Source organism: Mus caroli, unplaced genomic scaffold (assembly GCF_978045245.1).
Source record: "Mus caroli unplaced genomic scaffold, Mus_caroli_1 scaffold_18, whole genome shotgun sequence".
In the NCBI taxonomy this organism is placed as follows: domain Eukaryota; kingdom Metazoa; phylum Chordata; class Mammalia; order Rodentia; family Muridae; genus Mus; species Mus caroli.
The window spans coordinates 5,932,871-6,004,959 of NW_028227273.1; the positions used below are offsets into that span (position 1 = coordinate 5,932,871).

A 72,089-nucleotide genomic window follows, 5' to 3' on the forward strand; every position below is an offset into this window, starting at 1 on the left:
TGTAACAAATTAATTTTAAATGTTTAAACACACATTCACACACGACTGTTGACTTGTTCATTACACACACTGGGTCTCTTTGACAGCATCTCAAAGACCTTAGGCTTCATTCAAAGTCCTTAGTAAAGACTATTTATTTAGTTGGTTTTGCTTTATTGTATTGTATGCCAGGCTGATCTGGAACTCTCAGAAATCCTACCTCAGGTTCTCAGGGACGGGGTTACAGACAGACATCAGGCATCCTAGCCAGCTGTAAACAAGCATTCTTGAGTTTCCCATGGCAAATTCAGTTCTAGATCTTTGTTTTCGTGTTTCTCAAATTGTGTTCTGGGAACTTCCAGTGTACGCATCAAGTTGTGTAAAGCTGCTTGTCAAAATGCAGATTCTGGACCTCATTTCATTTCTATTGAGTTGGGATCTTTTGGGGGAAGTCTTGGGAAATCTTTGGTTTTAAGCTTTGTAAATGACAGTTGTACAGCCTGAAATGTGAGAAGTTCTGTTCAGAAACTTTGGGGGGTTTTACTGAGATTTTTCTTTCTTCCACATTATTTTGTCAATAAAATATAACTAGCCATCCTATGGGTCATGCTGTTTCGAGGTTTTATGACAAATGTCAATATAGACAAATGTCAATATACCGAGCCACAGAGGCAAGAAGCCCCTCAGATCTAAAATTAGCCTCTCCAAGGAGGTCACACATTAATGAATAGGAAAGATAAGTTCCACTGTAGCAAATTTTTGTGACTGTAATAATCAATTCAATCAGTTGACTATCTTGGATACACAGCAAAAATTGACTGTAATAAAATCCAACTGAAATTAATCATAGACAGAAATTTTTTTCTGAAACTTTCTTCCACGTTAACAACCTTGCTTTTTGTAAACAGGATTTGATTCCCAAGACAAACTATCAGGTCCTATATACAGCAACACATTGTGTGTCCCTCACAAAGTTCATGCATTTTGGGGGAAAAAAGACTTTTATGGAATATGAATTCCAACCTTTCTCCTATAGAGGAAGAAACTAAAGGCCAAGCCACAATGCTGAACACAGATCAGAAGAACCTCCTGGTGTCTCCATTTCCCAGTGCTTCTGCTATTGGAGTGCACAGTGAGACAGCTCTTCCTAGAATAACCCACTGTTCTCAGAGGGTCAGTGGTGGCTGTAAATATACACGGGGTAGTGAGGAGTAGGTATATTCTCTAGGACACACACACACATAGATATATAGGAGATTGATATGATATAAAATATAAAATAAAGGCTACCCATAAAGCATGAGCCTTGAAATAAATACCATTCAGCCACTTTTATTCTCATTTATTCTCTCTGCCTTTACAGCTCCATGGTAGAGAAGTCAGGAAGCCTTCACCGGCACTACCAAAACCTGACAAAGCTAAATGAGGAGACACGGTGTAACCCCAGGATACGTTTGAGCCATCGCTCAGTTCCTATGGAGATACATCCAGGGTGGCTCGGGACAAACCAGATAAAGCTGAGACGCTCGTCTCTTGTGACTCGGAGTATCTGCTCTAGTCTCGAGCCCAGATTTCACTGTTCATTTTATCGTTCATCTGATATGTGCGGAGCGACACCTACGAACCAGAAACCGTGACGAGCCTCTCAGTACTAAGGTTAACTGAAAGGGGAAAGCAAAATCACGTCCTTCAGTGCTGTTTTAAGCTACAAGCTTTAGAACCAGGGCCTATTAAGCTATTCTGAGTTAGAGAAGGCTCCCATGGAAGGGGCCGCAGTCTGTCTTGAAATACAACCAGAAGCTTACCCAGTGGAATACCAGAAAAGGAAGATGGCATTGAGCAAGCTTTGGGAAGTGTGCACAAAGACATGAAAATGTAAATCAGCAAAGATCTAATCCCACACAATGTGAGCATAGCTGGGTGATTTCAAAATAAGAGCAATAGAATAATGATCATCTACCTTACATGTCTGGGCAAACGACTGCAAGCTGGTGAGTGAGGAAGCTGCCCTTCAGACCAAGAATTCTGCCCCGCTTTCTGTCTTGAAAGCTTTAGATGTCTTACAGGGCTCAACATCCACCTCTTCCAGAAAAAAAAATTGCTAATATTTCTAGAGTCCAAAATCAATCCTTGGAAGGAATGATGCCTAAGGAAGAACACCGTAGAGGGAAAATGACCCGTTCCTGGGATTGCTGTAAGATCAGGTGTTCTTTCCGCGGGGTTTAGAATCACAGACCCTATAGCAGAGGTTTTCCATTAGTAAGAGACAGGTGGATGACAGACAGGAGTCAAAAAGTACTCCTCCATCCACAAGTTGGGTTACCATAGAAACTGTATACCTTGTTGGGTATTACGTTCCTGCTACAAGTGCCCTAAGAGTCTGGTGTAACAGACATGATGTGCGGCAAGGCATCCATCACAGTCTTAAAGCACAGTGCACACCCGTTGAGGCCATTTTACCCACTCACATAGCAAGCCTTTGTTAACTAAAAAAAGAATACAAAGTGAGTCCAAACTGAATTTTGCCCTCAAGGGCTTCACAGTGCAGTGGGGATATATAGGACAGACCCAAATAGCTATGCTGAGGAGAACAGTTACAACCAAGAGAAGCAGAGAGATCAGTGAGGAAGCAGAGAATGGAGAGATTACTTGTCAAGTATGGAGGAGCAGAGCCTAGAGCTAAGATACAGCAGGCCTGGCACTTTGGCTCTTCTGATGTGGATACAGACAGAGACATCTCATAGAACCAAGACAAGTTTCATGGGGACCATGGCAGAGCAGAGTTCAAAGCCTCACTCTAAGCGCTTACCACACTATATTCTAACCTTCAGTTCATTTGCAAGCTTAGAGCAGAGGGCAAGTCTTAGGGAAACAGTAATGGGGTGGCTGGCCACAATCCCAGGTCAAGGAGAACAGGGACAGCCGGTGAGAGGGGAGGGCTGGAGCGGGCGGGGGCCGGCGGGTGGGAAGGCAGGCCGAGGGGCGGGCAGAGGGTACGGGCGGCCCCCCGGCGGTCCAGCATACTGGCCCAGCCACCAGAGCTCACACTCAGGCTGGCGGGCCATGGGGCGGCGGGTCCCGGCTCTAAGACAGCTGCTGGTGCTGGCAATGCTGGTGCTGAAGCAGTCACAGCTGCAGTCTCCAGAGTTGTCAGGGTCGCGCTGCCCTGAGCCCTGCGAATGCGCCCCGGATGGTGCTCTGCGCTGCCCTGGCCCTCGAGCTGGCCTCGCCCGACTGTGAGTACAGGGCGCCCCAGGTCCCTGCCTTTTGTTACTCGATGTTGGGCCCCATTGCTGAGAAGCAGGACGTAAGGCTGGACCCTGGTCAACTTCTCACTCCTTCCCAGTGATGAGGACCCAGATCTTCAGGCTGTCTTTGTTATTCCAGTACAGCCCAGACCTGCACTTCCCCCATAGGGGAGACTGAGGCAGGTGACTTTAAACTGCCCCCAAACCTGAGGAAGCTTCTTCTCTCTGCACCTTTGGTGAATTGGGTACCCCTCCTTCACTGAGTGATTCTGCGCTTTGGCCAGCCAGGTCTCTGAAGACTGCTGTGGGTTGTGCTGTGATGTCTAAGGGCAAAGTACTCAGGGCCTAATTTGTCAGCAGGAATAACCTGCAGCCACCGGATGAGCGATGTATTTGCCTCAGCCTGGCTAGCTAAGTAGTGGAAGAAATGCCTGTTATCTGGCTTCTGGTTACACTCACAGACGCGGTAAAGTCACTGCAAGCGTCTGCAAGCAGGGAAGGGCCACTGCTTCCTGAAGCCGTGGGATAAAGGCAGGAGAAAGCCTGTGCTAAGATACCAACTGCCCTTCCATGTTGAAAAGGGTTCCTCGGGTTGAGTGATCCTGATTTATGGAAATTGCCAGACGGCCAGAAGGATGAATGGCCGGTAGGTTAGTAGCTCCCTGGGCATGGGGATGGGTAGGCAGCAGTGGGTGTCTGCTAATAGTGGTAAGGTTAAGGGTGATGGGTTCTTCTAAAATTGGATTGAAGTAATGGTTTCACACAAGGAAACTAAAACCATGGCATTGTGTGTTTGAAACAATGACTTGCAAGTTACATGACTGAAATCTCAATAAAAACCAAAGGAAGTAGAAGGTACCACAAATGTCCCAGGCTGGTGGAGATCTGCCCTGTGTTTTATCTGATCTGGTAATATTTCCCCTTGGGAGGCCAGCAGCCTATCTGTGACAGCTTCTTGGAGGAATTTACCTTCCCTGAGTACTTGGTCTGTTCCCTATGGGCAAGTTAATGGCCTTCTAGGAATAGCTGTGGGTGAGAGAAACAGTTAAGGGTTGAGGGGTTTCTATTAATTAGCTTCCATTAATTATCTTGTCAGTTCTATTCCCTAAAGGCAATGACCATGCCAATAGAGTTTGTTTCAATCAATCAGCAAATCCGTGGAACCCGCCTCCCAAGTTCTGGCCTTGCCCTTGTGGGACAAAACCTTCTGCATTGCTCTTGTGTGTGATTGTGTTGCTAGCAGTCCTCCTTGCATGCCGGGAGCTTTAGTGGGACTCTGAGATCTAAGATCTAGTAGACTAAATGGAATCGCTTGCTCCAGGTCCCTCGCCTATTATGTTGCCAAGGGAGATGTTATTCACTACCTTGCTGCAGTTGCTTGTCTTTCTAAGAAAAATTACTTTTCCTTTAATTAAAATAACTGCTTCCAACATCTTCAACTTTGGTACTGGCTGGAAAGTGCCTATAGCCGAGGAAGAAGAGTTGGATGAGCTAAGTTCTAGCCCCTTGGATACCGAGCTGTCCACGTGTTGCCTCAGGAGGAGACCCCTGATAGGCCCCTTTCCTGAAGAAAGCTGAAGTGAAACTACAAGACTTCATTGCCCTAAGGCATGGTATAAACAAGGCTTCAAAATGGTTGTAGTGATCACTATGGCTAGGTGGGAAAAGGGAACAATAAAATTACAGCTAGCTATTCTGGTTCTTAGGAGTTGGTTCTGAAGGCTTGGGAGTCCTTCACTATCCACAAGAATCCCCAGCATCCTCTCCAGGGAGTTCCTTAGCATCCATCACCGAGTTCAACCTCTCCTAGACATTCAGAAAGTCCCACATCAAGCACAGCACTTCTTACAAGATCATGCTTCCTAATATCAGATGTCTGAAGTGTTGTGGTCTTGTCCTTCAGATCAGAGCTAGGTGATGGTAGAGCCATTGTAGGAACAACACTGAGAACTCAACATCCATGTAAAAACAGAGTTGCACATGAAAATATAGAAAGCTTGTCATATAGAAACAATGTTTCTCCAAGTAGGAATTTCTGCCAGCAACAGAAGCATCCAGGCTAGACTTGGAGCTCAGGCTCTGACCATCACACTGAATCAGAAATGCTGAGAAACCCTGGGGAACACTGAGGATGGGATCCACTGCATTGCTCTTTGTGGTGGCAAAAACTTCCTCCAGCTACATGTGCCCTTCTCCACCACCCTTTCGCACCTATGCCTACTTATTAGAAGAAGAAAGTATAAAATTTAAAAGCCCAAACGCAGAGACAGATGGGAACCAATCAGGATAATGGATGGTTTTGGTTTGTTGTTTTGTTTTTCTAAGAAAAGAAAAGAAAAGAAAAGAAAAGGAAAGAAAAGAAAAGAAAAGAAAAGAAAAGAAAAGAAAAGAAAAGAAAAGAAAAGAAAAGAATAGAGGAAGGAACTCATGGAGAATGACAGGCAGAGGACACCAGGGATGAGGGAGACATGATTGTTAGAGTGAGCTCTCAGCTGAGCAGAAGGCAAGCACTAGTCTAAGAACTCACAGGAAGAGTTAGTCTGAGGATCAGGGTGGTCTGTGTGTTGAAAACAGAGATGAGTAGGTCAGAGTGTAAGTCAATGTTGAAGCCAAGGACGGTCAAGTGGAAGGCCACAGACTGACATCCCTATCATAAACTTATCATCTGTGATGAGAAATGAATGAATGAATAAAGCAATGGAAAAAACTATCGCCAGGCAGCAAAATGGATAATGAATTATCAGAAGTCAATAAACAAAAGGGAGCTGTGGTCTAGCATGAATGTGTATGGCAGGGTTAGGCTTGGCAGAGGGAGGGGCAGAGCACCCCGGCTGTGGAGGTTAGAGGGAGGGAATACCTCTGAGCGCCTGAGAATTCGTCATCATCCCTCAGTAGATACAACCGAGCTTCAAACCTGTCAGATGCTGAAAACTGTGCCTTCTGAGACCTTTGTCTGATGTTCACTGTTTGGTTTACAAAGAACAAGAAGTGCATGAGTGATAATTGCTTATCACTGACAATGCGATGCTGGCAATTTTTCAAAGCGGAGTTGTTCAAATTGTTCGTATTTCTCCTCCCCTTCCATTTCTCATTAAAGATATAAGTGTTTAAAACCTAAACTGTGACACAAGGAACAGCCTCCCACACTTTCATTGGTTTTGGTGGGAGGGGGGAGGAAATAGAAAAGGGGATTTAAATTTCTCTTCTCCTTTCTTCTTATTAGCTCTAGGCAACTGGTAAGGGGTGAGGAGAGAAATCTCACCTTGCATGTAGTTATATTAAGATCTTTGTCTCTATGACAACAGAAAGGTTGATTTGCTTGATATGGAAACAGCTTCTGAAAACCTGCAAGTAAGAAAATGCTAATAATAATTGTAGCAATTTATTTTTTGCATGTTGTGCCTACTTAACAGAGATTAAGCTTCTAGATGTTCACTTATGGCACAATCTAGAGGCTCTGTAAGGAGAAAGCATGAGAACCCAGCAGTGCAGTATTCCCGAAACTGAGCCTTTGACACTGCTGAGAGCTTGTCACTGGTCTAGCACAGCATCAGTGCAGAGACCCCAGATACACCTGGTCTGGTCTGGTTGGTCTGAGGAACTCATCCCAGGAGACTCACCCAGTGTAAGAGGTGAGAGAGAGCAGAGGGCTCTAAGGAATTTAGAGATCCAGTGAATCACAGAGGCTGAGTTCTCCAGAGGAAAACTTTGTGGGCTAAGGGGGAGGAGGCTGAACCTTGAAAGAAGGAGCAAACCATGCGGGAAGTGCAGGTTCCACCAGAGGAGCCAGGCTGAGTGCAAAGAACAAAACCGAATGAGTTCTTCCCTCACTCAGACCCTGTGGAGAAAAAGAAAACTTAAGGGAAGATGGAAAGTCATTGGAAATCTTTGATTAATTACCCAGATAACAGTACAAAACGTTGAACGGTTGACTAATTCAAGTCGTTGTTTGGTACGTGCATGCAAAGAGATAAGTACAGACCGTGATTAGGAATCCCCTCTCCTTGAAGCACTTACCATGCTTCACACACACACACACACCACACACACACACACACACACACACACACACACACACACACATCCTGTCCCGGCCTCTCCTCATACTTGACTTGATAGCCTGTAACCACATCTTTCTTCCATAGTTTACCATTTGTTTAAGTGTGTCTTCTCTAGTACAGCAGATGTTTGAACCCCAATACCTTGACATCAGGGGAAAGCAGTCATTTGTTGTGGACTGTTGACCAGTATTCCTGACCACTGTGCTCTAGACTCCAGGAATACTGCTTTCCCAAAGTACGACAAGCCGAAGTAAAAATGCCTTCTGAGGCCAAATCTTCCATCTGCTTTTGATTCCCAATCAATGTGCTGAACTGAGAACCATTTGAGGAAGTCTGATTGAACTTAGGGTTCCCAGCATTTCATAGGCATTATGATAATCAATAACGAGCTAGAGATGATTGAATTGAGTAGACGGGCTGGGTGTGGCAGTGCATGTCTCTAATCCCAGAACTCAGAAAGCCTAAGGCAGGAGAATTGACCTATGTGCAGGAATTCAAAGTCTGCCTTGTTTACATAGTGAGTGCAAAACCAGCCTGAGAGCTGACTAGAACAGCAAACCAACACGAGAAGGGAGCACGTGTGGTAACTCGTTCCGCTGCTAGACATCGCTTTCTAAATCCCCATCGACTCAAGAACAGGGGCTGTAACGGTTCTGTGGGTAGTCAAGGGAGTTCTTTGTATCTTTGTGTTGTGTTAGCATCCAGATCCTGCCATCTGCTGGTCCTCAGTTTGTCCTTTGAATGGTAAATCACAGCTGTATCTCCAGAGAAGCAAGGCCAGGCTGGGAACTTAAGTCAGTGACAGCACTTGCCTGGCAGGAAGTGTGAGAACCTGAGAACCAGGGGCACACTCTGTCAATCAACAAGTCAATCAAACAAGGGGTGAGAGGGCTACAACTTATTTGTCTAACTATACCCATCTACATTGTTCTAGTCATTTATCCTTATCCCAGGAGCCTCTAAAAACAAAATTAGTAAAATCAGGCAAGTGAGTTGGGACATATAGATTCACAAATCAGGAAACACCAGCTACCACGTCACATGAAAGTGTTCACAGAACAGAAGAGAAAGCCTTCCAAGCTCTGGTAATAACGTGGGCTTCCTGCAGCAGTCTTCTTCTCTTCTGACAGCCTGTCGAGCCAGGCTTTGAAGGCAACTCTTACAATTGATTAGCTGAGAAATAGTGTCCCAGTCCCAAGCTATGTGAACATCATGCTTTGTTTTTTAAATTACCCCCAGCAGGACACTAGAATGCAAAAGGCTCCTAAAATCTCAATGAATACATGGAATCCAATGGGGATCTCTTCGGCTTTGGGAGTAGAGCCTCAGTAGAAAACAACAATTCCTTGGGCTGCCTGGGGTTTTCATCCTTTAACCCCCAAATCTGTGAGTTCAAGGCTCCTTTCTGCTCTGATCGTTCGCCTGCCCATCTCTGCTTCTCAAGCCCATTAGTCAGCTTTCACTTAGTTTTTATTTTTTTACATTATTCATTTTGGGGCTGAAGAGATGACCCACAGCTTACAGCACACACTGCTCTTGCAGACACTAAGTTTGCTTCCATAACAGGGAGCTTACAACTGTCTATAATTCCAGTTCCAGGAGTTCTGATACCTCTGGCCTCTGTGAGCACTTGCATGCACATAGTGCGTGCGCATAAACTCATACATGCATGTGTGCATGTGTGCACACACACACACACACAGAGGGGGGGATTAAGTAAATTTTTTTTTTAAAAAATAATTTTTGTTTTGTGTATATGAGTGTTTGTCTGCAGGTATGTATGTATGTCACAAGGGTGTCTGGAGCCCAATAAAGCCAGAAGAAAGTATCAGATTACTGGATTTGGGATTACAGATGGTTGTTTCGAGGATGCTGGGAATCACACCCAGGTCCTCTGCAAGAGCAGCACTTGGTCTTAAGTACCGATTCATCTCTCCAGCCCCAGCCTCTATTTCTTAAAGTAAGGTAACCAAACCCCTCTTTCCAAAATGCCATCTCCCAGAGTGGCAGCCAAGATGCCTTGACCGTGTGTAACTCTGGTTGTCCATGAGGTTTGACAGTTGAGTCAGGACCATGGAGAGAATCCTTGTTCACTTCAGACTAAAGGGTGATGGCTCCTTAGAACGAATGTTCTCTGTGCCAGTACTTTCTCTTGGTTGGAGAAAAATGCAGATTTTAATGAAGATTAGCAAATTTCCTCCCAAAATTTTTTTTTAGAAGAAAACTAAAGGAATACCATTCACTAAGCTCTGCTTCCACACTATTGGGAGATAAGACTCCTCCCAGGCAGCAAACTGCTCACTGCTGCTCTACATGGCCCTGAACCACAGCCATTTAATAACAACCTAGGCCAAATTCAAAAAGTCCAGTTCAGAAACAAAACAACTCGCACAAGGATGGCCTTACCCTTTGCTGCTGTTACAGCAGCCCTTGACTCTGATGTCTTGAGTTTATGCCTGGGTCCCCAGCTTCTCATGACTCTCAGCAGTGCATCTTTGTACTCTGGGACAGGGATGCTATGGTGTGATACAACAGAATCTGCCATAGCTCCTCTATGGTCTGAATCGATCAAGATGATAGTCCTGGGCAGTGTAAATTCTAAAAGAGGCCTCTTTCATTTTCACTGTGGTTTGGCCTAACAATAAAACCATGTGCCTTGTATGAAGGGAATGTGATGGTTCCTGCCTCTGTGTGGGGCTCTGGGCAAAAGGGGCTATCAAGGCAGCAGAGCCAAGAGGGCTGGAAAGTTAAGATTTCACATTATGACAAAATATTACCCTAACAAGCTGACTGTGTAGGAAGACTGAACAACCCACACCCCAGATACAAAGCTGCACAGCAAAGGTCTATCATCTAATGGCCACAGCTGCTGGAACAGCTGTGTGCTTAGGAGGCGTTCATGAAGGAAAATGAGCTACTGCTTCCACTCAACCTGGGAGATGAATGAGTGAAAACCTCAACAAACAGAGCTCAGCTGGGCAGTGGTGGCACACACCTTTAATCCCAGTACTTGGGAGGCAGAGGCAAGCAGATTTCTGAATTCAAGGCCAGCTTGGTCTACAGAGTAAGTTCCAGGACAACCAGGGCTACACAGGGAAACCCAATCTCAAACAAACAAACAACAATGACAAAGCTCATTATTGTCTGGAATCTAATATTCAAACAACCCAGCCTGAGCTGCCTCTGAAAGATTCCTCCCCAAGACTAAGCTGACTTCAAACTCGGCTGCCTCATAGGATAGCCAGGCCCCTTTGAGTACTTTTCTTTCCTCATTTCCCATCCCAAGGTTTTAGCTAGCCCCAGAAAACATTCAGGTCAAATGTGCTGACCACCCAGGATCTGTACAGGGAACTGTAGGAGCCACAGACCCGCATGCCCTGTCCTGCAGGAACCCTCAGTCTTCCAGTCAGGTGAGAAAAAGGGCCAGTGCTCAGATGACTAAAGGAAATGCAGGTGGTCACAAGCCACATGAAGATCATAAACATGGTGGAGTTCAGAAATAGGAACCATCTTTCTTAGCCAAAGAGACAAAGAAGCTTTGGCAAACAGCTAGTTTGCCCAGTTGAGTTTCATTACTTCAGGCACTTCATTTCCAGCCTCAGATTAATTAACAGTGTTCGGTATACCAGCTGCAGCCAGTATGTACATGTTCAGTTCCAAAGAAAATGAGGGGGAAAGATGTTTTGAAGTGTTAGGACCAAGAAGCTTGTAATAAATGATGGGGCCTCCTGAAGCATATCTACAGGGTCGCTGCCCTAACAACATAATATTCTCTACCTCTGAGAGATATTTTTTGGGAAACCATTACAGATGCCACAGACATTCCCTGGGGAGAATTCAACATGTTGTTTCATTTGCCAGAATTATTTTTGTCATGTTATGTTATTGCTGGAAGAATTCTAGTTTAGAGGGCACATTGAGTTATTTTGCTGTGTGTCTTTAGAAAACTTTAAATGGATTTTGAGTGAGGGCTTAGATGTGTTTACCATTTTCCTCAAGGCTTTATATTTTTAATATAGTTGTTGCACAAATAACTTGGAAAAGCCATTATCTACAGATTCTTCTTAACATCTTCATTCACAGAATATTTCATAAACTCCTTGAAGGAACTTCTTGGGTGCTCTAGAAATGGCCCTCTTAGAGGGAAGTCACTCAAACAACATTTCCCACTGGGGAAATTCCAACTGACTGGAATTTTTTAAATCAATGAGCAAATGTAAACTCTCAAAGTGGCTCCCTAGAGTCAAAACATTTCAAAAAAAAGTTGTTCTCTGTCATCTCCCTGAAAGGGTATCAAGTGGGGCTTGTAAGAGCTGATTCTAAGAGAAAAGTACCAAGTGGGGATGCCTACTCTCCCATGCAATCATCTTTTCCCTAACCAGTAGAGAGGCTAATGAAAGAATGAGGCACATGAAGTTTACAAAACTGTATTGACCCAGGACAAATAGAAGAACTTGTCCATACTAGCCCATGCCAAGGAGTTGCCACAAGGTATGGTCCAGCTAGCTTCATTCTTTCACTGTAAGAAGCTATAAATAAAAGCACATGTGAGTTCTTGTCTTGTGCTAAGTGTTGGATTAGTATTAGATAAGATTTTTGAATATAATATTTTATTAATTATTTGAGAATTGTATATAATATATCTTGATCATATTCACCCCAACTCCTCTCATACCCACCTCCCCATACTCTTTGACAACTTCACAATCTTCTTTAAAATAGAAAATGACCTACCAAGTTAAATTTGAATTGCCCACATACTCATCCACTGAAAAGTGATAAACCCAGGAGGGACCACACCCCTAAAGAAAACTGATTCCCCCTCTTCCAGAAGCCATCAACTGGCAGTAGCACCTCAGGAGAGGGGTATAACGGCCCTCTCTCCTCCATTCTACAATGTCAACTGGCTAGACTGTATGTGTGCAGTTTTTGTGCAGACCATCACAGCTGGTATGAGTTTATGAATATAGCAACCTTGTCATGTCCAGAAGACATTGTTTCACTATGGTCCTCCCCAACCTTTGGTACTTAGAGTATTTCTGCTCCCTCTTCCGCATTGGTCCCTTAGCTTTGATGGGAGAAGGAGGTATATACAGAGGTCCCGTTTCTGTCTGAACACACTTACTCTTTGCCCTTTGGTAAGTTATGAGTTTGCATTAACTACCATCCATTAGACAAAGAAACTTTACCAATAAGATCTAAGAGCTGCACTAATCTATGGACATAGAGATAGGAGTTTGTGAGGACATTTGATACTATGTCAATTTAAGAAACTAATGGTACTACCCCCAATCATGTGTCCTCAGCCAAGCTAAGCATGCATTTCCTCCCATGAAGTGGGCCTTAAATATCAGAAAGCAGTTGGTTACCTCCTAATATTCATGCCATTATTGTGCCCATGTCATACCTTGCCACACTGGTCATTATTGTAATTCATAAATTTTACAGCTAAGGAAGAATGTTGATGACTCTCTTTTACTGCCAGCTGCCTACATAACACCTTCCAGTGCTATGAAAGCTGGCCAACAGGAAGAAAATCTACTCAATTACCACCAACTTGATTTCCCCATGTTCTACAACCAAAATATATGGTATCTTCAGCAATAGGGTCTTTTGTGGACAACAGAGCAGTGGCAATAGCCTGTATTGGTTTGGGGTCTTCATAACACCCCTGATCAACAACTTGAGGGTTATATGCCACACCTGGCATTGGATTTTTCATTTAACAAACTATAGCTTCTGGGAAAGACGTTGTATTTGTCACCGTTCCATTGCTATGAAGAGACACCATGATGAAGGCAACTCTTAGGAAAGAAAGCATTCAGTCAGGGGGTTGCTTACAGTTACAGAGGGTTAGTACATTGGGATCATTGCAGAAAGCATGGTAGCATGTAGGTAGGCACTGGAGCAAATAGCTGAAACTGTTATTGATCTTCAAATGGAGAGACAAGAAAGAGAATGGGCCATGCATGGGTTTTTGAAACCTCAAAGCTTACCCGCAGTGATGCACTTCCTCCAAAAAGGCCCACCTACTTTAACAAGACCACACCTACTAATCCTTCTAATCTTTTCAAATAATAACACTCCATGATGACTAAACCTATGGGGACCATTCTTATCCAAACCACCACCACTTACCTCCCCTGTGTAGGATCATTTGAATTAAACTGTTTTATATGAATACATACATATTTAGGAAGCTTATGAAGTAGTAGGTTTCTAGAAAGCACCTTCAAACATTCTTAATGTTGGTTATCTCTTCCCCTACCTTCTATATTGATATTTTTAAATTTTATATCAAAACTATGAATCTTACAGATGATCTGCATTCTATTGATCTGAAACGAAGCTATAATTTGAAGCTGAGTTCTTTGGTTCCAGTACACATCCCATGCACTTCACACTGCTCACAAGAGAAAGCATACATAGTTACATAGGGAAGGTACGCTCCTTCGAGTGCACAGTCTGAGAGAGACCTATAAGTAAGGGTGGAAATTAGCCAGTGATGCGGAATGTAGGTGTGGCAGGAGGTAGACACAATGTGGATGATGTCAAGGACACATGAGGAAGTTCAAGAAGCACAATTAGATCTGTCTAGGTAGACACTATCCAGAGGGAAGATGTGAACCACAGGCATAATTTAAAATTTTCTAATAGCCACATGTAAGATGTTTTCTAGGGCTGAATGAATTTTAATAAACTATTCAATTTAGTATATGTAAAACGTTATCATCACAATTAGTAAGTAATTCAAAACTTACTGAGATACTTTACAGGTTTTTTTTTCCTTCCAAGTCTTCAATGATTATTGTTTCTAAGACTTGCAAGCACATTTCCAGTCAATTGAGGACCAGCCACATGTGGGCTAGTGGATGTCCTATTGGACAGTGGTACACATCTATGTATGAAAAGAGTAGGAAGTACTGAGACATGAGTACAGTCAGTCTGAGGCATTTGTGAATAGTTAAGTTGGCCAAGGGCCACCACAGAAGACACTTGAGCACTAGAGTGGTCTAATGGGAGTTATCAGAAAGAGAAATAGACAGAGCATGAAGAAATCCAAGTGCAATGGAGAAAGAGCCTTCCAGGACACACCAACATATTCAATGTAAAGAACAACCACTCCTGGTTGATTAGAGAACAAAAAGGCTAGAAGAAGAGACTAGGCAGAGCAGAAGCCAGCAGAAACTAGGTGTTCGTTGATGGAAGGGGAGGCGGGTATGTGCTTGTAAAAGCAGTGAAATCACTTGACCCAGAACTGGACAGAGAAAGGAAGGGAGAACCCCACTCCCATGGGCTCTAAGGTTTCAAGGAAGAATAGGAATTCAGCTGCCCCTTCTGTGAGTGTACCCTCAAAAACACCAAGGGCTTCTATTCAGATGGTGAGATTTTTTTCACAAGAAAAGCAGAAGACAGTATAGTTGTAGGATTTGATTCTTGGAGAGGACTCCACTAACAACAGATGTGGTGACCAGAATTACCGTGTGCTTCGGGAAGTCACTGTGCTTTTCCAGCACGAGTCTGCCTTTGCGTAGTAAGAACTTGAGACAAATAAGCTGTAAGGAGGCTCTCACTCGTACAGCAAAGGTTTCCGGCAATCATCAGATCACTGATATAATCATGTGGCCATCATTCCCAGGGGCACTCCAAGGTTTCCTGGTGTAAAGCTTAACCAGCAGATGCTCCACTGATACCTCAAGTTGAGTTAACGTGCAAGCCTCAGCTGGCTCCAGGTAAAATCTAAAGCCTAGAGACCACAATGAAGCCACTCCCAGTGATGACGTCACCCTAATAGTGCCGTCCCTTAGGAAGGTTAAACATGTAAATCACTTAAATGGAGAAAAACTATTTCCATGTCATTCTAAATGAAAGCAAGCTTTGTTGTAATTACTGAGATGCTCTGAAAAGAGTAGGGAGGTCTGAGTCTGTTAAATGTAGAATAAAACCTTATTTAATAAACACAAGAGCATTAGTGTTCTTTGAATTTAAATACACAGCCACTTTTCAACAAGTTTATGTACAAAAAGTTTAAAAAAATAATCAAAAGCTTTGACCTCTGAGCTCTCTCTCTTTTAAAATTCAAGCTGCAGCTCTAGCCATAAGCTAATGGTCTGTAGAAAATATATGTGCGTTTATAGCTATCTTGACTGAATAATGTGGGGGGGGGGGAGCATTCTTACACAGTTAGAAGGTGGTTAATAAAATTATTTCACTCCTGCTCCACACTGGGCAGAAGGAGCAGTTAGAGCTCCCAAAAGATGACCAAAACTCTCCCCAGGTTTTGGGGACTTGAGATGAATGTGAGATTTCTCCTTGAGCCTGCCTCCCCCTCTGGCATTGCTCTGCCTAGGACTCTCAGAAGGCGGGGCTGCCTGGGGAAGCACTTGCACTCTGAGGAACCTCCAGGAGGTGAGAACCCTACAGCTATCGTTTGCTTTATGTAACCAGAACCTGTCTTTTTTAAAAAACTGTCAATTGAAGTCTATTTTTTCATTCACCTAGAGAGCTTGCTATTTAAAGGAACCATGCAGTGAATCCTTCTGTAGAACAAAGGCCTTTTGATAATTCAAATGTTCCTCGGTTGATAGGTTTTCTTAACCAAGAATTTCTAAATCTATCTCCTTCCTTAAAGGCAGGGCACTGCAGCCCTGCTGAAGCTTTCCAAACTAACCTGACTTTGAGAGCTGAGTAGCAAGCTGGTGAACTGGACACACTAGCTCCTCCCAATACTGTCTATGCTAATTAAACTCAAAACAAAACAAGAGAAGAACCTTAGCCCCATCTTTGAGGGCCCAAGAGGCATCATATTGACTAGGGAAGGCACAATACACTGCCTTGTTTTCTTCAAGGGAATTGGATTTATCTGAATGACAAGAATTATCAGTTGCCGGTAAGAAGGACACATGCTCCACTATGTTCATAGCAGCCTTATTTATAATAGCCAGAAGCTGGAAAGAACCCAGATGCCCCTCAAAAGAGGAATGGATACAAAAAATGTGGTACATTTACACAATGGAGTACTACTCAGCTATTAAAAAGAATGAATTTATGAAATTCCTAGGCAAATGGTTGGACCTGGAGGGCATCATCCTGAGTGAGGTAACACAATCACAAAAGAACTCAAATGATATGTACTCACTAATAAGTGGATATTAGCCCAGAAACTTAGTATACCTGAGATATAAGAGACAATTTGTAAAACACATGAAACTCAAGAAGAACGAAGACCAAAGTGTGGACACTTTGCCCCTTCTTAGAATTGGAAACAATCACCCATGGAAGGAGTTACAGAGACAAAGTTTGGAGCTGAGACAAAAGGATGGACCATCTAGAGACTGCCATATCCAGGGATCCATCCCATAATTAGCCTCCAAACGATGACACCATTGCATACACTAGCAAGCGTTTGCTGAAAGGACCCTGATATAGCTGTCTCTTGTGAGACTATGCCGGGGCCTAGCAAACACATAAGTGGATGCTCACAGTCAGTTATTGGATGGATCACAGGGCCCCCAATTGAGGAGCTAGAGAAAGTATCCAAGGAGCTAAAGAGATCTGCAACCCTGTAGGTGCAACAACATTATGAACTAACCAGTACCCCGGAGCTCTTGACTCCAGCTGCATATGTATCAAAAGATGGCCTAGTCGTCCATCACTAGAAAGAGAGGCCCATTGGACATGCAAACTTTATATGCCCCAGTACAGGGGAACGCCAGGGCCAAAAAATCGGAATGGATGGGTTGGGAAGTAGGGGGGAGGGTATGGGGGACTTTTGGGATAGCATTGGAAATGTAATTGAGGAAAATACGTAATAAAAAATATTTTAAAAAAAAAAGAATTATTGGTTGCTTAATTCTGCCACATGGTGCACTCAGAGCTTAGCAACTGAGGCTAGGTAAAAACAGGGTACAGTTAGTAGGCCAGGTTTTTTAAAAAGTGCATAGCATGAGCGCTCTGGGTGTAGGATGGTCCTCTAGAATGCTCACCGTAAGAAAGGGGCGGTGCCTTCCTCTACGACTCACAAGAATGAGGTAAAATCTTAGGATGAGGGTATATGTCCTGGAGCACTATTCCATGGATGTGGGAGATAAGCCCATATCTTACAGGAGACTTTTGGCAGCCTATCAGAACATTAACTGAAAGAACTAACTCCACAGCAGAATACAGTCCAATACAGGATCCCCCATCTGTGCCCAGAGGCCTACTTTAACAACCAGAACACAACAACATGAGCTACTGAGTTAATCCTCCACAGAGCTGAGAACTATCCTGGGGCAGCAGTGTTCCCTCAGGAATGGAGATCTCGTATTTGGGATAACAGGAGTAGATGGGATCTGAGATTCACAAACTGACTCTGGGATAAGGAAATTGGGCAAAACCAGCACTAAAGTGGTGTGGGAGTGGGCACTAGGTGGTAACTCTGCATCCAGAGGTGGCTGTGTCCCACTTCAAATATGCCCATGGTTTTACTGGAATCCCAGTGCTCTAGTTTCATTCTCAAAAAACAATTTGAGATGGGGAAGTTTTATTTCAGCTTACACTTTCAGGTAACAGTCCCTCACTGAAGGAAGTACAGGCAGGAACCTGGAGCAGAAACCATGAAGGCACACTTTTTGCTTCTTCCTCACTGGCTCCCTTCCCCAGTGCAGGACTCCCTTCCTAAGGGTGGTGCAGCCCACAGCAGGCTGGTCCCTCCTGCATCAATCATTTACCAAGACAGTTTCTCCCAGCCATGGCTTCATGCCCATACGATAGAGGCAGATCTTCAGCTGTGGCTCTTAGTCTCCAGCTGACTCAAGTTGACAGTAAAACTAACCAGGGCAAGTGGTCATTTATAGGATCCTTGGACTATGAATGGCTTCATTTCCAACCCTGAGGAGTTGAGACCTCTTCTTCATCTTTAGCTGTATCCCACATGTGCCTTGGGACCCACAGATTGCACTAATGAGTAGAAAAGTTCCCAAGGCTGATAAACTGAGGCAGCCCTTGTCATCGCAGGTAAGTACCTGCCATAACCTGTACAGCACAGGCAAGTGGGGTTCCATCACAATCCAGGTGTCACCTGTGCTGCCTCATTGATTCATTTCAAAAATCCAAAAGTCACAATCTATAAGACTGAGATGTGAAATCTGAGCAACAGCTCGTGGTGTCTCAGTCATTCACTCGGAGAATACTCCATGCTGCAAGGTGAACTCTCATGGGCCCAATATTCCTGTGTCATGAGCAAGAAGGTAGTTAGTATACTCTATTATGCTGAGGGTCATCATATAAGGTTCACACTTAAGATTTCTAACGACAGCCCTAAGCCCATCTTCCCAAGGATGTATCTTACCTGAAGGTCTGTAGTGGGAATTTTTAAAAAGTAATCCATGCTACACCAACAGGCCCCTGCAAACTGGTCAGCCAGGCACTGGTGAGCATGGCCAGACTGTACTCATCTAGTGACCCAGAGCTCCAAAATCTTGCCACCCAACTCGCTAAGTTCCCACTGGCAGGTCACTACCACAGCAGCCTCACTCTTCCAAATTCCCATGGCCTTTGGTGTGCACTTCTTGTAAACCCACGCTTTGCAGCCATGCTTTTCTCTCTGGAACCCAGTTGAGTAGCAGCATGAAGGAAAATACCACACAAACTGAACTCAGAATCAACAGGTAATTCAATCACTGGGTTCAACAACTAGAATCCTAATCTTGTAGCCATATTAAATATAAATAATCTGGTGGCAAATCCTGGTGGATTCGCCATTTAAACCAGGGGCCACTTACAGATACATCGTATCCTCCCACTTTCCCTGTCCAAAAACTCATCTCTCTCTTTCCTGCCTCTTCTCTTCCTTCCTCGGACCAGGAAATCCCACCTACTTGCCCAGTGATTGGTTTCTTTATTCCTTAGAAGGTTTCTTTATTCATTCATGAAGTCCTGAGTGTGTGGTTCACTCCTCATCCCAGGTAACCTCTCTTGGGGAAGCTGAATTAGAATCAATATACAAACAGCACCAGGGCTATCCACAGCAAAGGTAGGTGGGGGGGACCAGTCTCTAAGAGCAGTCTTTCATTCGAGGGTCAGGATCCTGAGGGAGACTCTCCAGCAGTAGGACAGGTCAAGGCGATGCCTCTCCAGATGTGCAGAGCTCATTTGCCCTTAGTCTCTGCTTATATACTGTCCCAGTGGGCATCATGGAGTTGTAGGGCTGTGTCTGGTTGAGTGAGTGAGTAATGCCATTGTGTTTTGATTATCAGGGGCAGCCTTGGAGTAGTGGAGATCTGATTACGCTGTTTTACATGTCTGAAACATCTGTTTTTACCATGTCCATTATATCCTGCTTCACTTCTTTATCATGGCAGCTATCTGATAGCCCCTGAAGCCATCTAGAAATGAGACCCCCATATACTGCTGGCATTCCTTGTCCCCACCCCTGAGTCCCTTTCCCCTGGGGATAGATATGTAGTTAGGGGTGTCATCCACTTGCTTTTGACAGAATAAGGGCTCTTCCTTTGCCTTCTCTGTTATGTGTGTGGCATCCATTCCTTTCAAGATGCTGCCCTTAGGAGCTGCCATCCTATCCTCATACTGGGCTCTTGTCCCATTTCTCACAGACATAAACATGTTCTATATTATCTTTACTGCACGGGTTCTTTTGGAATGAAATTATGTCTAACTTCAAAATACAAATGAATGGAAAGGAAAAGAATGGAAACAAAATTTTTCTTCTTTTACTTCTCAAGTACAAGGACTTAAGTGAGCATATGTCTTCTTTGCAATAGCACGATCATTGAGCACAGAAGTCTCCGATTTTCGTTAATTTTTAAGTCCCCTTTTATGGTTTCTTCTCTTTATTCAACACTGATAATAATACTAAGGTATGCTCGTGTGTTTTAGTTCTAAGTGTTTAGTACTTAGTGTTTATGAGAATAGGCTTATTTGGAAAATTATTCCCATTGCCAAAAATTCCTGGCACCATAGAATGGATAATTGAGGCATCCATCAAAAGGAAAGGCTTTCAAATGGGTTTTGACAAATCCCAGGCAGGTGGGAGGAATAACTCCAACAGCAGTATCCATCAGGAAGGGAGCACCAGCAAAGGCAGGACGTCCAAATACCAGTCAGGAGGGAGGAATAACTCCGACAACAGTATCCATCAGGAAAGCAGCACCCTCAAAGGAGGATCCCAAATGGGTGCTAACAAATCACAGCTGGGTAAGAAGAAGACTCCTACCCTCCTACAGCACAGGAGGTTAACTATGGTAACGATTAATGACTGCTTCAAAATAGCAAGGAGAGAGGATTTTGAATGTTTCCCAATTTCTGACGGAAAGAAATGATGCCTGCCCGAGGTGGTGGATACACCGATGACTCCATCTGCCCATTACGCATCGTATATCCGGAGGAAAAATGTCACCATGCCCCTTAAAACTATGAGTCACTATATAGGTTTTTACATTGTTGGTTACTCGTGAAAGGGTGCTTTCAGAGATGACAAACAGACACTTGAGTGCACAGAAACTGCTGTCACTTGAAGACAAATTAGAAAAGAAGACATGACATCTTGGAATGAAATATGTGGCCTGTGGCAGTGGGTAACAATTTTGAATCTGTTTTGGAGCCATGGGCCCATGTTCTCCATCCTGCTTCGTGGAGACACAACTGTGGTGAAAGCGCCAGACACCTCCTTACTTCACTTCTCTCCTTAGCCTCTGTCCCTAGGCCTCTCTCCTGACCTAGTCACATCCACAAAGGCACCTGCTACTCTCCTCTGATCCTTCTGATGCTGGGGACTCTTCATTCTCCTCTCAGCTGCTTCTCCTGCTCTATAGACTGGAAAATCAACTGGAAAATTTCATCCTGCACTGGGGACAGCCAGTGCATGATTTACAGCTCCTCTCCGTTCACTCCAACCTTTGCTCCTCAGACCTCAGCCCCACATCAATCAGGATCTCAGGCAACCTCCCTGGTCAAATCTAAACCAAACTGCTCCTGTGGGAACCAAAGCGCTCGCTCGCGCGCGGGCTCCCATTTGGAAGAGGAGGCTGTCTGCCCAGAGGCTTTGGCTGGGAGCTCCATTTGCATGAATAAACAGCTCTGAAGGATTCAGCTGAAGCTTTTACTGAAACACTCTCCAAAACATGTTCTGTGCTGCATTATCCGCAGCAATAAAGATTCTGGGATCGGAATTTGGCTGTCAGGTTTATTGATGTGGCATGGGGTACAGTAGAATACAGCTTTCTCTTTCAGAAATTTATTGGCGTGGCAGTGCAGAGAGCCATAAAACTGTGTTTTTAATCAGGAAGCCAAGCAGACATGATTCCAGGAGAAATATAGGGAGCAAACACACCACAGCAAGAAGCTTTCTCCCTCCACTGTCCCCTGTGTTTGTGAGAGCTCTGATTAAGTAACGGTGGAGAGAGGGGCTTGGTGGGCCTGTCCTGGAGAAGAGAACCAGAGAATCTTGTTTGCATTACTCCTTCTGGTCTCATGGTCTCTGAGAAACTGGTGAGTGAAAGCATTTTTCAGCACTGACATTCCTGAAATTCCTCTGCATTGTCTGCAAGAAAAGAATTGCTTTGTGAGAAGAACAGAGAAGGTAGAACATTCTTGTTTGCCAACAGAGAAGGACCTAGGATTCAAATGCCCACTTCTGTGCCATATTGCCCAGAAGAAAGGGCATTCTGGGTCAGTCAGCTTGGTTGTTGCCCAGGTCGATTTACTCCATCTCTTTGTGACCCAGTGCCTTCTTTTGCCAAAAGGAAGCACTCATTTCACTCCACTGTCCTTCTGTCATGTGGAATAAAGTCATAGGAGGCTGTATGTAACTCTCACAGCCACTTAGGAAGGCAGCAAGTCCCCTCTGTCACCTACTGACTGATGTCTGCTCTCAGAGAGAAGGTGCGCTTTCCTGGTGGCTAAGGCAATCCCCTCTATACAGACCCCATGAGCAACCAGGCTATTTCTCACATGAGTATGTTCACTGGATGTGATGGTTTGTATACACTCGGTCACAGGTGTGGCACTATTAGGAGGTGTGGCCTTGTTGGAATAGGTGTGGTACTGAGGGTGTGGGCTTTAAGACCTTTATTCAAGCTGCCTAAAAGCCGGTATTCTGCTAGTAGCTTTCAGATGAAGATGTAGAACTCTCAACTCCTCCTGAGCCATGCCTGCCTGGAGGCTGCCATGTTCACACCTTGATGATAATGGACTGAACCTCTGAACCTGTAAGCCAGTCCCAATAAAATGTCCTTACAAGTTTTCTTGGTCATGGTATCTGTTCACAGCAGTAAAGCCTAAACTAAGACACCAGAAATATCTTGATTCACTTCCTTCAAAGCCTTGGGCCCAGAAGTCTTGAGCCATTGTGAGCACTCAGCCAATGTTGAACATTTCTCCTTCCCTTGAAGAAGCACGTCCCACTTACCCTGATGCTCACACACCACTTGGCACTGGTTTTGCTATGGCTGACTGTTACTCTTTTCTCAATTCTTAAGTCCTGCACAGCTTCTGGGGCAACTGAAACAATACTTCAGTAGTAGCGACTCTGAGGGTCTGAAGGAAAAACCTCTCAAAAATACTCCCTCAAATGACATTTGATGCCCATGAATTAACCATAGGAGGAAAGTGATTAGGCTCTGAAACGGGAATCAGTGGCCTGCAGAAGTTAATGGCGGTTGAGAATGATCTTCTCTGTGACATGGAAACACTATCACTGTGGTTTTCTTCCTCCTCCTCACGCTTTCTGACTGTCATTTGCCAACTTGTTTCCTCACAGTTACAAATAGCTTCTTGCCCATTTTCAAAAGCCAAGCCAAGATCACTTCAGAGCTGTTGGAAACTATTTATTTGGTGTCCTGCCCTATCTCGATGAAATCTCTCAACAAGATAGGAATTGCTATTCCAGTTGAATTAAGGAAGAACCCGAAACAGAGTTGAGGAAAGTATACTATATATACTATGCACACACTGCACACCCATACTACATACACATACACCATACACATACTACACACACATACACACATACATTTGCACACCATCCACATATACACTACACACACATGCATAATATACACACAATACACACTAAATGCATATACTGTACATATATATACTACACAAACACTATACACACACTACACAGACATACATACTACACACACATACACAAACAATACACACACACAATGCACACAATGCACACACACACACACACACACACACACATACACACCACTGTTCATGAACCTGGAAAACAGCCAGCCCTAACCCTTAAGCTTTTACTGTTTTCTTTTCCAGATCTCTCACCTATCTCCCTGTCAAAGTAATCCCATCACAAGCTTTCAGGGGACTTAATGAGGTCGTAAAAATGTAAGTAAGATACTGAATATCAAAAGCCATTTATAATTGAAACAATGAAATTTTTTTGAAGAGAAAATGTAGTTGCAAGAGAATAATTTTTCTAAGAGAGAAACTGTGTTTAGGAAACCCAACTATTTTTAATCTTTGTAATACAAATAATATCTAGTAGCCTTTGAAGAAGTGGTATGATTTTCAAGAGTCATTAAAATCCAGATAATTAACCTTGCTTCAAAGAACTGAATGCATTTTGATAAGTGATAATATTCTTTTTAAGTAGAAAAGAGATAGATTTCAATCATGAAAGTCCCTCTGTGCTACAGCAACTAGTCCCTGATGTCACTATCTTTTGATAATTCCCACGTTGATGAAAACATGTTAAAAGTTTATTGTGCGTTGTAAGATAATCATTGCATGTAAAATAGAATGAGGACAGGAAAAAAGCTCAGCTTTTCTAGCTGTGCTGATAAACAGCGTGAACCAAAAGTGTGAAGTGGCCCAGCAATGCTGTATGATCTCGGTTCCTCTGAGAGCCTCTTGTTCCTGGGTCTCAGCTTCCAGAGCCTCATAGACTTCATAATACTCAGATAGACGCTTCTAGGAGAGAGAATGCTGTGTCATCCCTATTAACATTAGCCTGAGCCCAACAGGCTCAGCCGCTGGCTGGTTCCTCCCCACCAGTGGGCCATCACTAAACAATTCAAAGGACTGTTAAAGCAGATTCACATGCCCTAGAAAGATTGTACTGACCATTTGGCTCTGTGCAGAACCTCTGCTGTCCCTTAAGGTATTAGCAAGCAATGATAACATTACAAATATTATCATTATCAAGAGTACTTCCAGCTCTGGCTGTGGAGTTCAGTTCCCAGCGTCACATTCTGTGGCTGCCTGTAACCTCAGCTCCAGGGGGTCCAATGCCATCTTCTGGCCTCTGAGGGTATCTTCACACACATTCACATACACAGAAATACACACAACACATAAAATAAATCTTTTTTTAAAAAAAAAAAGTCCTCAATAACAGCGTGGTTACAGGAAACTCACTATGGGTGAGCACTTCTGCTTTGAAGTGTAGATGTTCTGAGTGTTCGTAACTTTTAATGCATTGAGACCTCCTACTAAAAGCAGGCACAGTTAAATAAGCAGACTATCAGATATGGATGAAACCGCCCAGGAGCCATCCATGACAAGCTGTTGCCTTAGGCACTGCCTTTCTGTGAGCTGAAGCTCTCTTGGAGTCTGATGCCTTCTGTGAGCATTAACCTTAGGGATGCACAAACAAAACCACACTTGTGTTTTGGAGAATCTTTTCTCACCTGTCAGCAAATGGCAGCTTTTGTGGGAATTTTGACATTACCACCATGCCTGGGTTTGATCTATGCCAAAACTGATTCATTTACTTTTGTGCCTTTCTTAAGAAATAAATTTAACCAGTAGTCCACTTGCCTCTTTATTCATTCAATCTGTAGCTCTGTGCCAAGCACTATGAACCACCAGGACTCGGATGAGAATAGAAGGGATTTCTAGTCGTCAATGTGTTTACAGACTGAGAAACTAGAGGAAAACGATGTTCAGAATCCATAACGGGATTCCACCATCCACACTGCAACTACCTTGAAAGAACCTCAGAAATGGGTTTTGAGAAATCAAGAGTTAAGTTATGAAACAGCCAATTCAATCCAAATTAAAGCCTCACTGAAGTGATGCATGGGCACCTCAGAGATCTCAATTGTAGCCTAGCACCCTCATGTAATTAGCATATTGCTTTCCGGAGCTGTCAAGCAAGAGAACCTGACCAGACATTTTTTTAAAGATCCTATGCACTTCTAACAATGTGTGATTCAAACAACCAAGAGAACAGACTTTTATATGAATGGGTACAACCGAAACTTGTATTTTAATTGCACTAGAGTTGTAGATATCCATTTATATTCTTATAGGAAACTGTTAGCCTTTACTGATGTAGGAACAAATTCTACATTCCTGTTCCTTCTCAGAGGACACAGGAGACACACACACACACATGCACACACACACACACACACACATCATTATCACAAGGACATATTCATGTCTCTCATGTGTTTTTTCTTTTTTTTTCCATCTTCCCTAGTGAAATCTCTCAGAGTGATTCCCTGGAAAGGATAGAAGCTAATGCCTTTGACAACCTCCTCAATCTGTCTGAAATGTAAGCATCAGCTAAGAGATAGCTTATTGCTGTACACTATTATCCTGGCTGCTGGGAGCCCACTTGGTATTTCTGTTCAAGCATCCAATGCTAGGAATCCAAGAGGCAACAATTACTAGGTCTGGGCAGGCACTAATCTCTGTCCCTGCTGTGGTCTGAGAGTTGCTATGGTGACAACTGCTTTTCCCTAGGAACTGTGTAAACTCTGAAACATCAACAACACAATGCTGGAAATTAAAATTGACATTGTGAAGTCCTGCCAAGTAGCTCTTGCCTCCTGGGGTTTGGGGAAGGGGTATAGAATACTTAGAGTAGGTGGGAAGTTCGAAGGGAGCTTAGAGATCTAGAGTTGGCTCATCAGGGGCTGTTCAGGCCCAGTCATTCTTTCAAGTAAGTGCTATGTTAACAGTAACCATGACAAGCCTTGTGTTAAGCCTGTGAAGAGTCGGCTCATTGGACTTTATTGGTATTATTATTGTTAGATTTAGTCTTAAAAGTACATGTTTCGAAATGATCATACACAGACATGCCCAACTCAAAAAGACTGACTTCAGCTTCCAAGTGATGAGCCTACACTAGAAACTCACTTGCCTGAGGTTAGACAGCAGGTTAGTATCAGAGCTAGACTAGACACTAGGTCACATGACTTACAAACCAGACTTCATATGCCACCACAGAGGGCTCCCACCAGGGCTTCCTGCAGGACCCTCAGATTCCCCTGTAGGCAAGTCGAAAGGAAGGGAAGGGTGTACATCGAATGCTTGTCCTCTCTACTGCTTGGCATTTCCTCTAAGTTGTATCTCTGCTTTTCATGGCTGCCCACCATACTTAGACCATTACCATTTTGTCCAGAGAACAGAATGGAAGCTGGGAGAGTGTGTGGATACTTTAGACACTGGCTGGGCTGAAATTAAACTCCAACCCCATCTTTCTCTAAAGCTTGTGTGTTTTCCATTACACTAGAAGGGCTCCATCAATGGTCCAGTGAGTAACTATCTAAGCTGATTGATTAATTAATAAGCACAGGAGTACCTAATCTATTGCATGTCTTGACCTAAGAGCTGCTGGAACACAGAGAAGCTGAAATACAAATATCCAACAGGACATGACAGGATAGTCATAGAATTGAGAGTAATTCACCAAAGAATTACAGAAAAGGCCAAACAATGGGTAATTAAATTTCAAAGAAATTGTCTGGACTTACTGTGCTTTGTACACAGGGTTCATTCTTTGGTAGATGACTGTGCAGTCCCAAACCTGAAATTCTGCAACATTAACAGGCTTCCCAGGTAATGCTGAAGCATCATCGGGCCAGCAAGTGACAAACAAAGAAAGACATCAACTGAGAGGAAATTAAAGCCCTCTCCTGAGGATGTTTGTGGGCTTTTAAAGGAGGCCCAGAGACTTGCATGGAAGCCTCATTCAGTCTCTATGCCTTGTCCATGGTGGTATCTTACATAGCTATGGCAAGTGCTTGATACGAATAGACAATAAATGTTGATAGAATGTGTGACTGTATAAGTAAATGTTCTATGGTTGGTCCTTGGAGACAACCTCTCGCTTGTCTGACTGATGATCACTTGATTCAGTTATTAGGAGATCACTACCACAGAGTAACTCACATCTAAAGACTCCAACCTTATGTCCATGTTCCAAGTGTCAATAGTCACTATAGTATGAGTGTTATACTTGGAATCAGAAAAACTAGATCCCATTCAAGTCCTGTTACTCTTCAAATGAATGATAAGTCATTCAACTTTCACCATCAACATTGGCAGAGACTTTAGTGTATTCACCAGAACCTACCCTATTTGGTGGATTGTTGTAAAGGAAACCAGAAGGGAGAGAAAATAAACCATTAGATGGTTGGAAGAGTAATGGCAGAGGGTATCAGCATCATCGTCACTGTCATCCTCGGCGTAGTCATCGTCTTCAAAGGGAAGATAGGAGGATGGGAGTCATACATAGAAATCTATATCATCTATATCTATATCATCTATAGAATGAGCATAAGGTTCCAGCAATCTGAATCCCAAGGCATCTGTCCTGTGCTATTCTGGATGTGTACCTATCTGGATAACTTCTTAGTGTGCTTACCAACTCAGTATGAACAGACCTGATTTGCCTCCAAGAGCCATATTTATTTGTTCATTCTCCTGGGAACATCATCTCCCGTCATGACCAGTGTGCAGGCTCCATAGTGGGCAAGCTCTACTTGGTCAGGAGCACTGGACCTTGGTGTTATCTGGTGTGGAGGAACAGAAGTAAAGATACACACATATAAACTCCCAGCTAAGATGCCTACGCCTGTCATCTTAGAAGGGAAGGCACAGCCTCTTGGAAATAGCTAGCAGGGTCCTCAGGATAGCCCAGCATCCCAGGAACTTGTGTTAGACATTAAACGTAATTAATATCATTGGTGGGATTTTAGTCAACAGTGCCTGGTGACCAGTGCTGTGTATCCAGACATCTACTAAACCACTGCCCATTCCCCCTTCTCTCTTCACAGACTGATCCAGAACACCAAAAACCTGATATACATTGAACCCGGTGCTTTTACAAACCTCCCTCGGTTAAAATACCTGTGAGGAAAATGTTCCTTTATAAACATCTGGGGGGCGGGGTGAAGATGGGCATCTGTGAAACTGAATGTGATCAAAATGTTGGAAGTCATTTTGGGGGATTTATTTTTAAGATTTTGTTTCAACGTTTTTAGTGTGTGTCTGTGTGTGTCTGTGTATCTGTGTGTAGGTTTGTACAGGCGTGGAGTGCCCACAATGGACAGCAGAGGGAGCAGGACGCTCTGGAGCTTAAGTTACAGGCAGTCGTGAGCTGCTGTGTGGGTCCTGGGAACTGAACTCTGGTCACCTCCAAGAGCAGCAAGCATTCTGAACTATTCACCACTGAGCCATCTCTGCAGTACCCTGAAAAAGGGTTTTGACCAATAGTCAACACTGTGTTTGCCTGCCTCTCCTCGTTAGCCTTCTGGTTTAAATGTAGTCAGAATTCCTTGCTTTTACTCTTCTGGGAGTTTTGATACACATATAAGGGGCTCCCCACATCCCCTCTGCCCCACACACCAGAGGAGAGTACTGTTCCCTTTGCAGTAGGTTTCATAATTAAATCTACCAAGTCTACTGGCTAGCATGACAAATGGAGTCCCACCATAGTCTGACAGCAGCCAGCCCTACCAGCAATGTAGGATTCTTAAAATTTACTACAGTCTTAGCTGTGTTGGCAGGTAATCTTCCCCCATAGCAAGTCATCCCTACCACACAGAAAAGTTTACACCCTCCTCACAGAGACACCCTTCTCTCTACTTCTTGAGAAACTAAGTTTCAGGAGTCCCCAGGGGAGTACCATTTTCACTACCATCTAAACAAAATGAAAAAAGAAAGAGAGGATGAGGAAGGGGCCTGTCTGTTATGATCTACACAGTCAGTCTTGTTCCGAGGAGCCATACAGAAGCTACAGCTAGCTGTGGTGTAATTCTCTATGGATAATTGTAAACCCAAGATGTTTCCCAACCTCCAAGGTACCTTGGACACATAAACATCCACCACTTTAGAAGGTATTAAGGATAATCCAGACCCAAATTTGACTAGCACGGCCTCTTATTAGCCAATTGACTTTCATAAATAGCATTTAATCCCCAAATGTGGGACTCCCCAATTCAAGTCCAGACTACAGTCTGAACCTCCTGCTAACCCTAGTGTAGACAAGGCATGGATTGACTCTGAACACCTTTATCCCTGTACCATATTCATTCCTATGAATTAACAGTAACATGGAGATGATCAAGCACGGAGAGAAACCTGCTGGGTGTCATTGTCATCAGAGGGCCAGGTAGCTCCTATCAGTTGTCTGGAGCACATGTCTACTGGGCTTAAAACTCCACTGGCAGAAGTCCAGAGCCTGCATGCCTCTGACGGAGTCTCATTCTTATAACGAAGTGTTCTTCAATTTCAACTGTCACATGAGCTGCTCTCTCCTTTAGAGGTTAAATAAGAAGCAGAAGCCTTGAGTGTCTCCGTCCACAGAAAAGAATGTTCAATGGTTTCAATGGGATACTAGGAAGAACTTCCTGAACCACAAAGTAGATAAGTCAAGTTTCTAATAATTAGAAGGGTATAGGTTTCTCAAAACATTAATCTCCCTGCAACGTGTGAGGAGTTAAAACCTGCCCAAAGGGAGAAAGTTCCTTTCTGGAACTATCCATAGTATGGAGCACAGTCCTATCAGGAGGGAATGAACTGCAATCCAACAGGAAAGTACAATGGCTTTAAAGGAAGACTGACTGGAAATGCAAAGCCAAAATACCCAGAAGCACGGTCTCAGCCCTAAACCTCTAAAGAGCAAACCTTACGGGGACCTCTCCTAGCCATGGAGCCCTCTCAGTTCTGATGGTCTTCACCAGCTAGAAGTGTAACTCAGAAAGCCAAATGCAATATCCTAAAGTGTCATGTGAGAGCGGTGTCTGCCAAGTGTCTTCCTGTTCTCCTCTGTATTCATAACGTAACGATAATCGCTTATACTCTCTGCCCGCATCACCACCCTGCCCTGAATCGCAGGAGCATCTGTAACACAGGCATCCGGACCCTCCCAGATGTTTCGAAGATCTCTTCCTCTGAATTTAATTTCATTCTGTAAGTATCAGGCTGATTGCTATGCGTAACCATTTCCTATTTGCATCTACAATTTGGGAAGTAAATATTTCTCATTTCTTTCCCCAAGGGAAATCTGTGATAACTTATACATAACCACCATACCAGGGAATGCTTTCCAGGGGATGAATAATGAGTCCATCACACTGTGAGTACAACCTCTGGATTCTTGCTCTGCCACACAAGCCTGCTGCAACTCTCACTTCTAGTCTGAGGTCAGCGTTAGGCTCTGTGATTCACCACATCCCTTAGTCTCTGATGACTTAATCTAGACTGCCGACTGTGGGAGTTGTATGGGACAGCAGCTGGGCCACATGCTAGCATGACAACAAACTGCTGAGTCTGAAGGATGGGCAACATTGACATCCTGTGTGTGAAGTTCTTCCTGCTCAAGGGTAACTAACTCTTGGAGGCTGGACCTCTATTCAAAGATCAAAATATAAAACTGCTAGCAATTTAGACCTAAGTTTAATCAGAAACCAAGAATTACCCCCTCGTGGGTATGGGAACTTAATGGAGATGGAGCCAAACAGGAGTGGGAGGGTGGAGACCTTCAAGACATGTTGGGACAGTTCCTGGGGAACTGTGAGCTCCCAGAGAGCCTTTTCCATGGACAGGATTCTGCATGTATGCAAAAGAGCTGCATAGTATTGGTTTTGCAGGGCTATTGCCTGGTGTTGGATGTGATTTTAAGAGAAACAGTGCACACCTGAAGCTAATGGGAACTCCAGACTCCGCTCCTCCCAGAGTGCTCTTGGGCCATTGTGCTCCATGTCCCTCCCAGTTCCCGGCCCTGCATCTCACAGGGGTGTGATTAGTCATTTGCTCAGCACTTGTTCTCAGTTGAATGGGCCCTTGTGTAAGTGAAGGGTCATGTGGAGCACCCTGCTGGATAAAGGGGATTATACTTGCTGAGGAAAGCCTTATTTTCCCAGCTATAAAGTTCAACTCCTTAATTAGAAAATAATGAAAGCAAGCCTTCTCTTTTCATTATTAGCTGGATTTCTGATTTTGCTCTTGATGGAACCAGTCTGGCCCACCTCCACCCAGATCTTTACCAACTGTGAGCTCATTTAATGAAAACAAAACACCGCTCGTGGTACAGGAAAGGCTCTGAGAGGATAAGGTTAAAACTATGCATTATTCTTGCTATGTCCCTTCATAGCCACTGTGGCTTTTCATTACATCTCAAGAGGCCACCTTGACGTGTCCCAACCCACTCAACCTCCCCCCCCCACCCCCCCAGTGAGCAGCACTTAGCTATGCAACTTTTAAAATAGTCTGGATGCTGGTGGTTTCAGCCAATCACACAAAACAAACAGCCTTGATCATCCCTTGGTTAGGAGAAGGTCATGCCAATTGTTTTTCCTAAGACCCTGTAAAATATGACAAGATTTATGACGGCACCCATGACACACCACAGTACAAAGGCAACTGGGCACCTCAATGTTAGTCTCAGATCCAAACACAGCCAACCATGCAGTGTCAGTCTGGTTGAGCCCAGGCCCCATCTCTATTCAGTGGGATTAGTGACGCCTCCTTTCACAGATATAAGTACACTCACACTATGTCAGCCACATAGTTATCACAATTGCCACAATTAACCACAATTAACACTTCAAACTAACAACCCAGAGCAAGTCAGTTGGGTGAGACCATCTCCAGCAGTTTGGGTTTTGTTAATGCTGTTCTAGTTTGATTTTCTGTTCCTGTGACAAAACACCCTGAGCAAAAGCAATGGAGGGGAAAGGGTTTATTTTCTTACACTTCCTGTTATCAGTCTATTACTAAGGGAACTCAGAGCAACAGAGATGGAGGGATGAAGTGTGTTGACTTATTCTCTGGCTCATTCCCAGATCTGTGCCCCACCAGCTTTCTTCCTCAGCCCAGGCTTAGGGATGGTGCTACCAACGATGGGCATTGCCCTCTCATATCAATCATCAGTCAAAACAATGCCCCATAAATGTGCCCACAGATGGATCTGATCTAGGCAATTCCTCATTTGAGCTTTTCCCTTCCCGGGTATTCTACTTTGCTTTGTATTGCTGTGAAAGGCCATAACACGGGAAGGAAGTTTATTTGACTTACACATCCCAATCACAGTCAATCTATTGAGGGAAGTCAGGACAGAAACTGAAGAAGTAAATTAGTTTAGGATTTTGTTCATGCATTTCCCTTCCATGCCTCCTCTCCTCCCTGGGAGGTCCCTCTGCTTTGTTCTGCTATGCTCAGTTCTGGATCCCTCAAGGAGCTCAAACAAGCTGTCTGAGTTCATCTGCCTGCATTGCTGGGACTAGATTCAGCCCAAATATTGCCACAGGAGCACTGTGGGGGCCATGTCATCAACCAAGCAGTACATCTTGTCACACTGTCTCAGCACTCGGCCACTGCTTAAGAGTGATCTATCATATGTACGTTCTTTTTGTTCTTCCCAAGTCAACCGTATTGATTCTTTGAGTTGTGACATGCCATTGGCCAAACCTTTTAGCACCCGTTGTTTCTTAAGAATGACAAAGAGAATTACACAGTGATTATGTGTACATCTCATCATTTTTCTGTTCTTACTAACCAACACGTCTAATTTTAAATGAGGCTTCCTTTGCTGTCGTCTTTTCTCCTGCATGCTCTCCCTTGTTCTCTCTGCCTGTTTTTTTTTTAAAGTATTACTTGAAATGTGGATTTCTCAAAACTGTATCTGCCACATTAGAATCCATTACTGTCACCTCTCTTTATGAAACCTGCCATCTTCTTTAACGTGGCATATGGTAAAGTCACATAACTTGACATGCACTTGACTGAGGTAGGGGAACATGCAAACAGATCAGGCCTGCTGAAAGACAGGCAGCTCAGGCAGCTCAGAGCCTGGGAGAATCATAGAAACTGAGAACCCAGATTATTCCAATCAGGTTCACAGCAGCACATGTGAGTCAGACAGCAGCAGGCACCCACACAACCCCTGCCAGGACACGTGCTGAAAATGGACTTTGTCTACAATGACTTACTCAGCTAAAGAAACCCCAGCCATATAGGAGACAAAGGGTAAGTGTGGTATCCCTCTTTAGGATGCTTTCCTATGCTCATTTGGTTTAATAGAAAGAAAAACAGGAAGGGAAGGAGGAAAGTTGTGTACACATCTTCCACCAGCAAGCAGAGACCTAAAATGCCAGGCGTTGTCTATCCACAAACATAATCTCTCTTCTCTTCTTTGAAATCAGCCAAAAGCTAGGTGGCCACATGATCCAAGAGAATGTCTAACATTGTTAATATAAGCCCAGAAGCACTGTACAGCACCCCAGAATTACTCAAGGGGGGGGGGTAACATTCAGAAGTACAGCATCATCTGTAATTAATTTCTAACTCCTGAATCTTACTTGGAATGAAAAGATGCCATCCTCTCTGTTTGATTTGCAATTACTGATACCTGAACAGACAATGCCTACAAGTGTGGGGATGCTGCTGTGTCAGAGAAGCAGGGAGACCTTTGTCTCATCTCTGTGCCAAGGAAGCCCCCCTCCTTATCTGAAGCGACTCTCCAGATGTTTTCAAAGGCATTGAGGGAGCTGTGTGAGCCTGACAGCATGACGCCTCCCACTCATGTCGGCAAGTTCTCCAAACCAACGAAGCTATTCTTTTAATCAAGGCAAGACTTTGTGTACTGCTGAGCACAGTACACTGAGAAGAGAGAGCACTTGCTGCTGAAAGAGAAACAGGGAGTCACAGTCCAGAAAAATTCCACCAAGCATGGCCCAGATTATTCAAAAATAAAAACAAGAAATGCATGACAGCTTGGGAGGCAGAGGCAGGCGGATTTCTGAGTTCGAGGCCAGCCTGGTCTACAAAGTGAGGTCCAGGACAGCCAAGGCTACACAGAGAAACCCTGTCTCGAAAAACCAAAAAAAAAAAAAAGAAATGCATGACAGTAGCCCTGACAGAGGGGAACTAAGGCCAACCCAGTGAGTGCACTGGAGACGCAGCCCAAGCCAGTGGGCCTACTCTGCAGAATCAGAAAGGCCCCACTGCAGTGGAGGGAAGTAACAACTCAGTTAAACATGGGCCTAGAGCTCAGAGAAATCCTGTCCTAGTCTTGTAAAGAGATCCCCTTTGTCTCTGCTCCATTCAGGGGGCTGGAGACCACTGCATTGGTTGAGTTCCAGAATGTACTTCTAAGTGATTGATATGTTTACTCGAGACAGCTTTAAAAGGATGATACTATTATTATTATCCCTATTTGGGGGTGAAGAAATTGAGACATGAAAGATTAAATCATGTATCCAAAGTAGTTCGGCTTTGAAGCAAAGTGGGATGGGAGAGCCCAGACAGCTGGGTTCAGTGCCTGCACACTTGACCACAAAGCCACATGTACTGCGCTGCTGGCTTTCTGAGGCCACTATCCTGACATGTGTCAACAGTGAAAGTGCAGGCTGCAGAGGTGGCCCAGCAGTTAAGGCTGCTCTTCCAAAAGACCAGGGTTCATTTCTTAGCACTTACATGGCAGCTCACAACTGTCTGTAACTCTAGTTCCAGGATATCTGATGCCCTCTTCTGGACTCTGTGGGTACCAGGCACACAATGTGGTGTACAGACATACATGCAGGCAAAATAACCATATACACTAAATAAAATAATAGTAAAGAAAAAATTTTTAAAGCTAAGATCAGGGTAGCAACATACATGCAGGCAAAATAACCATATACACTAAATAAAATAATAGTAAAGAAAAAATTTTTAAAGCTAAGATCAGGGTAGCAAACCACAGCAAAGAGGAAAGGGTTTCCATGCAACTACAAACAGCTTTGCTTTGCTGAACCCCTGGGAAGGAATGCTTTGTCCTAACCCATCAGAGGTGTAATTCTACCACTTTGAGTAGAGGAAACGGCACCATGAGAAAGACCCATCACATTTCGATTCACCTTAAAGCAAGGGTTCCCAGTCAGGCAAAGTGGGGTTGAGTCTGAAGCCACATGCGCAGCACTGGCTCATGTCACTCAATCTGTTTATGTGGAGGGCCACACATGCCTCCACAATGCTGGTCTAGATTCTGAAAACTTAGATTTCAGAGGAAACAGAGTTGCGCCTCTTTTGTTGAGCAGCGATGTCTATAAGAACCCCTGCTGTGACAGGAGGTTGACAAAGAGCAATATTCTAAGTATAACACTTTTTAAAAGGTCTTGTGGGATTCAGCTGCCAACAAAGTGAGAAAGTTGTATGTAATTACCCAAAATGACAGGTCTGAAAAAGACCTATCCCTTTATGTTTTACACTAGAAAATAATAGGGGAAGCTATTGGAAAATAGCATCCAATGATCTAATATGGGTCACAGGAGTTCCTCTGTGCAGCTATACACAGAAAAGAGTTCCAGAAGTTAGGGAGGGCTCTCTTTACCATGGATGGCAAAGCTGATGGTTTTAGATCCCTGAAGCATTCAAGGCTCCTAGTTTGGTGGGGGTTAGCTAACTACTGTATATTTATTGTACAGGTTATGGAGCATGGTGCCATGTCACAATAATGTACACAATCTATACAAGTCAGATCAGCGTGATTAGTGTTTCCATTTCTTCATTGTCTCTCTGTGTATGGAGCCTTTGTGCTCCTTCTTCCTAGTTCTTCATAAAACGTGTAACAGGGATTTGACTATCAGTTCCTCGGCACTCTTTTAATCTAATAAACAGGTTGTGGGGATTATTGGCAGTCTCTGATTTAGATTGCCTAAGTTTCCCATTTGGAATATCATACTTAAACATGAGTGTCGCCTCTATTTATTGTCAAGGGTTTGCTGTGGTTTCTGGAAAGAAATAACCCATTCACGTGCTACATACATGTACATACAGCAGGAAGGTATATCTCTATGTTGGCCTCAATCAACAGAGAGTAGAGAAAACTTAGCAACATAGAAGCAGGTGTCTGAACCATTTTTCCCTGGGCTCCTTCTGGTTCTGGCATTTCACCATGGCTGGGTGGGGCAGGAAATAGGTTCTCTTATGTCTCAGCCTGAGCAGGTGTGATGTGTGTGTGTGTGTGTGTGTGTGTGTGTGTGTGTGTGTGTGTATGGGGGTTGTTTTATAGATACCATATTTTTTTATATAAAATAATGGAACACAATTTAATAACCATACCTTAACTGATGGCAATATCCTCCAATATAATCTTGCTTGCTCCACTCCATTTCACTTTTTTAAATGCTTGTTCTTCTCAACTACATTGCTTTCTCTACTTGCTTATGGAGTTTAAAGAACTGATGGCAGATGTTTAGATTCTGGGGACTATGGAGCTAGTTTGGCATCAACAAATCCATGACCACACAGACAGAAACAGAGAGTGATCCAGTGACCCAGTGCTGCAGCTTTGTAACCCATAGATCCACGGGATCAGGGATCTACAGGGTGCCTCTGAGCCACCCTGACAGCTCAACCTTGAGCCCAGCCTGCTGCCCCTGACCCCGCTCACCACAGCCTACTCCTATCCCCAATCCCTGCCCTCACCCTACTCCCAGGAACCAAAAACCTGACAGCACCAATGCTTGCCTTTCTTATCATAATGGAAGCAATAGCCATAAGAATTAAATCAGTACATGGGTGTGTTAGGTCCCATCACCCAGCACCTAGTAAACATTTTAGAAACTTGGTGTTGATGGAGGAGCAGTAAGAACAGCTTCACCCCATGCGCCTCCCGACTCCAAAATATTGGAGAGAGAGCTAGCTGTTCTGTGAATGCCAGTGGTTATCTTAGCAATAAATGTCACAGGAGGAGAGTGTCTGCTTCTAAAGTGTGTTTCTGTCAGCTCCTTCCCATCCCTAAGCCCTCTCTCCTCCTTCCTCCAGCAAACTGTATGGAAATGGGTTTGAAGAGGTACAAAGCCATGCATTCAATGGGACGACGCTCATCTCGCTGTAAGTCTATGCTTATTTCCCTGGCTCATGAATAAAAATGAAGCATCGCTCTGGCTACCAGATCACATTCAATCTTCAGCAAGTGACTCTGGGCAAAAATAAACTTTCAAGTGGCTGGTCCTCCGCGTTGCCTGCGCGTTACTAGGCAACCGGCTGGCTGGAAACCCCAGAGAACCCTGATTTCAAAGACGGAAGCAGCTTCCTCACATTGAAGTTGACAGTTTGCTGAAATATTCAACACCCTACTTTGCACCCCCTCCACCTCACAGCCCCCCCTCCCTTGCCGCCTTGTGCAGGTGGATGGTGTGTTAGAGGCAGAATATTTCAGAAAAAGTGACTCTTCCCCAGACCTCCACTGAAGGGAAATGGGGTGACACCATTTACCAGCTAATCAGCTACAGCTTCACAGCATCTTCCTCCTGTTGGCTGGAAAGAAGCAGTTCTCCAGAGAGGGAGATCTGGCTATTCCCCACTTCAGTCCAGGCTCCTGCTGCCAACCCCCACCCCCACCCCCACCCTCACACACAGTAACAGCCTTTAATTGAGGGACTCATCCTAAACATGGCTCCCTTCATCGCCCTCCACCTCCCCTCCCCATGGCCATCCTCGGGGACAGTGGTAAGTTCACACATTTATAGGGATGTGTATGGTCTATGACAGCCTAGGACGAGGTTCTGAATGCTCAAGTCATGACTAGAAACACCTAAAAGTACACGAAAAGCTAAACTGAAGATCAAGTTAGTGAATACAAATAGGAAGGCCTTTAGGAGAAATGAGTTAGTAGCCAGTGAGGTGGCAGAGTTCAAAGAAGCTTGTCCCCAAGCAAGCAAGCTTGAAGAAAGAACTGACTTCTAAAAAGTTGTCATGTGACACCCTCCCTCCAACACACACACACACACCATGCCATGGACATGTTTCCTCTCACACACAAATTAAATAAATAATGTAACCAAAAATTTTAATCAAATTGTCTGAAGTATGATCCACACAAATGACCCTTAAGCTTGAAGGAAGGCCTGTAAAAATCACCTCTGCCTGCTAATGCAGATTCCTCCGCTGACTTTCTTTGCCTTGGTGGATCTCAAAGGGGCCAAGAATTTGTGCCTTTAAGAGGCTCCCAGAAGACCCTCATATGTCACCATCTGAGACTAAGTATCTCAGGTTAGTAATATACTAATGATTTTTCGCTGTAGATCTTAAACCAAGGAGCCCACTGTGCTGATAGCATGCTGTACAGTTTAGCAGATGAGAGCCAAGGCCTAGGGTTCACTATCTATCAACTTGTATCACCTTGAACAAGTTAACCTGCCCAAGCCCCTGTGCCCTCATTTGTGAGCAAGGCTGCCAAGAGAGGTTTACTTATTCTGAGGATTGATCCAGCAAGTGAGAAGGTCGGATTTGTACCCTTAGTGCTTAGCATGCTGCAACATGGATTACGTTTATCCCATGATTCTTGCGAATGAGTAGATAAAGGTTTGTATGCACGCAGCTCAGGGTCTAGATGCTACAACATACTGAAGAAACGGTCTTGTTCACTTGAGAGCTGCACAAAGAGTTCATTAATAAGAGCCCCAAGATTAGGGGAGGAGCATCCCAGCCTCTTTGGTCCACTCTCAGGTGCCCCCTTCTGTGATTCCTGCAACAAACCACAGCTGTACTGAAGGCCACACGCTATGTTCCAGTAGAGATGAAAAGGAGTAAGCTGTAAGCTGGAGGGTTCACCCATGGGGATTCATGGCACAGGAAAAGGCAATTCCCAACAGTGTGTGAACTTTAGGTAACTGAAGGTAGCATGCTGTGCTTAGCCTGAGAGCAAGCAGGTCCTCCAGAATTTCAGAGGCAGGAAAGGGTTAAATGACAGTGGGGAGAGGAGATGCAGGCTTTGAGCCAATTTAATGTGGATAGACAAAAGGAGAAGGAAAAGGTGTCCCAGGCAGAAGCCAGCAAGAGGACCAGCCATTGAAGAGATATACCCAGACAGGCTGGGAAGTAGAGCTTTTCAGAACTTTGAGAATGTGAGGATCGAAGAAAGAAGGCTTAGATAACACAGAGGGAAATCCGGAGTGTTCTTTTGTTAAGAGAAAGGACAGAGAATGGAGGAGCAGAACGAGGATTCTGGGATCTTCCCAACAGAGACAGTCCCTTGTGACTTCAGCCACCTGGACACAGGCCGTGACTACTCTCTGAACTTGCCCACTGAGAACGCACATCTCAAAGGAATCAGATTGCACTATGAGAAGAACCACTTAGAAGCCTCACCCTTTTGTTTGGTTTGTGGTTTTTGACAAATTCTGAGGCCTCCAAGGTCACAAAACCTCAGACGGATAAGGAGCTCACTGCACTTGAACCCAGTAGCCTTGAGCAGCCCGAGGAGCGTTTGACTCCTCCCCAGGCTGCTTGGTAGCAAGTTCTCCCTAATCCAACAGGAGAATCTGTTAAATCATGGGACAAAAAGTGTTTCACCGAATGACAGGAAAGGATGAACACTAGGTGAAGCCAAATACACGCACTGGCGACTCCACAGTTTCACCAAGAACGCTATCTTTTTCTAGTTTGTCTTACCCCTCCCCCAACCCCTCCGCCCCACCACACCCGTGTGCACACACAGCTGTGAAAGTTGGTGTGAAGTGCAGGTGTGACTAAGGAAATTGGTTTTTCCCTCACAGGGAGTTAAAAGAAAACATCTACCTGGAGAAGATGCACAGTGGCGCCTTCCAGGGGGCCACGGGGCCCAGCATCCTGTGAGTACTGTGGTACAGCCTCCTCTCCCCACAGAGTGCACCCTAACAACCCTGCTGTCACTGCCAGCCTGGCTTGCAACATCTATAGCTGAAAAGTATCAAATGTGTCAGGCCTGTTCCTACAAACATGAAGTGCTGCCTCTGACATAGCCCCACATTTCCAGGGGCTGCAATTTGGTGCCTCAAAGGGAAGATTCTACTCAGCCTTTCTCTTTCTTATCTGTTGAAGGTCCCTCTGGTTGTGTAGCGTAACCTCAGTCTCCACGTGTTGTTGCCGTTGTTGTTGAGTGTTGAGAAACCATGGTATTGGTTTCTATGTGGTGTTTGTGTTTGCGTGTCGATCTTCTCTGGTAATTCACCTACACCTCAGTTTTATTGGGAGATATGCATAGTAGATTATGGCGTAGCATGATGGCCTCATTTGGTCTCAGCTTGTGTCCAAATAAAATATTCTGAGCTTCTAGCAAAAAAAAAAAAAAAAAAAAAAAATATATATATATATATATATATATATATATATATGATTTCAAGAGGCCATAAGTCAACCAGTAATGCCAAACACAGGGTATGGCCTCATGTGCTACAGGGTGGTCGCTCCCCCAGCCCCCCGGAACTCACTCAGAGAACCCACTCTGACCTGAACTGCGCCTAGCATTTGGATGGCCGTGGCTGAGAGGTTGCAGGCGGATTCTCCCTATAATCCTATGAGGAGTCAGTCTCGAACCCTCCATGAGTTGGGCTTCGATGCAATGGCTTGTACAAATAAAAACTTCTCCAGCCAATGCTGAGAGACTCTCGGGACTTTAAGTAAAAAGCACAGACATTCAGAGGACAGCTTGGTAATGTGGCCAGTTAGCAGAATCCCAATAGTAGGTTTCATTCCAGGGCGATGACTTCCCAGACATAAGAGGACACTCAGAAAACAAACTACAACCTCCTCCATGTCTGGGAAAAGTCTGCGGCCTGATCTAATGATCCATACAAAGACCCTAAGGCAGAACAGAGCACTGGCTTCCTAATCGGCAAGTACCAGAAACCAGAGGTAGCCTAGTACAACCCATGGGACACAGTCTCCTATTTCCACTGTTCTCCCAGGAACTTGGACCCTGGTACATTCCAGTTCATACTCCTGCCCTTCCCTGCCTCCCACTGCCATCACTCCCTCCTTGTATCAGGCCCTGAGCCTCCCAGGAGGGCAGACTATCAAGGAGGGCGTGCTGCTGGGAAAGGGTTGGGCGTTAACCTCTTAGAATATGAGCAGGGTTTAAAAACTAAAACTCCTGCCAAACCCCCTCTTCCTGAAATGTACATTTGGGGCTTCCTTAGAGTTTGCCTCGAGTCTAGTAAAACCAAGGAGCTTTGTTTAAAGCCCTGAGCCTTCGGCACAGCTGTGCTAGCTCGGCATGGTGTTTGCTTGCTTTGGATGGACACATCTAACTAGTTATTAGAGCGCGTGTGCTCAGCGTCCTGGGTGGATGATAGCTAGTGCCACATGAAGCTCTTAATAGGGTGGATCATCTGCACTTTATGAAAACCTCCCCTGCAGAGCTTAATCAATCAGACACAGAGGCATCAAAGCCCTGAATATTTCTCCCTGGGCCAGAACACAAAAGCTGATGTCACCTATGTGTACACTGTTTTGGGAAGCAAGCAATTGGGTTTTGTAAAATAGGGAGAGGGTAGGAGAGAGGAAGGGGTGGAGAGTAAACATAAGGAGGGAGAGGCAGAGGGAAGGAGTCAGAGCTACAGAGGAATCAGGACACAGCAGAGAAAAATTCTAGTGACCATATGGAAGGTACAAGGAGCCACAGGCAACCTTGAAAAGAGTAGTGGGTGCCTGTAAGATGAAAATCCCACAAGTTCTTTGGAATTCAGATCATGATGAAAGAAACGATGGATTGTAGGAAAAACAAAATGGAGGAGAGATTTCTCGGACCCTTGGGGGGGGGGGGGAGTCCTTGGAGTAAAATGTGTAAAATCAGTCAATAAAGGGCCTCTCTCTCCTTTGTGGTTCAGGGATATCTCTTCCACCAAATTGCAGGCCCTGCCGAGCCACGGGCTGGAGTTCATTCAGACGCTCATCGCCACGTCATCCTACTCACTGAAAACACTGCCCTCCAGAGAAAAATTCACCAGCCTACTGGTTGCCACGCTGACCTACCCTAGCCACTGCTGTGCCTTCAGGAATTTGCCGAAGAAAGAGTAAGTGAGCAGGAGAGGGGACCGTGTTGCTGCAGAGAAGCTGGGATCTAGATCTAGTCCGGTGGCACACGGTGCCCTGCTGCAGTCGTGGAGTAGCTTTTAGACAAAAGCAAAATGAGCTGGTCCTCATCCTGACGTCTCCATGTGCTAGGCCCTGCGCCTCATAAACCTGCCAAACGCTTAAGTACCTCGGCAGCACCTTTGCAAAAACCTGGTGTCAAAGTCCGTTCTCTCAACAGAAAACATTTTACTCAATCTTGAATTTAATAATTGTCAGAGTACCACGTGGTTTGGCTTGGGGCTTGTTTTGTTTTGTTTTTAAGCTATTTGTCTTCCACGGAAAGCAACTTCCATTTCCGAACAGAAATGGAAACAGATCGGTTAGGGAGCCCTATGAAAAGGACCAGAGAGCCTGCGTGCAGCAGAGGGCGCCTGATCGCTTCCCTGCACCCCAGGCTGCGGGTGTGGTGGGTGAAGGAGAGGGTGGCAGCAATTAAATTTCATTCCTTAAAGCATTCTTTCTCGGGAGTTTTTTAACTGAGAGGTACCATTCTGCATCCGGACCCAGCACGTGTCACATGTATAAAAGAAAGAAAAAGCAACAGCTAGCTTTGCAAAGGTGTGGTGCAGTCACGTTGACACTTCCTGCTCTCCCACCCCTGTCTCTAGCTTGTTTTCACTGCAAGCCTTGATGCTCTCTGCTTTTCTTATTGCCCAATACACTGCTCCCAGTGGGAAAATGCAACGCTCTGAAGAGTCATTACTGCAGAGATGTGCTCAATCAATTCATTAGATACTAAGGCACTGTGGAACACACCAGGCTGCCACTGCCTTTGTTTGGAATTAACATATTTATAGCTGATCTACCAGGCTGGAGGGGGCGAAAGGAGAGGAGGGGGAGAAAGGGAGAGAGAGAAAGGAAGCCTTGAGAAGACTTGGTTCTACCTAAATATTTGGAACAGTAGAGAAGACAAACGCACTTGCTGTGTTTAAGGCTCTACCCCCACCCCCTTTTTGGAGGGGGTGGTGAGATGGGATCTCACTATATAGCCCTGGCTGTCCTGAACTCACTCTGCAGACCAGACTGGCCTTGAACACACAGAGATACACTTGGCTCTGCCTTCTGAGTACTGGGATCAAAGGCCTTGGCCACCAAATCCAGCTCAAGTTCTACATCATTAACTGAGCTTCAGATGACTTGAGTTGAGCACTAGCCATGTTCCAGGATACCAGGCTTGAAAACTGAAAAGATGAGCGGTCATCTTAGCCCTCACAGAGTGGACAGGCAGCATAAAGGAGCGCCAAGGGGGTGTGTCAGTGGATGTGGTGACAGAACAAAGAGAGGGACCAAACGCTCTAGGCTGTAGAGGGGCTCATGGGAGACTTCCTAGGGGAGATGACGTTAACTGAGCTTTGCACAGAAGGCTTGAGGGCAGAATCAAGACAAGATGGAATGTCTCCTGTGAAGGCATGGGGCAAGAGACACTAGATGGATGTTATTCGAAAGCAAGCACAGAAAGACTGTGGGCAATGAGGGAAGATTGCCCACAGAAGCAGCAGCCCAAGGCACTGGTAGGCCAAGGTGGGCTCTGAGTACCCACCCAAGAGAGTCAGAGGAGGTAGAGCTTCAAAGACTTTAAAGTGAGATTGTGCAAATTTGCTTTTATGAAACCTCAATAGGGCAGCAGAATGAAGGGTGGGTTGAAGGTGGCAAAGCTGGTAAAAGACAGACAGAAAGACAGACAGACAGACAGACATAGTGGTTTAGGGTGAGGCTGGTTCTGGTCACCTACTTACACTTCTGTAGTGAAGAGGTCAAACTCCTCCTGAAGTCATAGACGTGTGAGTGTTTACTTCAAAGCCTTTTATTCTAGGAGGGTGGAAAGGGGGTTAGAGACTATGACTGTCTGAGCTATCTGTGAACATCATTACACACATTGTCTTGAGTGAGCTTGGCTATGTCTACTCAGTCACAGGTGCTTCTGGGACGATAAAGCCCAAGGAAGCCTTAGAGGCCACTGAAGATGAAGAGTTAAGTTCAGTCTGTTGCAAACTGAGGCACTCTATAGATGACACACTTGGCTACCTGGGCACAGCTTTCTTTCTTTCTTTTTTTTTAATTAGCTTTTTTCTTTATTTACATTTCAAATGTTATCCCCTTTCCTCATTTCCTCTCCAAAAACCCCCCTATCCCATTCCCCCTCCCGCTGCTCACTAACCCACCCACTCCCACTTTCCTGTCATGGCATTCCCCTACACTGGGGCATAAAGCCTTCACAAGACCAAGGGCCTCTCCTCTCATTGATGTCCCACAAGGCCACCCTCTGCTACATATATGGCTGGAGCCTTGAGATCCTCCATGTGTACTCTTTGGTTGGTGGTTTAGTCCCTGGAAGCTCTGGGGGTTCTGATTGGCTCATCTTGTGGTTCCTCCTATGGGGCTGCAAACCCCTTCAGCTCCTTGGGTCCTTTCTCTATGGGCACAGCTTTCTAAGACATTTTTGGTAACTGTGGAGATAGAATGTGTGTCATCCAGTGTTAGCATTCAGAGACCAAGTTCCTGTTAACTGTGGACTTGTCTGCATACAGTATCTCTGTCAAATACTGAGCCAGAACTACCCTCCCCCATTACACATGAGGTGGGTGGGGACTGGGACAGGAACAGAGACTCAGTCCAAGTTTACAAACATAACAGTATCTAGAATAACAAGAGGGTTCATCTTTGAAAGACCATGTGGTCAAATCCCCATCTTTCTGCATTTGCACACGACCATTATTACAAGGACCTGTTTCACTGCTGCTGGATAACAGAGCAGAGCAATGTCCACGTTGGGTGCCTCACATCTCCATCCTCCGCAAGGAAGGCTGTGGCACTCCCAGCAGCTCCCTCACCCTCATTCCTTATTTCTGAGCCCCTCCCCCGTAGACTTGGTTGCCATACATCAGCCTTCTATCTCCTTGTCACATCCCCCTTCTCCAAGCCAAACTTCCCAGAGGGGAAGACAAGAAGATAAGGGAACACCAATGCTAGGTTTTGCCCAAAGGCTGAAGGCCTAAATACACAACAACAGCACACCCAGCCCCACAGGATCCTGACAGAAAGACTTCCAGCTACAATTTAAAGCCATGAATGCCATGTAGTTAATCAAGGCGAATAGGAGGGAGAAGAGTTGGTGAGGAGCAAACCTGAGTACACCATAAAAGCAGCTTTTAATAAGCATTGAAAAACTCATGATTCAATACAACAAATTTACGTGTTTTCCCCCCACCTCTCCCGAACCCACACAAAGCACTTAGCATTCAGAAGCACTTTCTCTAAGCTGGAGACGCTAAGAACAATGCACGAGGGTATACAGTCTCTCCTCGGGAAGCGTTTCAGTCAGGACAATGGTGCAGAACTCACCCAGGGTAGGATGGCTAAGGAATGCGGACAAGTACTGCATAAATAGACACCATCGGGCTAAAGGACCAAAAGATCAATGGCTTGTTTTTCTCCTTTTCTACCTCTTCTCTTTCAGACAGAATTTTTCATTTTCCATTTTTGAAAACTTTTCCAAACAATGTGAAAGCACAGTTAGAGAAGCGAATAACGAGACGCTGTAAGTATTCACGAGCAGACAGGCGGGAGCCGAGGCTTGTTCTGTGGGCAGCTTATTGTTATTTGCTGCGACGGTTTTTCTTTTGATAAAAGTCTTGGTGAGAGGATGTTTGCAATGTAGTTTTTCTATAGTTTCGAATGTGAATATTTTCCCTTTGCAAGTGCCAACTGGTCGTACGTGTTATTGTAGCTGTTTAAAAGAAAAGCAAAATGAAATGGGAAAGCCTAAGATATAAGGAAGTGGTTCCTATAAACATTAGTGTGTATAAGATGGCAGCTTCGTTTTTTTCAGGCATTTGGGTGTCACCAAGGGCTGCTCTAAATGATGTCTTCATCCATCGGAAGTTACACTCCACAAAGACAAACTGATTGCAGACATGGCTTCTAAAGCAATGACTTCCTGTCAAAGACCATACTCCCAAGTGTGGTGTTACCTTTGTGTGTGTGTGTGTGTGTGTGTGTGTGTGTGTGTGTGTGTGTGTGTGTGTGTGTATGTCCTGGCATGTGCAGATGCACATGCATGTGCTTGTATGGGAGGCCAGAGGTCACCTTGAATGTCCTTCTTCAGGAGCCATTGATGTTGTGGTTTTGAGACAGGGTGTCTCTCTGAGACCCAGAGCTCACCAATCAGTTTAAGCTGACTGGCCCCTAAACTGAGGGATCCTCTTACCTCCACTTTCCCAGCACTGGGGTCCTTGGTGTGCACAGCAAGCACTTCACCAATAACACCACCTCTCCAGCTCCCTCACATTCATCTTAATGCCATCATTACCATACACTAGATGGCAGCTACATGTCCATTCTGCTGACTGACGCCTAACATTTTTCTTGCTTTAAAGGCTGAGCGCCCTGGCATTTCACTTACCTTCACTTGTAAAAGAGCATGCCTCCAAAGACAACGGCTGTGTCCCTAAGCCGCATTTATTATTATTCCTCCCATGTGCCCTGAAGGACTACAAAACCAGATGTCCCTCTCAGATACTCTGCAAATCTCTGCTATTTGCTCTTCTCTTCTCAGTCTCAGAGTGCTATGGAGACAATGTGGGGTGTGATGGGAAGACCTTGGACCTAAAGGTATCGAAAAGTTGGATGTGATCTTTGGTAGTAATATTCTTGCAGCACAGAGCTGGACATGCACCTTCTGGGGAGAGTAGTTCTGGCAGCACGTATGCCTGATGAGACATCTTTTCCCCTCAGTAGGGAGTGATCAAAATGAGACTTGACTTTCAGACCCAGACTGAAGGGCATCATCACAGCAGCACTTAGGATGGGTGTCAGCCTATCTCCTTCCTTTCTTTCCTTTGAGTCGCCACTATCTGCCCTGCAATACTCCTTTCCCTGTGTATCCCTTCCGTCTTTATGTCTCTTGGTCTCCTTCTACATGATTCCTTTGCAGTCATGTGGCTTTATACTTATACACAGAAAACCACTTCTAAGTACAGTTAGTTGTGGTACCAAGGGATGGTTATGGTGAGACTTTAACCCACCCTCAGTAACCATCATCAGCCTAGCCCCAGCCTTTCCAAATGAGTCTTCCCCTTGGAGCTCACCATGTAAGAAGCTTCAAGCTGCCTGAAATGAATAGATAATCTAACAAGTTACATTGCTCCTGGTGGAGCTACTGTTTTTTTAAATATGGAGATTTGCATAGCCTGGGTTGGTCTTGAACTCACTATGCAGTCAAAAATCACCTTGAAACTCTGATCTCCCTGCCTCTGCTTCCTGAATTCTGGGAGAAATGGCATGGACTCTCATATCCAGTTCATTTGGGTGCTGCATCCTGGATCCAGGGTCCAATGCACACTATGTGAGCACTCTACCAACTGAGCTATGTCACCAGCCCCTGAAAACACTTTTTAGATAAATGCAAAGTTCCACCAGATAGCCATTCCGAGTCTCACCTGTTCTTCCCAAGAAAGCACCGTGTTCTTGCCACTGTAGCTGATCCCACTGTCCTCCTAAGACCCCACACACAGGTCCTCTTTCTCTATCAGCTGTCAGTGGAACAGTGGTGTAACTGCTTCTGCCTCCTACACTAATACTTCTAAGTCCCTGAGTCCATTTATACTCCCTAACAGAGCTGCCAGAATCTGCTGTTGTCAGTAAGCATGCTATTGCCCTTGGGAGCTAGCCCAGGAGAAGACCTGCCAGAGAGAAGTCTAGCAAGTCACAAAGACCAAGGAGGGATGGAGGAAGGAACATGTGGGGTCACTTGCTTATATCTGTTAAGAAATCATGGCAGCATTTTTAGGCATCCTAAATTAGCCCCTCAAACAGGTGAGATGGTTTGATAGGGCAAAGAGAATAAAAGAAATAAAGGCCACAATGGTTAGAATATTTTTATCCAGTTTTGTGTTACTATTTTGTATGAAGCATCTACAGAACCTTCTTGAAGTGCAGATTTCTGGGCTCTGTGCCTCTAAATTTTGATATGCATTTTTAACAAACACCCTGGTGGTTCACATAGACATTGATCCATGTACCACACTTTGGAGACCACTGACTGAGTGGTGATAAAGATCTCTGAGCTGAGAGTGTGAAGGTGAAATCCTGACACTGTCCCCATGGGGATCTTGAACCTATCTCTACCTTCTTTAATCTTGGCTCCCTTTCTAACCGTACAACGGGTTCAATCAGATGATCAATGAGCACCCATATTAAGAAGGATTCGTTTCCTTATTCATTCTCTATAACCACCATCTCCTGGAAAACTAACAATATGAAATTATTTTGATGTAAGTAAACTAATAAGTGTTTTGCTTTAAAGTTGTTTAATAATGAAACAGATGAGGGTTCTCTGCCGTCCTCTGTGTGGACACAGCTCTTCCTCGGACCTGAATACTGCTCCAGGATTTTCATGTTGTTTTTCCTCTAGTACTGAAGGCCTCAGATCTTTTCTCTCATCAATTCATAGTCTTCTAGTACTATGAAAGCTGGCCAGTATTGAGGAAGCTACCCTCATCATTCCCGGAATGGAAAGATGCTTTTATTGAGAGAAACTCTATGGTAAAATACATACTTTCAATAGGCTTTTCAGAAAATTATCTCATTTATCCAACTTCCAAAATTATCAGATAATGGACAAGGTCAAAACTCATTGAACCCATATCCATCACCAAATATATGCTCAATGTTCCCATGTGCTATTAATGCCTTCTATACCCAGGGCTTCCCTAGTCTGGATTTACTCACTCCATAAAAATTTATTGAATAGAACCAAAATTCTGCTAGACACCATGACTCCAGAAATAAGATCTTCATCTTTGTAGAGTTCTTGTCTTGCAAACATGAATACTTGAATTTGATTTCCAGAACCCACATTTTAAAAAAAGAAAGAAGAAAAGCAGCCAGATATGGTCAATAATCTTGTAGTCCCAGTGATAGACAGTCAGAGACAGGCCAGCCAGCCTAGCCTACTTGGTAACCTCCAGAACAATGGGAGATCCCATCTCAAATAACAAAGGTAGAAAATTGCCTGAGGAATGGCATGCATAGTTCCCCACTGTCCAGCACACACAGAGACAAATGTGCGCACACACACACACACACACACACCCCAAAATTAAGAGTCAGTCAAACATGAGCATTAATTCCTATAGTCTAACACTTGGGAGATAGGATCAAGAGTTTAAGGCCAACCTTGGCTGTGTAGCAAGTTTAAGGTCAGCCTTGGCTGCATGATATCCTGTCTCAATACTAAGATAATATTAAACAAGATAAACATGCATATTGGTAAAATTGTTTTGATTACTAAGTATAACTCTTGCAGAGAAAGATAATAAAGTCTCTGGTGAATAGAAGCAAGAATAACTTCCTTGAGGAACATGCCTTTCAGGATGAGAGAGAATTTACCAAAGAGATCAAGAGAGAATGAAAATTTCCAGTAGGCAGAACCCAGAAAAAGCAAAGCCTTGAGGATCATCAAAGAGCATGTGAATTTATCACATAGGCATGGAGAAGGGTCAAGTTGGATAAGTAGAACTCAGAATTCTGTTTGGAAAAGCATTTCCAGGAGGTTGGAATGGGAGAGAACTAAAACTGGATAAGGCTGTCAAGAAAAAAGCCAATAGATGTGCCCCTAAGAGAGAGTATGGATGCAGGCCCAGGAACAGACTTGCACCCTAAGGAGTTCTTGAATTCATCCTTTTATCTGTTGTCCCTCTTCTCCCTCAACTCCTATACTCTCAGCCATTTGCTCATGTTTCCCAGTTCCCATGTGGAACACGGGATTAACCAGGGACTTCAATGCAAACAAGTCCCCACTAGTTGATGATTCTTAATGCTGCAAACCATCCAATCCCACTGTGTGCTACTACAAACAGCTTGTTAGCAATTTGGTTAGCAACTAAATAAGATGAATAGCTAAGAAAATGTCAAGAAGGGACTTTTTTTTATTTAGTGTGTATATATTATGTCTCTAATCTTGTTTTTTCAAAGAAAATCATTCCTTGTAAAGAGCGTCATTAAGTCTTTGCATCGGGGTGTTAAGCAGATATATTTTATAGTGTCTAGATAGCTTTTCATTTTCTTTGGAAAGAATTCCATCAAATGAGATAATTTAACAAATAGATGTAAGGCTAAGACCATGATGGCTTTGTTTTGTTTTGTTTTGTTTCTTGAGCTTTAAAAGCCCACTAAAGATTCTTGAATTTCTTTTAATACTCAGAATCATGGGAACCGCTTCTGTTTCCCTCAAGCCAATGTTTGTCTTGCAGTTATTCTGCCATCTTTGATGAGAATGAACTCAGTGGCTGGGATTACGATTATGGCTTCTGTTCACCCAAGACACTCCAATGTACTCCAGAACCAGACGCTTTCAATCCCTGTGAAGATATTATGGGCTATGCCTTCCTTAGGGTGTTGATTTGGCTAATTAATATACTAGCTATCTTTGGCAACTTGACAGTCCTCTTTGTTCTCCTGACCAGTCGTTATAAACTGACGGTGCCCCGCTTCCTCATGTGTAATCTCTCCTTTGCAGACTTTTGCATGGGGCTCTACCTGCTGCTCATTGCCTCAGTGGACTCCCAAACAAAAGGCCAGTACTATAACCATGCCATAGACTGGCAGACAGGGAGTGGCTGCAGTGCAGCTGGCTTCTTTACTGTGTTCGCCAGTGAACTTTCTGTCTATACCCTTACAGTCATCACTCTAGAAAGGTGGCACACCATCACCTATGCTGTTCAGCTGGACCAAAAGCTGAGACTGAGACATGCCATCCCAATTATGCTCGGAGGATGGATTTTTTCTACCCTGATGGCCACATTGCCCCTTGTGGGTGTCAGCAGTTACATGAAAGTCAGTATCTGCCTCCCCATGGATGTGGAATCCACTCTGTCACAAGTCTACATATTATCCATCTTGCTCCTCAATGCAGTGGCCTTTGTCGTCATCTGTGCGTGCTACGTTAGGATATACTTTGCAGTTCAAAATCCAGAGCTGACGGCTCCTAACAAGGACACAAAAATTGCTAAGAAGATGGCCATCCTCATCTTCACAGACTTCACATGCATGGCGCCCATCTCATTCTTTGCCATCTCAGCTGCCTTCAAAGTACCCCTCATCACTGTCACCAACTCAAAAGTTCTACTGGTCCTTTTTTATCCTGTCAATTCTTGTGCCAACCCATTTCTGTATGCAGTGTTCACGAAGGCATTTCAGAGAGATTTCTTTCTCTTGCTGAGCAGATTTGGTTGCTGTAAGCACCGGGCTGAACTTTACAGAAGGAAGGAATTTTCTGCATGTACCTTCAACTGCAAAAACGGCTTTCCAAGATCAAGTAAGCCTTCCCAGGCTGCCCTGAAGTTATCCATAGTGCATCGTCAACAACCTACACCTCCAAGAGTGTTAATTCAGTAACTGCATTACTGAATTGTATCTAAATATGCTCCCCCCAAAAAAAGTCCACCCAAATTAGTCACTTTAATATAATGTGTTTTAGAAAAAATATTTATCCTGAGGCACTTCAGGAGAACTGAAACCTGCTTCAAAGGGTGGCCCAAGACACTTGGTGACATAAATTTCAGAAGGGTTTAGAAATTTTTTATAATAATTTAGACAGAATAATTTTGTTTGTTGAATCTAATATTAAGAAAATCTAAGTTGTTGTCATTTTCCATGTCTCTTCATCTTTTTCACTTCAATCTTGTGATTTACGTTGCCATCTCCAAATATATATTCATAACAGACTGGAAATTTAAAGTGGTCTTTGTCCTCAGATAGTTTGATAAATACGTTCAAGAGATGCACTGTGCAGTGTGATAGCTGCTAGCCTTGCATGGTAAATAAAAGTTTCTTAGCCATATCCCAAGTGCTTCATGGGTCTCACTAGTAATAGGAGGTACAGATTCAAACTGTTTTCATCAGTGCAAAGACAGCTCTATTCTAGACACTTCTATTTCCCATGTACACTCTACTCACTTAGCTTTCCATCTGAAGGCACATTCCTGCATACTTGTTTGGCTTACAGAGCATAAACCCCTCGTGGGCAGGAACCCACCTCAGTTTCCTCATCTCCTATCTCAGGATCTTGGAAATGATACACAGCAAGTGTGCCTAGATAGTTAAACTCCCTAGAGATACATGGGGAAATGTTTCTTAGTATATTTTTTGATCGTTACAGGCTTTATGGTTTTTGCCCCCATCCCGGTATCTCTTCTCAGAGTTCTTCACTCCCTTTCGCCTCTGAGAGGGTGCCCTCCCAGAGAATTCCCCCTCCCCTAGGGCATCAAGTTTCTACAAAATTAGGCACATCCTCTCCCACTGAGGCCAGACAGGGCAGTCCTCTGCTACATATGAGCCAGGAGGGCCTCAGACCAGCCCATGTATGCTCTCTGGGAACTCCCAGATGTCAAGGTTAGTTGACACTGTTGGTCTTCCTTTGGGGTTGCCAGCCCCTTCAGTTCCTTCAGTCTTCCCCCTAACTCTTCCATAAGGTACCTTTGCATCTTTAAGCAAAACAAAATATTTAAATTTTAAAAATTATTAACCCGTTATTTCTATGCTTGGCACTTTATTGGGAAATATATCTAGTATTGTCAGAAGCACTAGTTACTTCCTACAGCTGGCTCTTGCAGGACACCCGACTGATGCGTCTCACAGTGCAGCTTTTGTTTGCCCCTTTTCCCGTTTGATTGAAAGTTCATTACACACACAGCATCTTGGTGAGTGGATTACATAATCTCACCAACTGAATCTTCAGAAAACTCTACAGTTCAGATGCCATTATATTATACAAGAAAAAAAGACCATCACCATTTTGAAAGTCCTGAAAACTAGGAAAAGATTCAAGTAAGAAGATTCGATCTCAAAGGTCCTCACAAAGCATAGCTTCTTTAATGATTCCCATACTGTTAAAAAAAAAAATCATTGTTCTCCAAGAGTTACCTTTGCGTTGAAATAAATTTTTAAAAATTGGATACACTGACAGATGGACAAATACTTATTAGGTAGCTAGGTTTTGTTATTTAAAAGCTTATGTACATTCAACGTTCCTTAAGTTTTCCCAATATTTTATTAGGAACATTTTCAAATGTACAGAAATGTTGAAGAAACTGTGTAGTGAACACCCATACCTCAACACTATTTACCGCAAGCCATATGTTACTATATTGACTTTCATACATTACTATGCAATTATCTGTTATTTATCTGTCAACCAATGTCTTATATATTTTGATATTTTAAAGTAATTTGCAGGTATTAGTCTTGCACAAGAGAATACATTATACACCCCCGTGTAAATGAATGTCAGTACTCATATTCACTGAGTATAATATATAATATTTATTTACATTGTAGGTGTAATTTACACGAAGAGAAACAGACAAATCTTAAATGTGCCACTTGAGTTTTGAGAACAGCACACACCTATGTCAGCCACACTGTGTCAGGATTTAGTGTAGTTAGTTAGAGAGTCCCACACTGTGGATGATGGCCGATATTCTCCACAGACTAGTGTTTCCTGCCCTAGATGGCATAAAAATGCAGGTCTATAAAACATGTGCTTTTTCACATGGCTTTGGACTTAGTTTATTAGTCTTACTATTCATCCACTTGATTGCTTGAATCCATTTATTCCTTCTCGTTGCTAACTGAAATTCTACCATATTAATATTAAAATTCCTTTCTCCTACTCATAGCTATCTTGGCTATTTCCAGCTTTCAACTTCCTGTGAGCATTTTATTAAATAAATGTCTAACCATAACTAGATTCAACACATTTAGTTTGCTTTCAATTCTTAAGTCATTACATAAAATGATTCAAAGAAGATTGTAAGATTAATAAAAAGAAATCTCTTCTGTGTTTACATTTATGATCTTTCTGCTCCATAAAGAACGACTTGGTTCAGGTGGAGTCCTTTCTTGCTCATCTTAGAATCTGTCTCAGCAACACAGCAGATTACTAACTCATCAAACTACTTATGTGACTACATGATAGTCTTTATGATTCATAAATCCCAGGGAAAAAAACAATGTAGTAAGAAAAAGTAAACAGGCACTCCAGCTTCTGACTCCACCTGAGCAGATCCTCTGCCACAGGAATCCATACCCAAATAGCTCCAGGAGGGAGTGAGCCTCCCAGGAGCACAGTCAGGCCTGTGAGTGCAAATAAAACCACCACTGCTGCTCAGCAGAACCTGCCTGGAGCCCTCAAGACACAGGAACCAAGGGACTGCCTGGGACAGGAGTCTTCCAGTCTCCTTCTGTACCCAGAGCTGATCCTGTGCCACAGAGCTACATATAAAAATACTGCCAAGAGAGAGCTGGTCTCCCAGGAGTGCCTACCCAACTGAGAAAACTACCACTTATCTTCAAATTCCTGGCCCAAGACGGACACTCACAGAGCCATCAGGACACAGGAACCAAGGATCAGCTGGGGACAGGATCCTTCTGGTCTCTGCACCCCAGAGCTGACCCTGTACCACAGCTCTCCATACCCAAATTCCTCCCTGAGAGAACTGGCCCCCTGGGAGTACTGACACACAGGCTTGCAGGAGCAACAAGCCACAGTCAGAGACAGCAAGACCAGCTAACACCAGAGATAACCAGATGGCGAAAGGCAAATGCATAAAAACATAAGCAATAGATACCAAGACTACTTGACATCATCAGAACCCAGTTCTCCCACCACAGTGAATCCTAGTTTCCCCACACACCAGAAAAGCAAGACTCTGGTTTAACATCACATCTCATAATGATGATAGAGGAATTTAAGAAGAACATAAATAACTCCCTTAAAGAAATACAAGAGAACACAGGTAAGCAAGTAGAAGACCTTAAAGAAGAAACACACACACACAAACCCTTAAAGAATTACAGGAGAACACAACCAAACAGGTGAAGGAACTGAACAAAACCATCCAGGATCTAAAAATGGAAATAGAAACAATAAAGAAATCACAAAGGGAGACAATTCTGGAGATAGAAAACCTATGACCTCTTACATAAATAATGGTCCTTATTTTCTACATCATAACTGAAGTTTTAATAAGTGAAGTCATAGTTTGCTGTCTCCTTCATTTGCATATCCTCCCTCCCATAAGCTTTATGTTTGAACTCTCCTCTAACCCAGCTCTCTACTCTATGTCCTAGAGCCACATATGCAACTCAAGATGTTTCTCCACTTACTCCTGGACTTTGCTATAACTACATAATTTGTATTTCAGTCATTTCTGGCTCCTCATCACCATGCAAACCATTGATGAACCTTCCTAAAATCCTATTTCATTTCAATACATGCCTGCCAGAGTCCCCAAGGAGCTCCTCAGCGCCTGGATAACTGCCTACTCCTAACTGAAATAACTGAGATTACTGTAGAACCTGTCCTCAGATCTGATCATCCATTCTTCTGCTATTTTCTTCTTGAAGCAAATGGACTCAGTGACCCTTCCCAAAGCCATTTCCTTCCACTGCCATGCTGGAGCCCTTCTCTAATGTATTATACTTCTTAAGACATCTCCTTTGTGTAAAACAAAGGATGTGATAAATTTGTAACCCGTCACGGTCTCTCTACAGACTTCTTTAGCTGCACATCTGTATGCTGCATGTGTACTACTTCCATGATGCCTGGAGCCCACAGATGCCCTGGAATTGGAGCTACAGAAAGTTGTGAGCACTGTGTGAGTGCTAGACATCCAACCTTGCCCCTCTGGAAGAATAATTGGTGCTCTTAACCACTGAGCCATCTTTCCATCTCCTTTAGACTTCTTGAGCATTCTTCTCTATCTCTCTTTCCCTTCTCTTTATCTTGGCATATTAATTAAGTACACAAACCCATCCTTACTTCACCTGTGTTAGCAAGATAAACTATTTTAACACATCTGCTTTTCAACTTAGTTCATTTTTAAAACAGAAATATAAAACTGCTATTGTTAAGAAGTATTTCATGTTGGAAATGTCTAAACTGTGTTACTGTCCTGTATAATCCCTCATATCTAAATCATAAACCCTCAATGAACTCATGTCTCCTTTTTGTATTTTCTCACCATGTTAGATATTGTTATAAATCGACTGCAAAATGTCTTAAAAAGATTTATCGTCCTGGAATAAATCATCTAAACTTATAAAAATAACTTTAAAAAACATTGGTATTTGGTTCTCTGCTTACTACATTTGTTATAAAGGGCTTGCTTTTACTTTTTTTTAATGTACTAAGTCTAAATATAAATTAAGAACCTTTATCACAAAGGATTTCAATAACTAGGCTCATATAAGAAATGACCTTTTCTTAGCTGGGAAGATGGCTCAGTTGACCAAGTACTCACCACACAAGCATGAGGACCTGAGTTCAGAACTCTGGGACTCAAATAAAAACAAGGAGCAGAAATGTTCATCTGTAATCCCAGCACTGATTAAGAGATGTGGACAGAAGCAAATTTCTGGAGCTCATTGATTCACCAGCCTAGCAGAATTGGTGAGCTCCAGATTCAATGAGAGACCATGTCTCAAAAGCTCAGGAAGACACTCATTGCTGACATCTGACCTCCATTCAGGCACTTGCATATACACAGACCTGTTCTCTCTCTCTCTCTCTCTCTCTCTCTCTCTCTCTCTCTCTCTCTCTCTCTATCTCTATCTCTATCTCTATCTCTATCTCTATCTTTCTCTCTTATACACCACAAGCATGAAAATGACTTTCCTCAGAATGAGTGATCAATTACCTAAGGTCAACCAGCCTGAGAATCTTAGATGAAAAACTCCAGAAATAAGCAATTGTCACAGTTTTGGTTGACCACTTTCCTGCATGGTACAATGAGATCATATCACCACACTCAACCACACAAGGACTGAATCATGGTTTTTGTCCAGCATATTTACACTGTACTGTCGTTTAGCAGACACCCTGGTTATGAGTTTCTCTGTCACAATATCACATCAAAATCATCTTTGTTTACTTAATGACAGGACAGAGTGCAACTGTGGTGATGCAAAGATGGCTCTAACACAGCAATGAACTCTGTAGCATTGAACCTGTGTAGAGAAAGACACTGCCGTGGCTTCATCACACACTGGGGTCTTGAGATGCCTTATCCCTGAATAAGGATGGGTTACCACATTTTTAATTAATATTTTTCCCTGTGAGTTATACTATAGGCTTCCTGCTTGCAGTTTGAATTTCTAGTTATAAATCACAGTGTTCCCAGTTGACCTAGAATATATTTACATGGAAAACAGTATAAGATTAACCTGCTAGAGTATGAATTAAAATAGTCCTGCTAAATCCCCTCCCCGTTAACATAGCTGTTGCTCTTCTCTCCAAACTTCCTGGGTCCTTCACAGAATTTAAATGACAAACACTGAGATGTCAGTTAGGATTAGAAATGTGGTGCTCTGTGAAGTCTGTGCTGTGCAAAGGACTGTTTGCACATCTTCGGCACTGACACAGGTCTTCTGTACACTGAATAAAACAAGCAAAAGAAGACCAGGCAAGGTCAGTTACTTGGTCCCTACGAGACTAATTCTGTGCAATTTCAACAAGATCTTGGCTTGCAGGGAAGTAAAAAGTGCATTTGATAGCACTTGATCAGACATGAACAGAAGAAAGGTTTGCAAAGATCTCCAAGTACACTGGCACCAAACGAGGATGTATGATGTTCTCACAGACATCCAACACAGCGAACTCTACCCTCCCAAGACACACTTTCTCCACTATAAAAGGGTATATGACAACATCTATTAAGGTATTGTCCACAGACTTAAAAACTCGCATTATGGTACTTTGCTACAAAATGCAGTAAGAAATATGGCTATGTGGCATAAAGAGTTAAAGGGGAATACCTGAATAGAGAGGCTAAGAGTTGGAGATGGGAGGACAGGGAAAGGAGGGAAGACCAAAAGAGGGGAGGAATAACAGGAACAAACTTTTGTAAAAGTCACCTAGAAACTTACTGCTGTAGAAGCTTCCTAAAATATATGTACACACACACACACACACACACACACACACACACACACACACACACACACATATATATATATAAAGTCTAAATGGAGTTAACCCATAATGGGATAGCCATTATCCCTACTAGACACCATGCATTAACAAATAAAAAGCCAAGGTCAGGGATGGATTACCACTTCTGGAGTCATTGGCCAGTAAAGACCCATAAGCTCCCAAGAATGACAGACTATTGTCAAACATTTTGGTTACCCTTCAGAACATGACAATAAGACCCTGTTACTAAGGACACCACACACTTGAGATATAGAAGAACATTTCCATCAAGCTGATACTGGTCTGGAAAGTTCTACTACTGGCTAGCCTTCAGAGTGATGGAAGCTGTTATTCTCACTACAAAAAGAGAGAGAGGTAGCCAGTAATCTTACCCAGATTTGAATCCTGAGAACTACACCACCACCCAACCTGCCAAAACATGACCAATGGCAGTGTAGTCGTACCAATGTCACGGGAGAAACAACCTACTTTCTGGTTGAATTTAAGGCCTACTCCATGAGTTAAAAACCCATGCCTGGTACCATTACTAGGGCCAAGAACTTAGAGGTAGACCGGGAATTGTGGAAGTTTGATCCAGTTCTACCTCCCAGCCCCAAGGTATTTGTAAATATATTTCAAGGCTGAGACTTATTTCTGGGAGTATTGCCTCTGGTATTACACTATCACTTAGAATAAAAAGCCAAGTTGCTCCCATATACAGGAGTTTACAATGGTTTAGGAAGTAGATTGGACTGTGGTTTTAGAGTACTGCATTATTCATGATATTCAAGGTATATTTACAAATACCTTGGCCATATATCTAGGCTCTTCTCTGACTATATCATAACTTATTATAACCCATTTGCTCTAATTTACATTCTGCCATGTGGCTGGTTACCTGTGCTCGGGTACCATGTATCCATCTCAGCACCTCTTTCCTGAGTGAATGTCCCACCTGGATCTCTCAACAAAATTCTTTCTGCCTCCCAGATGTTGCACTTCCTATTTTCTGATCAAGCCATAGGACACAGATGACACATCCATAAAGATATAAGACATTCTCTCTACAATCCTGCTTTTTAGTCCAATAAAAGGTTCATTTTCTTTCAAATATAATTTGAATACAGTAATAACAATTGTGAGACAAATATAAACTATTAGGTAAGATTTACATTTATAATGCCCATTCTGTTATACATGATGACTTAGATAAAAGTATTATATAATCTATTCCATCTTGGTGAGTTTAGAGTTTTGTATGCAAATAATTTTCTATCCTAACTTATATTACCAACTTTAAAATAATCTTTTTTTTATTTCTTTTTTTATTAGATATTTTCTTCATTTACATTTGAAATGCTATCCCCTTTTCCTAGTTTCCTCTCCGAATATCCCCTATACCATCCCCCATCCTCCTGCTCCCCAACCCACCCACTCGTGCTTCCTGGCCCTGGCATTCCCCTGTACTGAGGCATTAATCTTCGCAAGACCAAGAGCCTCTCCTCCCATTGATGGTCGACTAAGCCATCCTCTGCTACATATGCAGCTAGAGACATGAGCTCTGGGAGTACTAGTTAGTTCATATTGTTGTTCCTCCCATAGGGTTGCAGACCCCCTTCAGCTCCTTGGGTACTTTCACTAGCTCCTTCATTGGGGACCCTGTGTTCCATCCAATAGATGACTGTGATCTACTTCTGTATTTGCCAGGCACTGGCATAGCCTCACAGAAGACAGCTATTTTAGATTTTGTCAGCAAGCTCTTGTTGGCATATGCAATAGTGTCTGGGTTTGGTGGTTGCTTATGGAATGGATCCCCCAGTGGGGCAGACTCTGGATGGTCCTTCCTTCAGTCTCAGCTCCAAAATTTGTCTCTGTAACTCCTTCCATGGGTATTTTATTCCCCTAAGAAGGAATGAAATATCCACACTTTGGTCTTCCTTCTTCCTGAGTTTCATGTGTTTTGCAAATTGTATCTTGGGTATTCCGAGCTTCTGGGCTACTATCCACTTATCAGTGAGTGCATGTCAGGTGAGTTCTTTTGTGATTGGGTTACCTCACGAACGATGATATCCCCCAGTGCCGCAGACCCTCTGGGCCCCTCTGTCTTCTTGGAATGGGTCTCTGGTCACAGGTGGGCAAGGAGTTGGAGGGAATTGAATGACGGACAGATGCACACAGGAGAGGTTGTGTAGAATATGAATGTAATTTGTCAAATTGAGCATCAAACTTTTTATACAGAAGAAAATAGGGAAGTTAGGTGACATATCGGCAAGGTACAAATGAGGTTACCGGATGCTTAATGACTCTTACACAAAACAGAGGAATGTAAACACAAAGACTGGCAGGAACTGGGCAATAAAATAACTGAGACAAAGTCAGTCCTATCTAAGGTCAGCTATAGTCTTAGAAGCCAGGTGTGAGGTCTTTACACTCCTAGAGCAAGGGCTTTCACACCCAAGTCATGGTTCTAATTAGGGAGTTCCATTCTAGCTAACCATCTCATGAATAATGCAGTACTCTAAAACCACAGTCCAATCTACTTCCTAAACCATTGTAAACTCCTGTATATGGGAGCAACTTGGCTTTTTATTCTAAGTGATAGTGTAATACCAGAGGCAATTCTGAATATCACTGAATAGGCAACATTCTTACTGAATTCCAAGCCCATGGTCAGCTCAAGGACTTTCTAGGACGTTGGAACACTGGTAAACGCTTAGCTATGTCAGATTTTAATCTTAAAAGACACTTATAATAAGATAATACTAAAAGAGAGCACATGGATCCATACACCAGACTAACGCGGAAACAGGGTATGAGTATATGAGTTAATGAGAACGCCAGAACTCCAGGAGGTGAGCTTCCATGAAACTCTTTGCCTCGTGAGCACTTCCAGACCTCTCAGTCTGCCAAGCAGACTTCACGGGAGTGTGCGTGGCACCCCAGGTCCATACATTTGCCTAATAATTTAATAAATTCACTGTAATAGCTGAGTATTACTCAATTGTGTAAATGTACCACATTTTCTGTATTATTTCTCCATTGAGGGATATCTGGTTCTTTCCAGCTTCTGGCTATTATAAATAAGGCTGCTATGAACATAGTGAAACATGTGTCCTTATTACATTTTGGGACATCTTCTGGGTATATGCCCAGGAGAGGTATTGCGGGATCCTCTGGTAGTACTATGTCCAATTTTCTGAGGAACCACCAAACTGATTTCCAGAGTGATTATACTCAGCTTGTCATTCCACCAGCAATGGAGGAGTGTCTCTCTTTCTCCACATCCTCGCCAGCATCTGCTGTCACCTGAGTTTTTGATCTTAGCCATCCTGACTGGTGTGAGATGGAATCTCAAGGTTGTTTTGATTTGCATTTCCATGATGATCAAGGATGTTGAACATTTTTTTAGGTGCTTCTCAGTCATTCGGTATTCCTCAGTTGAGAATTCTTTGTTTAGCTTTGTACCCCATATTTTAATAGGGTTATTTGGTTTTCTGAGTCCAACTTCTTGAGTTCTTTATATATATTGGATATTAGTCCCCTATCTGATTTAGGATTGATAAAGATCTTTTCCCAATCTGTTGTTTACCCTTTTGTCTTATTGACAGTTTCCTTTGCCTTACAGAAGCTTTGCAATTTTATGAGGTCCCATTTGTCAATTCTTGATCTTATAGCACAAGCCATTGCTGTTCTGTTCAGGGACTTTTCCCCTGTGCCTGTATTTTTGAGGCCTTCCCCCCACTTTCTCCTCTATAAGTTTCAGTGTCTCTGGTTTTATGTGGAGTTCCTTGATCCACTTAGACTTGAGGTTTGTACAAGGAGATAAGAATGAATCAATTAGAATTCTTCTACATGCTAACCACAAGTTGATCCAGCACCATTTGTTGAAAATGCTGTCTTTTTTCTACTGGATGGTTTTAGGTGTGTGGGTTCATTTCTGGATCTTCAATTCTATTCCATTGACCTACCCGTCTGTCACTGTACCAGCACCATGCAGTTTTTATCACAATTGCTCTGTAGTACAGCTTGAGGTCAGGGATGGTAATTCCTCCAGAGGTTCTTTTATTGTTGAGAATAGTTTTTGCTATCCTAGGTTTTTGTTATTCCAGATGAATTTGCACATTGCCCTTTCTAACTCTGAGAAGAATTGAATTATAATTTTGATGGGGATTGCATTGAATCTGTAGATTACTTTTGGCAAAATAGCCATTTTTACTCTATTAATCCTGCCAATCCATGAGCATTGGAGATCTTTCCATCTTCTGAGATCTTCTTCAATTTCTTTCTTCAGAGACTTGAAGTTCTTATCATAGAGATCTTTCACTTCCTTAGTTAAGGTCAAACCAAGGTATTTTATATTATTTGTGACTATTATGAAGGGTGTTGTTGTCTGGTCAGCGCCAGCACCTGGTCGCCTTGGGCACAGTGTCGACAGACACCCCCCAGGGTCCCTAGGGGACTCTCCATGCAATGTTGGGACCACCAGTGAGTGGAGCACAGCTTCTGTTCCATTCCAATCGTGCGGGACCTGGGATATCATTGGGGAGGCACCTTGGGCACGGAGTTGGCAGATGCCCCCCCCAAGGTCCCTAGTGGACTCTCCTCACTATCTTGGGACCATGGATGAGTGGAACTCGGCTTCTGTTCCATTCAAGTCTTGCAGGACCTGAGACAGCATTGGGGAGGCAGGAGGCCTTGCCTGGCCAGGGTCACAGGTCCCTTCCAGTCAGCGCCAGCACAGGATCACCTGGGCGAGGAGTCGGAGGACACGCCCAAGGTCCCTAATGGACAGCTTGTGAGACAGAACTCATTCTGGGCTCCAGGCATCCGGGCACCTTCCCTGCCAGAGGACAGGTGTCCTCCCTGCCTGGGAGGGCGTTACCAGAGCACCTGGGGAAGCCATCTTGGTTCCAGGATCCCTTGTAGACTAGTCTGCTCAGGTGAGAGTGTGGACTACAGAAGCTAACAACTTCTGGGACAGGTCCTGTTTCAGGCCTTTATCTTCTGCCAGGAGGCAGGTCTGAACACCAGATATCTGTGCACCTTCCCTGCAAGAGGAGAACTTGCCTGCAGAGAGTGCTCAGACCACTGAAACTCAGGAGAGAGCTAGTCTCCCAGGTCTGCTGATAGAGGCTAACAGAATCACAAGAGGAACAAGCTCTAACCAGAGAAAACTATAACAACTAACTCCAGAGATTAACAGATGGGGAAAGGTAAACGTAAGAATCTTACTAACAGAAACCAAGATGACTCACCATCATCAGAACACAGCACTCCCACCTCACCCAATCCTGGGCATCCCAACACACCCGAAAACCTAGACCCAGATTTAAAAGCATATCTCATGATGATGATAGAGGACATCAAGAAGGACTTTAATAACTCATTTAAAGAAATACAGGAGAACATTGCTAAAGAGTTACAAGTCCTTAAAGAAAAACAGGAAAACACAACCAAACAGGTAGAAGTCCTTAAAGAAAAACAGGAAAGCACATCCAAACAGGTGATGGAAATGAACAAAATCATACTAGACCTAAAAAGGAAAGTAGACACAATAAAGAAACCCAAAGTGAGGCAACGCTGGAGATAGAAACCCTAGGAAAGAAATCTGGAACCATAGATGCCAGCATCAGCAACAGAATACAAGAGATGGAAGAGAGAATCTCAGGTGCAGAAGATTCCATAGAGAACATCAGCACAACAATCAAAGAAAATGCAAAATGCAAAGAGATCTTAACTCAAAACATCCAGGAAATCCAGGACACAATGAGAAGACCAAACCTACAGATAATAGGAGTAGATGAGAAAGGGCCAGCAAATATCTTCAACAAAATTATAGAAGAAAACTTCCCAAACCTAAAGAAAGAGATGCTCATGAACATACAAGAAGCCTTTCTTTCTTTCTTTCTTGACCAAGTTATCATTGAGTAGAGTGTTGTTCAGCTTCCATGTGAATGTTGGCTTTCTATTTTTTATGTTATTGAAGATCAGACTTAGTCTGTGGTGATCTGATAGGATGCATGGGATTATTTCAATATTTTTGTATTTGTTGATGCATGTATTGTGACCGATTATATGGTCAGTTTTGGAGAAGGTACCAGAAGGTACCATGAGGTGCTGAGAAGAAGGTATATCCCTTTGTTTTAGGATAAAATGTTCTGTAGATAGCTACTAAATCTATTTGTTTCATAACTTCTGTTAGTGTCCATGTGTCTCTGTTTAGTTTCTGTTTCCAGGCTCTGTCCATTGGTGAGAGTGGGGTGTTGAAATCTTCCACTATTATTGTGTGAGGTGCAATGTGTACTTGGAGCTTTACTAAAGTTTCTTTAATGAATGTGGATACCCTTTCATTTGGAGCATAGATATTCACAATTGAGAGTTCATCTCGGTATATTTCACCTTTGATGAGTATTAACTGCCTTTTCTTATCTTTTTTGATAACATTTGGTTGAAAGTTGATTTTATTTGATATTAGAATGGCTACTCTAGCTTCTTTCTTGGGACTATTTGCTTGGAAAAAATTTTTCTCATCTTTTACTCTGAGATAGTGTATGTCTTTGTCAGTTTGGTGCATTTCCTGTATGCAGCAAAATGCTGGGTCCTGTTTACATATCCAGTCTGTTAGTCTATGTCCTTTTATTGGGGAATTGAGTCCACTGATTTTAGGAGATAGTAAGGAAAAGTGAATGTTGCTTCCTGTTATTTTTGTTGCTAAAGGTGGAATTATGTTTGTGTGGCTATCTTCTTTTGGGTTTTTTTGAAAGAAGAATTCTTTCTTGCTTTTTCTTTTTTTAATATTTTTTATTACATATTTTCCTCAATTACATTTCCAATGCTATCCGAAAATCCCCCATAGCGCCCCCCACTTCCCTACCCACCCATTCCCATTCTTTTGGCCCTGGCATTCCCCTATATTGGGGCATATAAAGTTTGCAAGTCCAATAGGCCTCTCTTTCCAGTGATGGCCGACTAGGCCATCTTTCGATACATATGCAGCTAGAGACAAGAGCTCCGGGGTACTGGTTAGTTCATCATGTTGTTCCAACTATAGGGTTGCAGATCCCTTTAGCTCCTTGGGTATTTTCTCTAGCATCTCCATTGGGAGCCCTGTGATACATCCAATAGCTGACTGTGAGCATCCACTCCTGTGTTTGCTAGGCCCCTGCATAGTCTCACAAGAGACAGCTATCTTTGGGTCCTTTCAGCAAAATCTTGCTAGTGTATGCAATGGTGTCAGCGTTTAGAAGCTGATTATGGGATGGATCCCTGGATACGGCAGTCTCTAGATGGTCCATCCTTTCATCACAGCTCCAAACTTTGTCTCTGTAACTCCTTCCCTGGGTGTTTTGTTCCCAATTCTAAGAAGGGGCACAGTGTCCACATTTTGGTCTTCATTCTTCTTGAGTTTCATGCATTTAGCAAATTGTATCTTATATCTTGGGTATCCTAAGTTTGGGGCTAATATCCACTTATCAGTGAATACATATTGTGTGAGTTCCTTTGTGATTGTGTTACCTCACTCAAGATGATGCCCTCCAGGTCCATCCATTTGGCTAGGAATTTCATAAATTCATTCTTTTTAATAGCTGAGTAGTACTCCATTGTGTAAATGTACCATAATTTCTGTATCCATTCCTCTGTTGAGGGACATCTGGGTTCTTTCCAGCTTCTGGCTATTATAAATAGGGCTGCTATGAACATAGTGGAGCATGTGTCCTTCTTACCGGTTGGGACATCTTCTGGATATATGCCCAGGAGAGGTATTGCTGGATCCTCCGGTAGTACTATGTCCAATTTTCTGAGGAACCGCCAGACTGATTTCCAGAGTGGTTGTACAAGCTTGCAATCCCACCAACAATGGAGGAGTGTTCCTCTTTCTCCACATCCTCGCCAGCATCTGCTGTCACCTGAATTTTTGATCTTAGCCATTCTGACTGGTGTGAGGTGGAATCTCAGGGTTGTTTTGATTTGCATTTCCCTGATGATTAAGGATGTTGAACATTTTTTTCAGGTGCTTCTCTGCCATTCGGTATTCTTCAGGTGAGAATTCTTTGTTCAGTTCTGAGCCCCATTTTTAATGGGGTTATTTGACTTTCTGGAGTCCACCTTCTTGAGTTCTTTATATATATTGGATATTAGTCCCTTATCTGATTTAGGATAGGTGAAGATCCTTTCCCAATCTGTTGGTGGTTTTTTTGTCTTATTGATGGTGTCTTTAGCCTTGCAGAAGCTTTGTAGTTTCATGAGGTCCCACTTGTCAATTCTCGATCTTACAGCACAAGCCATTACTGTTCTATTCAGGAATTTTTCCCCTGTGCCCATATGTTCAAGGCTTTTCTCCACTTTCTCCTCTATAAGTTTCAGTGTCTCTGGTTTTATGTGAAGTTCCTTGATCCACTTAGACTTGACCTTAGTACAAGGAGATAGGAATGGATCGATTCGCATTCTTCTACATGATAACAACCAGTTGTGCCAGCACCATTTGTTGAAAATGCTGTATTTCTTCCACTGGATGTTTTTAGCTCCCTTGTCGAAGATCAAGTGCCCGTAGGTGTGTGGGTTCATTTCTGGGTCTTCAATTCTATTCCATTGGTCTATTTGTCTGTCACTATACCAGTACCAGGCAGTTTTTATCACAATTGCTCTGTAGTAAAGCTTTAAGTCTGGCATGGTGATTCCACCAGAGGTTCTTTTATCCTTGAGAAGAGTTTTTGCTATCCTAGGTTTTTTGTTATTCCAGATGAATTTGCAGATTGCACTTTCTAATTAGTTGAAGAATTGAGTTGGAATTTTGATGGGGATTGCATTGAATCTGTAGATTGCTTTTGGCAAGATAGCCATTTTTACAATGTTGATCCTGCCAATCCATGAGCATGGGAGATCTTTCCATCTTCTGAGATCTTCTAGAATTTCTTTCTTCAGAGACTTGAAGTTTTTATTATACAGATCTTTCACTTCCTTAGTTAGAGTCACGCCAAGATATTTTATATTATTTGTGACTATTGAGAAGGGTGTTGTTTCCCTAATTTCTTTCTCAGCCTGTTTATTCTTTGTGTAGAGAAAGGCCATTGATTTGTTTGAGTTAATTTTATATCCAGCTACTTCACCGAAGCTGTTTATCAGGTTTAGGAGTTCTCTGGTGGAATTTTTAGGGTCACTTATATATACTATCATATCATCTGCAAAAAGTGATATTTTGACTTCATCTTTTCCAATTTGTATCCCTTTGATCTCCTTTTGTTGTCGAATTGCTCTGGCTAGGACTTCAAGTACAATGTTGAATAGGTATGGAGAAAGTGGAAAGCCTTGTCTAGTCCCTGATTTTAGAGGGATTGCTTCAAGCTTCTCACCATTTACTTTGATGTTGGCTACTGGTTTGCTGTAGATTGCTTTTATCATGTTTAGGTATGGGCCTTGAATTCCTGATCTTTCCAAGACTTTTATCATGAATGGGTGTTGGATCTTGTCAAATGCTTTTTCCGCATCTAACGAGATGACCATGTGGTTTTTGTCTTTGAGTTTGTTTATATACTGGATTACGTTGATGGATTTCCGTATATTGAACCATCCCTGCATCCCTGGGATGAAACCTACTTGGTCAGGATGGATGATTGTTTTGATGTGTTCTTGGATTCGGTTAGCAAGAACTTTATTGAGGATTTTTGCATCAATATTCATAAGGGATATTGGTCTGAAGTTTTCTATCTTTGTTGGGTCTTTTTGTGGTTTAGGTATCAGAGTAATTGTGGCTTCATAGAATGAGTTGGGTAGAGTACCTTCTGTTTCTATTTTGTGGAATAGTTTGTGAAGAACTGGGATTAGATCTTCTTTGAAGGTCTGATAGAACTCTGCACTAAACCCATCTGGTCCTGGGCTTTTTTTAGTTGGGAGACTATTAATGACTGCTTCTATTTCTTTGGGGGATATAGGGCTGTTTAGATCATTAACCTGATCTTGGTTCAACTTTGGTACCTGGTATCTGTCTAGGAACTTCTCCATTTCATCCAGGTTCTCCAGTTTTGTTGAGTATAGCCTTTGGTAGAAGGATCTGATGGTGTTTTGGATGTCTTCAGGATCTGTTGTTATGCCTCCTTTTTCATTTCTGATTTTGTTAATTAGAATGCTTACCCTGTGCCCTCTAGTGAGTCTGGCTACGGGTTTATCTATCTTGTTGATTTTCTCAAAGAACCAGCTCCTTGATTGGTTGATTCTTTGAATAGTTCTTCTTGTTTCCACTTGATTGATTTCGCCCCTGAGTTTGATTATTTCCTGCCATCTACTCCTCTTGGGTGAATTTCCTTCCTTTTGTTCTAGTGCTTTTAGGTGTGTTGTCAAGCTGCTAATGTGTGCTCTTTCTAGTTTCTTTTTGGAGGCACTCAGAGCTATGAGTTTTCCTCTTAGAAATGCTTTCATTGTGTCCCATAAGTTTGGGTATGTTGTGGCTTCATTTTCATTGAACTCTAAAAAGTCCTTAATTTCTTTCTTTATTCCTTCCTTGACCAAGGTATCATTGAGAAGAGTGTTGTTCAGTTTCCATGTGAATGTTGGCTTTCTATTATTTATTTTGTTATTGAAGATCAGCCTTAGTCCATGGTGATCTGATAGGATGCATGGGACAATTTCAATATTTTTGTATCTGTTGAGTCCTGTTTTGTGCCCAATTACGTGGTCAATTTTGGAGAAGGTACCATGAGGTGCTGAGAAGAAGGTATATCCTTTTGTTTTAGGGTAAAATGTTCTGTAGATATCTGCCAGATCCATTTGATCCATAACTTCTGTTAGTTTCACTGTGTCCCTGTTTATTTTCTGTTTCCATGATCTGTCCATTGGTGAAAGTGGTGTGTTGAAGTCTCCCACTATTATTGTATGAGGTGCAATGTGTGCTTTGAGATTTACTAAAGTTTCTTTAATGAATGAGGCTGCCTTTGTATTTGGAGCATAGATATTCAGGATTGATAGTTCCTCTTGGAGGATTTTACCTTTGATGAGTATGAAGTGCCCCTCCCTGTCTTTTTTGATGACTTTGGGTTGGAAGTCAATCTTATCAGATATTAGAATGGCTACTCCAGCTTGTTTCTTCATACCATTTGCTTGGAAAATTGTTTTCCAGCCTTTCATTCTGAGGTAGTGTCTATCTTTTTCTCTGAGGTGAGTTTCCTGTAAGCAGCAAAATGTTGGGTCTTGTTTGTGTAGCCAGTCTGTTAGTCTATGTCTTTTTATTGGGGAGTTGAGTCCATTGATATTAAGAGATATTAAGGAAAAGTAATTGTTGTTTCCTGTTATTTTTGTTGTTAAAGTTGGCATTCTGTTCTTGTGGCTGTCTTCTTTTAGGTTTGTTGAGGGATTGCCTTCTTGTTGTTTCTAGGGCATGGTTCCCGTCCTTGTATTGGTTTTTTTCTGTTATTATCCTTTGAAGGGCTGGATTCGTGGAGAGATAATGTGTGAATTTGGTTTTGTCGTGGAATACTTTGGTTTCTCCATCTATGTTAATTGAGAGTTTGGCTGGGTATAGTAGCCTGGGCTGGAATTTGTGTTCTTTTAGTGTCTGTATAACATCTGTCCAGGATCTTCTGGCTTTCATAGTCTCTGGTGAAAAATCTGGTGTAATTCTGATAGGCTTGCCTTTATATGTTACTTGGCCTTTTTCTCTTACTGCTTTTAGTATTCTATCTTTATTTAGTGCATTTGTTGTTCTGATTATTATGTGTCGGGAGGTATTTCTTTTCTGGTCCAGCCTATTTGGAGTTCTGTAGGCTTCTTGTATGTTCATGGGCATCTCTTTCTTTAGATTTGGGAAGTTTTCTTCTATAATTTTGTTGAAGATGTTTGCTGGTCCTTTGAGTTGAAAGTCTTCATTCTCATCCACTCCTATTATCCGTAGGTTTGGTCTTCTCATTGTGTCCTGTATTTCTTGGATGTTTTGAGTTAGGATCTTTTTGCATTTTACATGTTCCTTGATTGTTGTGCCGATGTTCTCTATGGAATCTTCTGCACCTGAGATTCTCTCTTCCATCTCTTGTATTCTGTTGCTGATGCTCGCATCTATGGTTCCAGATTTCTTTCCTAGGGTTTCTATCTCCAGTGTTGCCTCATTTTGGGTTTTCTTTATTGTGTCTACTTCCCTTTTTAGGTCTAGTATGGTTTTGTTCATTTCCATCATCTGATTGGATGTGTTTTCCTGTTTCTCTTTAAGGACTTCTACCAGTTTGGTTGTGTTTTCCTGTTTTTCTTTAAGGACTCGTAACTCTTTAGCCATGTTCTCCTGTAGTTCTTTAAAGTCCTTCTTGATGTCCTCTACCATCATCATGAGATATGCTTTTAAATCCAGGTCTAGCTTTTCAGGTGTGTTGGGGTGCCCTGGACTGGGCGAAGTGGGAGTGCTGGGTCCTGATGATGGTGAGTGGTCTTCGTTTCTGTTAGTAAGATTCTTACCTTTACCTCTTGCCATCTGGTAATCTCTGGAGTTGTTATAGTTATCTCTGTTCAGAGGTTGTTCTTCTGGTGATTCTGAGTATCGTCTGTCAGCAGACCTGGGAGACAGGCTCTCTCCTCTGTGTTTCAGTGGTTAGAGCACTCCCTGCTGACAAGCTTTCCTCTTAAAGGGAAGGTGTACAGATATCTGGCGTTTGGACCTCCTCCTGGCCGAAGAAGAAGGCCGAAAACAGGACCTTTCCCAGATGCTGTGTTGCTTTGGCAGGTCACAGAAGCTGTCAGCTTCTGTGGTGCACACTCTCAGCTGTGCAGACTAAGTTCCTAAGTTCAGTGGAGTCCTGGATCCAAGATGTGTTCCCTGCTCCTGAGGCAGAGGGCTCCTGTGCAGGGCAGACCACTGTCTTCCAGCTGGGAGGGTGCCGGATGTCTGCGGCCCCAAAAGGGTGCTGCCTCAGCGGCTCTGTGGCTCCCGCCTGTCCCAGAAGCTGTCTGCCTCTGTGGTCCTCACTCTCACCTGTGCAGACTAAGTTCGGCGGAGTCCCGGAGCCAAGATGGCGCTCCCTGCAGGGTGGATCACTGTCCTCCGGCTGGGAGGGTGCCGGATGTCTGCGGCCCCAGAAGGGTGCTGCCTCAGCAGCTCTGTGGCTCCCGCCTGTCCCAGAAGCTGTCTGCCTCTGTGGTTCTCACTCTCACCTGTGCAGACTAAGTACTTTCTTGCTTTTTCTAGGGTATAGTTTCCTTCCTTATGTTGGAGTTTGCCACCTATTACCCTTTGTGGGGCTGGATTTGTGGAAAGATATTGTATAAATTTGGTTTTGTCATAGAATATATTCGTTTCTTCATCTATGTTCATTGAGAGTTTGTTGGGTATAGTAGCCTGGGCAGGCATTTTTGTTCTCTTAGGGTCTGTATGACATCTGCCCAGGATCTTCTGGCTTTTATAGTCTCTGGTGAGAAGTCAGGTGTAATTCTGATAGATCTGCATTTATGTTACTTGACCTTTTTCCCTTTCTGCTTTTAATATTCTTTCCTTGTTTTGTGCATTTGGTGTTTGACAATTATGTGACAAGAGGAATTTCTTTTCTGGTCCAGTCTATTTGGAGTTCTGTAGGCCTCTTGTATGTTCATGGGCATCTCTTTAGGTTAGGGAAGTTTTCTTCTATAATTTTGTTGAAGATATTTACTGGCCCTTTAAGTTGGGAATCTTCACTCTCTTCTAGACCTATTATCCTTATGTTTGGTCTTCTCATTGTGTCCTGGATTTCCTGGAATGCTTTGATTAGGAACTTTTTTTGTTTCTTGCATTTT

At 43.3% G+C, this 72,089-nt stretch overlaps 1 protein-coding gene across 3 annotated transcripts; it reads left to right on the top strand.

Moving 5' to 3' along the window:
• The first annotated feature begins 3,042 nt into the window (after positions 1–3,042).
• Positions 3,043–51,798, top strand: Lhcgr (luteinizing hormone/choriogonadotropin receptor). 3 transcript variants are annotated; one of them, XM_021149364.3, is made up of 11 exons: positions 3,043–3,215; positions 23,573–23,644; positions 25,746–25,820; positions 28,330–28,404; positions 30,392–30,466; positions 30,555–30,632; positions 37,304–37,372; positions 40,039–40,113; positions 42,130–42,315; positions 45,834–45,914; positions 50,629–51,798. In XM_021149364.3, exons 1-11 carry the CDS (start codon positions 3,043–3,045, stop codon positions 51,770–51,772), a joined length of 2,103 nt encoding a protein of 700 aa, XP_021005023.1. In that variant the 3' UTR covers positions 51,773–51,798. The 3 variants fall into 3 exon arrangements, with proteins under 3 accessions (XP_021005023.1, XP_029327335.1, XP_085688828.1); XM_029471475.2 differs by having other exon boundaries at positions 51,057–51,364; XM_085832702.1 differs by having other exon boundaries at positions 50,895–50,974.
• Positions 51,799–72,089: the final 20,291 nt, after the last annotated feature.

Excerpts from the sequence above, each read along its gene's own strand:
- Lhcgr (XM_021149364.3), top strand. The coding sequence starts at position 3,043 with ATGGGGCGGCGGGTCCCGGCTCTAAGACAGCTGCTGGTGCTGGCAATG. Across the intron at positions 23,645-25,745 it reads CTTAATGAGGTCGTAAAAAT|TGAAATCTCTCAGAGTGATT; the intron begins GTAAGTAAGATA and ends CATCTTCCCTAG. Across the intron at positions 28,405-30,391 it reads CTCCCTCGGTTAAAATACCT|GAGCATCTGTAACACAGGCA; the intron begins GTGAGGAAAATG and ends CCTGAATCGCAG.